This window comes from Chaetodon auriga, chromosome 14, assembly GCF_051107435.1.
Source record: "Chaetodon auriga isolate fChaAug3 chromosome 14, fChaAug3.hap1, whole genome shotgun sequence".
Lineage (NCBI taxonomy): Eukaryota > Metazoa > Chordata > Actinopteri > Chaetodontiformes > Chaetodontidae > Chaetodon > Chaetodon auriga.
This window is the reverse complement of record NC_135087.1, coordinates 17,641,407-17,712,872: the sequence shown is the minus strand read 5'-3', so window position 1 is coordinate 17,712,872 and position 71,466 is coordinate 17,641,407. Positions and strand designations below refer to the sequence as shown.

The following is a 71,466-nucleotide window of genomic DNA, read 5'->3' as shown; positions in this document are numbered from 1 at the left end:
GATATTTGCAGCGTGAGCGGGATGGCCAAAGCATTCCCTGCAATCACGTTGCAAAGACGACAAGAAATCACAGATGTCCTGCTGGACTTCCTGACAAGCTTGAGCGGTGCCGTCAATGAGGAGAGAGGTAAGGTTGGTGCAGTGAACTGCACCATGCGGCTGATTGTGTGAGCTTGTCCATGGACTTGAAATTGAGAAAGAAATTGAGAAAGAATAAGCTGAATTGGCATCGAAAAGGCAAATGGCACTTGATTCGTTCCGTGTGTATCAGTGAAAGCTAATGCTTGCTACATGGTACGTGTGCTAACATCCATCTTGGTGGCTCAGCTTGCAGGCAGGCAAGTCAGAGTGATGTGGAGTGGCTTGAAGCAAACTTGGGTCCATTTTCCCAATACGCTTCATACTCTGAGCTCAAAGCCTTCAACCTCTCCGGGGTAAGTCATGCATTTTACTGCCAGTCTTCCTGAAAACCGCAGCACAATATTAAGAACTTGAGAAGTCTGCACGCAGGGCTGTTTGGCCATGTCAAAGAGAAAGGCAGTTCTTTCACCTTCGTTTTCCTTGTCATCAGGTGGCAATTGTGGACTCCCTCTCACCAGTCCAGAAGGCTGAGTTGATCCTTGATCCAAACAGCCGCGCTTCTGAGGACGAGGCCATCGTGAGGGAGGTGTTTGCAGGCTTGACAGAGTCCCCTGAGGATGGACAGCTCGATCAGTTTTTCCAGACTTTTGCAAACATCTGCAAGCAGGTGACTGCTTAACTCCATGCAAAAATAAACAGTATATTCACGCAAAGACGGCTGACAACAGGCCAGGCGAAACCGTGCCGGATTCCATGGATTTTTGTAAACACTAATAAGGGGCCACAATTGAACTCAGAATGATACATTTCTGATATTCTTCCTGAGTGACATGCCACCGATGATACCTTGACTCATGCCCCTGATGCGCTCAAGCACAAATGACATGTCACCAAGCTTGCTTTCATTCCTAAATCGATTTGAGGAAGGTAAAACGTCCCTCTGAACTGAAAGATGAATCTTTTTCATTTCCAGAGAAACATCACCGTCATCAGCAATCCAGATGTACGAGACACCATCTTGAACCTGACCTTGACAGCCCTTGCTCCTCAACTTGTAGACTTTGAGCCTGAAGACTTTCAGCTGTGGTTCCAGGGCAATTTGGCTCCTGTGATGGCAAGCCTCCATCCTGACAGCTTGGCGGTGATTCCCAGTGACATCAGCTGTCTATCCTACGCAGCTATGTAAGAGATGAGATTAGACATTTTTTGGTTTGCACAATGTCAAAGTGTGGCTCCAGACAAGTCACAGCCATTTTGGTTTTCTTCCGTCAGAATCACTGGTCTTCGGCAAAGTTTGACATCCCTGCCACTGCACCTTTCACACAGCCTGAGGTCGAGTATAGAGTCTTTCGAGGAGACATTCGCACGTAAGTGGCAAACCGTTCTGCTGACAAACTTTTTCAGAAAAGCCAACTGCCGCTACTGTGAAGAAAGCTGTATTGATGCCATGCATTCATTTCCATTTTTTCTCTCATACAGGTTGCTCAATTCCAGATTCCTTCAAGGTAAGTACATCTCTATTGCCGTATGACATGGGCTACACCATACTTGATCAAACTTTACATGACAATGGTCTGGGACATGAACTTCCTTAAGGAGGCCACGTTGAGCTATTTTAACTTCAAGTAGCTTGTGCCAGTACTCTAACAATCATGCTTTGCTCGTCTCCAGTGCAAGCAGACCCCGGTTGATGGTAAGTCTGTAAAATGCCAGACGTTTCAACATTGATGACAAAATCGCATTCTGAAGATACGAAACCTGATACACCAATGTTGTCTCTCCACAGAGGACCTCATCTGCGCTGCCAGCAATAGGTAGGTGAATTACTGTTATGTTCAGTGCTGAATTTGCCTAGGTAAAGTTCTTTTACACAATCCAACTAAGGTGACAATGATTTTCTCCCTGACGTTGTGCTCAGATCACAGCTCGAAGAAACCCTGCAAGTTGACAGTCCTCCTGAAGCCCTGTGCAGTTTTACCATCACTGACCACGCCTGTTCCTCGGTAAGATTGGTTTATGTCAGCTGTGAATCGCAGAGAAAGATTTGCCTTTTGCTTCATTAGCATGCTGAGACAAATCTCCACATGCTCTGAGTCTTTGCGTTATTTCTTGTCTAATTTTACGCAAGGTGAGACACCTCACACCTAGCAACTTGGCCACATTGCTGACATGCTCCGCGGAAAGCCAAGGGGCGACTCCAGTCGAGGTCTGGAAGCTTCTCTTCCAAAAAACTGCTGCTGCACTAGACCAGGCTCTCGTGACATTCGCCAACATGGTAAATCCAAGCCCACAGCTTCATGAACTTGGTGTTTCCTTGCGTGAACTCCATACCAAACCAAATTGCTTTTTCCAATTCTAGACCCCCGACAACAGCAACCCATCCTTGCCGCATGCTCTTGAGGCTCTCGGAGAGGTGGTTTTTGCCAAATTCAGCCAGGCACAGCTGCAGAGTGATGACTTTGTCAGCAGCTGGTTCCAGAAGAGGATTCGTCCGTTTTTGGCCTCTTCATCAACCAACTTCCTCTTCTGCCTTAGCACCAAGGACTTCAGCTGCCAGACGTACCAGATTGTGTAAGTAAATATGTGATATATTGCTCCACTCTGATAAAGATTCTAGAGCAACCCGCAGTTTTCTCGCCGTTTGGATTTTGAAAGCCTTTTCTCCATTTTTAGCATCCAGGCATTCAGCAGTCAAAGGCCTTCCATGAGCACAGAAAGTCAGCAATCAGTCTTCACTCATTTCATCAAACCATTCCTTTCAAAAAATGACTCATCAGGTAAAGGCAGGCACTCTGGCTCAATTTGGTAAAGGCTTGACAGACTATGGTGCTCATAGCCTGCCAATGTCTTTCTTTCTGTCTTCTTTGCAGATCCTGGCTGTGTCTCATCTAGCACAGGTAGTGAAGAGTGGCTACAGGCAAACCTTGCCAGCTTCTCTGGTTTCGCCACCCTGCAGGACTTGCAAGCGCTCAATCCCGGCTTCTCTGCTGTAAGTGGCAGCTGCAGTTGTAGTATTCTTCTCCCAAAGTGAAACGTCTTGCCTTTGGGGGTTACAATCACTGCTGTTTGACTTCATATTGATTCCCTCTCATAGGACGAATCGCTGTCAGTGCTCACTCCTACTCAGATGGCACAGCTCACACTGAGCTCAGAGGCCTCGAATGACACGGACCAAATCGACCGTGTGTTTGAGCAACTTGAGAAGGGCAATGCTCTGGAAAATGTGAATGAATTCCTGACAGGGCTGACAGCAAACGAACAGGTAGGCTACTCTTTTACACCGGGGGAAGGATGGACAATCTTGGTCCTTTAAACTAGCATGCTCAGTGCTTATGCATGTATCTAAACCTCTTTGTTGTAGGGAACTCATTCATTATCTATTATTTCATCACATCCTTCCCAGCCTCCTGTACGGTACACTTACAACACGTAACCTGTGCGGTCTTTCAATCTTCTCCCGTCATAATTTGACAGGTCCCCGATTTAGATCCTGTTGTGAGAGACCGTGTAATGAACAGGACCTTCACCATCATCGCGCCCCAATTCCCGCGCTTCACGCCAGACGACTGGTCTCTTTGGTTCCATCTGATACTGGTTCCTGTCCTCCCAAGTTTCAATGCAATGATGCTCCAGAATGCAACCTCAAACACAAACTGCGCAAACTACCATGTCATGTGAGTAGCATTTCGTTGAACAAGCAAGACTGGACTGCACTGGACTGGACCAAAGTACAAAATGGTAATGAGGGACTGTGTAACAATGTTTCTTTTGGATATTTGCAGCGTGAGCGGGATGGCCAAAGCATTCCCTGCAATCAAGTTGCAAAGACGACAAGAAATCACAGATGTCCTGCTGGACTTCCTGACAAGCTTGAGCAGTGCCGTCAATGAGGAGAGAGGTAAGGCTGGTGCAGTGAACTGCACCATGCGGTTGATTGTGTGAGCTTGCCCATGGACTTGAAATTGAGAAAGAATATGCTGAATTGGCAACGAAAAGGCAAATGGCACTTGATTTGTTCCGTGTGTATCAATGAAAGCTAATGCTTCCTACGTGGTGCGTGTGCTAACATCCATCTTGGTGGCTCAGCTTGCAGGCAGGCAAGTCAGAGTGATGTGGAGTGGCTTGAAGCAAACTTGGGTCCATTTTCCCAATACGCTTCATACTCTGAGCTCAAAGCCTTCAACCTCTCCGGGGTAAGTCATGCATATTACTGCCAGTCTTCCTTGGCAAATACATGTATACAACATAAATAAAATGTATGAATACTGAACTTTGATTTTGTTCAACACAAGAACACAGGTATTTAAATTTTTGTATTGTTTCTTTCATCAAACTTTTTTCGTTCAAGTAGTATTATTATTTTCATACAAGATCAAAATGTGTATATTGCTGCTTCAAAACTCCTTAAAGATTGAGATTATGAAAGAGAGTGTGTGCAGACAAGCTGAAAGCACTGGTATGCTAGAGATCTAAGATTGAGCAAGCTTGTGAATGAAAAAGAGAGAGGGGGCTGTGAGAGAACTAAGTGAGTGAATGAGAAACACAGCCTGTTTCATGTTGGTAACACAGTCAATCAGAATTAAATAACTGTCAAAAACTCATCAGATTGTCAACAGTGGAGGCAGGAGTTTTGGAAGTTTTAATCCCCTTTTAATCCAACACAAACATCAGAGTCACAAAACAGTGAATACAAGAAATGAGAGAATACCTGTTTGTTTGCTTGTTTGTTTTTTCCTGTTTGTGAGAATTTCACTGCTAGCTACTAATTAATTTTGGGTCTAATTAGCCTGATCCTCACAGTACTTCAAATGTGCTGGAACTGCAAACTGCACTGCTTTTAGGCCCTAGTAGGTCTTCACTATAGTTCTCCTCGCTCTTTTGTTTCTGGAACATTTTGGCTGAAAACAGCTCCCAGAATGTGGTTATCCAGGGTCTGTTCTATGCACATGGTGTGACCCACATGTGGACTACTCACCAACTTCTTTCCAATGTTTTGGTAGGCCAATTCTTGAGTGGTATTCACCAGCAAATGTCTGTGGATCTGTGAGGATATATTATTGAGAGTATACAGCCCTAACAGAGGCCTCTGCTTGGATTCACAGGGTTACAAAGAGCAATGACAGATTTTTTTAAACTGAATATTTTATAAATGTGTTTCTTGTCTTATTTCCCTCTCCTAGGTGACAGTCCTAGGCTCTCTTTCTTCAAGACAAAAAGCTGAATTGCTTCTTGAACCAAACAACCTGTCAAATGAAACCCTTGTGAGACTTGTGTTCACAGAACTTAATGCATCATCCCATATGGAAGACTTTGTCTCTTTCTTTGATGAATTTGTTCGTGGTGCTGCAGAGGTGAGTATCTTCATCCCATGTAGCTTATTAATTTTTGTTCACTAAAATCCAAATCCAAATTGACAAATTCCATTTTTTTCTAGCAAAACCTGACAACCATCAATCCAAGAGTGCGCGACACGATCCTAAATCTGACACTTATGGCACTTGGACCAAAACTGTCCACGCTGAATGCTGAGGGTTTCAAGTTATGGTTCCAGGTCTACCTCCCTCTGTTCCTCCCAAGCATGGAGTCAAGCACATTTGAAATTATTCCAGGAAATATCAGCTGTGACTCCTATCAAGAGATGTGAGGAACAACTCTGTTTCACCTTCTCATATTGACCAGAATTGTTAAAAGGCAATGTAAATAGAGAATAGGAACATTCTTTTAGACATTTTGGTGAACAGACTTTGTTATTGTCTTCACAGTGTCAAGGCGTGCGACAGTGTTTTCACTCAACTCTCCATGACGCAGACCCAACAGGTCTTCACCTTCACAATGGACTATTTAAGCTCAAATTCCTCCTCAGGTAGCTTGAACAGCATCATAGTATGACATTATATTTGACAGTAATTCTGTGCTGTGAGTGTGTATAAATCCACATTGCTATTTTTTGGTATGGAATGTGCAACTTAAAAATTCAACATTTTGATTCCTAGGTCTCTCCTGCATTGAATCTGTAAATGATGACAGACATTGGCTGGAAGAAAACTTTGGTCGGTTCCGTGTGCATGCCTCCTACAAAGATTTTGTGACCTTGAAGAGCAATTTCAATGGAGTAAGTGTTGCCTTTCAGTTCTTTTCAGATTCATATGGTAATGACCATATATGTTACCATTGTGACCACACATATGCTGTACAGATAAAACACATTTCACCCCAGCCTAGAAAATCTGAATCTAACATGCAAACAAGCAAAGGTGCCAGAGTGGGTTAAAATCTATTAAATCTGTCCATTTTATCAAGTTAAAAGCTTACAACATTTTCTGGTGTACTTTGTATTTCTATATGTATGTTCATTCTCACAAGAATAGCTGATAATGCATGTTCCTCTTAGTTCTGCAATATAAATATATCCAGCAGGGGGCACTACTTTAATTATATATGCCTTTAGGTGGCACGGTGGAACAGTGGTAACACTGTCACCTCACAGCTAGAAGGTCCCAGCGCTGTGGGCGCTTGGGGCGTGTCTTCCACCATGCCTTCAGTGCCTGCTGCCCTTTAAGGGGGGGGGGGGCTTTCTGTGTGGAGTTTGCATGTTCTCCCTGTGTTCACCTGGGGTATCCTCCATAAAAGAAAAAAAAAAAATTAAAAACATGCAAGAAGATCACCACCTGACCGAATGGTGACAAAAAGAAACTGGGTCCCCGGGTGCCGCTGTCGGCTGGCAGCCCACCACTCCTGGTCTGCCGCGGAGGAAGAACTTACCAGGATGGGTCAAATGTGGAGAAAATAATTTCACTAAGCATGCCGTGTGTGCAGTCTCCCCCGTTAGCATGTGTGTGTTGTGATTAATAAAAGTATGTCTTCTTCTTCTTATTTTACGATGATGAAAAGCTCAAAAAGTTCAAAACTCTCTTCATCTCACCATTTGTCCTTCTCTTAATCTCTCTCCTACTTCTCCTCACCAAGGTGCAATAAACACATGTACATACTGTTGCCATATCACACCCTATACATCGTGATTAATTAAAGTGAGAGCAGATGTTAAGACAGTCATAATGTTACACTTGCTAAGGATTAGCCTCGTTAGCCAACCAAAAAAAATCACCCCCCCCTCCAAACTCATTTCCAAGAATAACCGAAACACACAGCCAAAATGGCTATCTTGTTGGTAAGTTGCAGCCTGTAATGTATGTGAGTGTGTGTAGATCAGGAGGATGGAAATATATAGCACAACACAAAGCTTCCGTTAGAAAGATTTTAATGCTGTTGATGTTTCAAGAGATTATAGTTCCTGATCTCAGGCAGAAATTCTGCTGCAGTCAGAGTGGTGCATGTGAGTAAGAGGAGACAGGGTGAAAATAAGGATAAAATACATACTTTTTCAGGTGAACAACAATTAACTAAATCAGGTCTGCATAGTAACCTTTGGATTGAAGGGTGAAACTGACAGGTAAAAAGGACATCACTTGCCTTTGTTCCTACAAGGCAAATAAATATTTTATGCAATGAGTAAAAATACTAATTGGCTGACTGTGTAACATGGCAAGGCCTCCTAAGTATTCAACTGCATGAAATGGCAGATTTCGCTGGTGGTGTTCACTTACTGAAATGCTGTTTTTCACTTAAAGGTGGAGGTTGCAGATCTTCTCACTGTCAGTCAGCTGGCCCAGCTAGCAGCAACTCCCTCACAGCTTACAAGGATGGAAGACGTGAGAAAAATAATGACAGTCATCAACCCTGCTGACTTTGGTTCCTTCTTTGACATAGTCTCACCAGCCATTGAGGTAAACATCTATGTAGATTACACTTTCTTTTTTTGCACAGTAATACTCAAGAAGTTGTTGCACTCATACCTCATTTGACACTATCAATAGGATTTTTTTTTTTTTTTTTTTTTTCAAATCCTTGCTTTACTGCCACAGAGTGGTTGTATCAAGAATGACACTTTGGAACTTTCCACCATCACTGTTTCATAAAAAATATTATGCCATTAGAATAATTTAATTATGCTATAATATAGCTGGACAGTGACTTTAAAATGCACACTTTTAGCAACATCATACACACTGATATGCCAAATGTTTTTTCAGTGCACCTAGCTAAACCCAATGCAGTCTTAGCAGCTCTACAATGAGCCCTACTTTCCCTAAGGTTATGATAAGTGATTTTACGGAGTAGTTAATTCAACCTAATGGTCAAGTTTTTGGTGCTTTTAAATTCTATTGCATTACCCTGTGAGGTGCTAGCATGTTGATTAGTCAGCTGCTGTAGCAATTTAAAGGTTTCAACTTACCTGAGAAGTATAAGGTTGGTCATTTTACATACATAACATTAAAGTCCAACTGAAAGTGAAACGCCTAGTTAAAACTAATGCATTCTAATACAGTGCTCAACAATAATCCCACCTTCGTGAAGATAAACTGTTATAGAGAAGTGCTGAATTAACTTAATGGTCATTTAGGGGGCTGAAGTTTGTGGTACTGTAATATTGTAATGTTATTACATTATACTGACGTGTTAATATTTTGTCCACCTCAATATGCTGTGTCACATTTTACGTGGGAGCAGCAAATATTGTCTTTCTAGATGGACACATATCTTGTACCTTGGGTACGACAGGAAAACAGGAACAAATGCATTCGCTAACATCCCTTTTCAGGCTAATTTAAGTTAGCAAGTTGACAAACCAGCTGCTGTAGCAATTTAAACAGCTTTATACTTACCCTATTTTAGGTGCAGAATTGGGTTGTCTTTCTTCAGTCCACAGCTAATATTACACTTCACTGTACAGATTTGGCCAGTTTCAACGTGTAATAGAACCACCAATCCACTAGAGCAGTGGTTCTAAACCGGTCTGGCTTTGGGAGCCACCATCACCCCTTAATACGAAGCCGCGACCCAAGCCACGACACGAATAGACGGCACACCGCTGCATAAAAAAATCCCCTTCAAAATAAAAGCACAGGATTTTTTTTTTCTTAGCTTTTTTGTTTTTTGAAGTAATTGTTTAAGCCCAAAAATGATAATTTCCGAAATAAACGAAGTAGTTATTGTGCCTAAACCTAACCAAAACCGTGACTGTCACCTGAACTGCTTCTCAGTGGGAATATTTTGAAAGTGTAACCAAACATAGCATATTTTATTACTGCTACCTTGACCATCAATGAGAAGTTGACAGACATGGTAGACCAGTGCAGACCGGTGGGTATAATAATAATAATAATAATAATATTAGAAACTACTTACCAAATGCTTACCAAAAAATATCGGTAAAATAGAGAACAATGAGGATGAATTTTAATAATAATAATGATAAGGATAAAGCATCAAATCATAGCATAAAATGATAAAATATAGGTTAAAATAGATTACACAGAATGCTTAAAATCAAGTAAAAGTAACCTCCAGTTGATCAGTATGGAAACATACATCATGCTCTCCAATAATATTACCAAGTGGCAGCGCGTACAGGGTGTATTGTAAACGCTTTGGTGTGATACTGAGTTGATAAATGGTAACATGATTAATAACAACATTTTTTACTTTCATGTAAACCAGTGTTTTCACAGATCAAACTCTAATACTATGTCAAATTCCCCTAGATCCACCCAGCCAACTACACAGAGGAGGTGAAATCTGCTCTCCTCCAGGAAGTCTTTGACAGAGGGAATCTGTCCTCTCTAGCTATCAAAGACACAGAGTTCCTGCTGTGGCTCAGGCAGCGACTGAGCCCTCTCCTAGTTAACCTGTCTCCCAGCCTGGTGACTCCTTTGTTTGACATCGGGAGGAACAGGAGTTGTAACAGCAGCCAAGAGATGTAAGAATTTCTATAGTGATGCTCATGATCATTGTGATGATATATATTTTTGAATTGGGTCAGACTAATATTTATCTGAATTTAGAATTACATTGCTGGACACACTACGCTTGACACTCAGCAACAACACCCAAAGGGAGATCTACCAAAGTACCCTCCTCTCCCTTCAAGGTATGTGTGAGAGAGATCTATGACTGGATAGAACTTGTTGTGAAGTGATGCATTTATATTTTTTTTCTCTGAAAATATGAGCACTATAATAATAGATGTTGTTCTGTATTAGGACACACAGTGATTTCATTTGTGTTCAAAACAGGCCCACCGCCCCTCAAGTGTTACCGTGGTGAAAGCTTCTACAGCTATCTGAGAAACACTTTCCTCAGCTTTGGCTTTCCAGATTTGTCCACACTCACATCTCTTCTGCCACAGGCACGTGAGGCAGAGGTAACATATAACAGAACTTACTTAAAGCCTTTAAATATTCCCAAACAGTTGCAGAGGGTGAAATGCAGACATACAACACAGTATCCACTAGTGAGAGTTACCACCTGGTGACAGCTGTAATACACATGCTGATGGATGTTGTGCTGTTCCAGCAGTGATGCTAATATATTATTCTATATACTGTAACTTTTCCAAGTATCAAAACTATTTCTTTCTTTCAGCTCTTAAGTACCATCAGCACCTCAGAGCTGCGTCAGTTTCTCAGTCAGCCCAATGTGATTGGTAACAACTCAAACATCTGTTTCATCTTCAACAACTACAACCGGACTCCTGCCTTCCTGGAAACGGTATATACTTCTTCTGAATGGTACTGCACCACATACCAATCACAGATTTTACACCAGTCTCACATTAAACATGTTAATCCACGTGTGCCAATAGGAGGATATTCCAGATGAGGTGAAGATGGTGACCCTCCCCTGTGTTTGGCCTTTGGCCCTGAGCAGTAACAACAGATCTGAGGTTGATGCCTGGTTCGACATACGTTTGAGAAACTATCTTAAATTCCTCAGCAAGAGCCTCATCAGCTCCGTCAAACAGAATGCTTCATGTCTGGCCTTCCAGAAGCTGTAAGTCTCTTTTTCACAGTGTCAGAAAATGCAGTGACAACAGGAATATCACTGATGAATTACATGATGCACAATTTTACACTATTTTTTTCTCTCAATAGGGTCTCTTTCATGGGAAATAACTTCACATACAACAGCTCTGAGTTTGGACGGGCCGATGTGTACACCACCATCAGGACCTACTTGAGAAGTGGTAAGATGCAATCCTGAGCAACTGTATAATGTGCGATGAATGTGCTTGTTAAAATTCAAGGAAATACATTTTTACCATCCCAGTCCTGGTGTCTTATAACAAAGGATCTAATACTGACTCATAAGACAAGGGGATTTTTATACAAAATTTTTCCAAGTGCAACTTCACATTTTCTACGACAAACTTTCCATCACAAATGACCTTGTCGCTTTTTCCAGCCAGACTAGCAGTGTGAATCTGGAGATGGCAGTGACCTCACTGATCAAACATTCATAGTCTCCACAGGATGATTCTTAAGCAATCCCCTGACTTTTGTAGATTTGACTGAAATATCCTAACAAGTATAAAATGGATTGCCATGGAATATTGTAAAGACATTCATGTTCTCCTCAGGATGAACAATGAGAACATCTGGTGATCCTGTTACTTTTCATCATCTGGTTAAAAATACAATTTGTCACTTTGGTTGACAATCACATTCCTCCAAAACTGATGACGTTCCCATCAGCCTCAGCAGTACTTGGTGTTTGGTGCTAATTAGAAAATGCATGCTAAAATGCTTAACTAAGATGATTAACATTACACATGCTACACATCGGCATGTCAGTATTGTGATTGTGAGCCTGTTAGCATGCTGACATTAGCATTTAGCTGGAAGCACCACTGTGCAGAGCTGCTGGAATGGTTGTGGACTCTTACTATTCAGTGTCAGCTCCAACGGTCTTTCAATATTTGAGTCATCATACATATATAAAGAGATTGAATGATTGGTATTACATTAGGTTATTTGACGACAAGGTTCTGGTTTTTCCCTGTGTTCATAGGCTCTGGAGCCAGATGCTACAGTGCCAGTGATGCAGAACTCAATTCTACCGCCTGGTTTGTCAATTACATCGGCAACTTTGTGACGTTTGTCACTCTAGATGATCTCACCTCCTTCGTCTCCCCCTATCAAGTATGTTGTGATATCAGTTCTACGTATGTTAATGTTTATGCTGAAACTGGAATAAAATATAGAAATTGTTAATTGTTGTTAACATAGCTTTCGCAATTGGAATCTGTTTTTTTTTATCATTTTCATTTTATTATTCATTTATTCTGCCGAAGATTGAGAAAATCAAAGGCATTCTTTAGAGCATTTCTTCTTATTTGTTTTTTATTATTGAAGATTCAAGTCTTCTCAGTGGACCAAGCCAACCTGGAGCTCTTTAACAACACAGCAATCTCAGAAAATGTGACCAACTACTACATTTCACAACTTTTTGAATTCAACCCAAACTTCAACCCTCTGAAGTGAGTAAACTTCAAACTTCATTATATCATACATATAATTTGTGGGTGAATTTTTGTGATTCTGAACATTAAAATGGTCTATACTGATTTTTACATGGGGCTGAGAAATATGTCACTTTTCTAGGCTTCCAGGCTTTTTCCTGTGCTCACCTGAGGTCCCAAGTTCGGCATATTCTTCTCTGAAGGAAGAAGATGTCATCCTCATTTTGAATACGCTGAATACAGTCTGCAATGGAGCAGTGGATGCTGAGGTACCATTTCCAGCTCTTTCAGAGTGAAACTGTTTTTAATGTCTTTTTATGGATAAAACACACACACACACACACACACACACACACACACACACACACACACACACACCAATGCACTTATCACTGAGTTTGACATCTTAACCTTTGGTTTTTAAATATTGTTGAAATGTATGTTTTTATTGTATATCCTTTGTCCTTTTTAGCCAGTGCACTGTAGACAATTTCAGTGTATTTCATGACAGGCTGGGTTGAAGATTTTAAACTCTACGAAGTGTTCAGCTTTGAATTTCATGGTCCTCTCACCAGCTTTACAGTGTCTGAGTGGTTAGTTAGGAAACTATAATGAGTCCTCAGGTAGAGATGTGTGTGTCAGCATTATGTATAGGTGAGAGGAGGAATGTGTCTAAGATTTGCAACTTCCAAAAGGCATCTAGTTTATGTAACCCAGGAAGTGATTCCACTCATTTTCATTAACCTTTGAATGTGCCAGCCACCAGATGTTCCTCACTTAAATGCTGATTTGAGGATCTGTGAATATGAACATCTGCTCAACTCTGCAGCTAGTGGAGCATATCTGTCTTCATATCTCTGAGCTCCTTCTCCTGAGGTGCTGTGTAGGTGCAAGTTAGCAGTGTATATGGGTCCATCAGTAAGGTTTTGTGGTTGTACACATACAGCAGGAATAGCTGTATTGAGACTCTAGATGGAATTGGAAAAAAAATATAATAACAAAAATATTCTGGATGATTGTTCTCACATTTTTGTCTGCTGTACCATTAAAACTATACAACAGTAAAAGTTGATTTTGTCACTGGGTGTATTTTATTCTATAGGTGCATGCTGCTCTGGCATCCAACATTCAGACAGTCACAGCAGAGATGCTCACCTCTCTGGGCAATGCCAGTGCAGGACTGACCAGCCGCCAAATCACTTCGGTTGACCCGTCAGTGCTGATTTCTTCTATGTCCACTCTGGGCTCTGTCAACACCTGGAACCCGGAGCAGGCCTCCACAATCATCCAAACCATTACTGACTCAGGCTTCAAGGTAAAAGCCTCACCATCCACTTAACATGGCTGGTAGTCATGTGATTTGATACTTCACCTAACAGTGTTCTGTATTTAGTTGAGTATGATTTTGTTAAAATGCTATTTTTCATTGTCTCTCTTATTAATGCAAATGTATTGAACAGATCAACGGTGAATCCCTCGAGTCCCTCGGCACACTTGTTGCTGGAGTTCCTTCAGACTCAATAGAAAACATCCCAGCTTCTGAGCTAGTCACCCTCGCCAAGAGCAGCAGCTTTGTTTCCAACATGGTGGCAGCCCCTGCAGTTGTCCAACAGACCTTTGTCAAAATGGTATTAATATATTTTATTAATTTCTGATCCTACCACAACGTTACAGCCATGATTCTCCATTGGCCATTCGTTGGTTATTATTTACAAACTTCTGTCTTCAGGAATTAGGAAAAATATAATATTTGAGTATTTGAACATGTCATCAGAGGACATTGCTGACCTAAGATTAGGATAAAAACATACAATTACAACAGTAAAACATCAGTCAAAGCTAATGCAACAAAGGATGGTATATTTGTGACTAAAACTACATTTCAGTTGAGAAAATTTTGTAGGCATTACTTTGTTTTTTGTAGTTAAAGATTAATATAGTCTCCATTCACTTTCAAAAGACTTTCAAAAGGCACAATGATCAGTTTTATTATAATGTGCTATATGCCAGTAAATACAAAAAATAGGATCCAAGAACTCCACAACTGAATAGCTGTTTTGTATATATTCATTTACAGGACTTTTGACATGATTTCTCATCTTTTTCTCTCTATTTTATTCCCTGCTAGATCATTACTTCGGACTCAAGTCCAGCCAAAGTGGTCATGAATGTCCCTGATGCTATGGCAACTGAGATCCCACCATCCCTGCTGGTATTCTCTGAGGACACCGTGGACATCAGTGCGATTAATAAAAAGCAATGGACAAGTGACCAGGTCAGTATGTGGCCAAACACACAGAACAGAGACACGTTTTTAAGTGATGATGATGCCAATGTATTCAAAGTGATGTCACAGATGTTCCATAATCACACTTATTCAGTGTTTTCCCCAGATGTTAGTTAGTTAGTTCTTTCTTCACATAGCGTGACTCCTCATTGAAACCAAGACAAGTTAAATTGTTATCATTAAAATCATACTTATTGCATCCTTTACCTCAAAGTCTTATTTAGATCTTCATGAGGTAATTTTTAACAGTAGAAAAACACACAGTGAAAGCCCACAGGAACTGTTCTCAAGGCCATTTGTTTGTATTTCACTTTCTGTGTTAAGCTAATTCACAACATCAGATGAAAGTCATTCACACTGATGTAGAGTGTTGCTGTAAAGTGATAAATACATGAAGTTTTAGCTGACATTGGTATGTCTGTTCTTGTAGGCCGCCATGTTTTTTGGGGTGCTGGGTAAAGCAGACCTTGACGTCGAGCAGTAAGTGAACAAGACCCATAACTGTATTATTTTCCCCAAAGAAGATTTAGCACAGTCTAATCATTTTCTTTGTGGTTTATTCATTATCCCCCACAGGCTTTCTCCTTCTGTGCTGCAAGGCTTCACATGCACGTCAGTCCAGAAAATGACAACAACCAGGATCCAGGACCTGATTCGTGCCAGTAGGCCAAGGAGAGGGAGAGCCAAGGTGGAGCTGACAGAACCACAGGTAATCTCAAATGAAATCTACCTGCAACTAAGCTCAATTCATGCTCTATCCATTATCTGAAGTTGGTAATCAAGATAAGTTGGGTGTATAGTGCCAGAGTTATAATTTCAAAAGTTGTATGATGTGTTATGGACTCTTAACAATTAGTGTTACTTTGTGGCTTTGCATATGTTCTACAGCTGACTTGCATGTACAACCTGCTCTATGGAAACCTCTCCCAGAACTTCAAAGATTATCCCTCAGATATGCTTCTCTACTTCAAGTGAGTCTCTGAGCAATTTATTGCACTGACCTTACAATGTGGCTCTGACTTACAGAAGTATGTATTTACTTACTGATTTTCCCTCCATTATGTCTCTTCATTACAGCAACAAAGATGTCGAGACAGCCAACTGCAGGTCTTACTTTACTGCAGTGGGTGCAGCAGACTTCTCCGTGGCCTCTGGAGCTTTGAATAAGGACTCACTGCTACTCAATGAAGCCAGAACCTGCTTGGTGAGTGCTATTAAAATGAGGGTTTACTGCAAAAACAGGCAATAACATAAGGAAGGGTTAATCAAACATAAAAGCTTTCATGCAAACAGTGTTAAAACATGAGTGACAAGGCTATGAGTTGGCATCAGCATATTGATAACATATACCAAGAATTATGCAGATGCACATATAACCCTTCATATGGAAGCATCTATAAACAAACAAAACTGAATTTTACATGTGTCTAATTGGTACCAATGTGTATCATTTGTCTACCTGTCAAAGTACTGTGGCACAATTTTGAATAAAATGCTGTGATTTGATTGTCTAGGGTATAGATAGTGCGAGTCTGAGCAGAGACAATGTGGAAGTGCTGGGGCACATGGCCTGCACTCTGGACAGCTCTTACATCAAGAATGCTGATCCTCTCATTCTGGAAAACCTCAAAGCCTGCAAGGACTTGTCTGACAGCCAGGTGGCTGCTGTGGAGTCGATGCTGCTATCTGGGAAAACACAATATGGGTACGATAATTATATCAAATATATATGTATATATTCTTCTTACTGTGAACAAATCCCCATGATGAAACCAAAACCAGCAATGGACTGATACGAACTGACTAATCAACCAACCCGACATAGTTTTGTTGACATTATATACAAGATCTCTGATGCCCTTGCCCTTTATTTTGCATGGTGTGCCACCAAGATTATATGAACATATTATCTTCTGTTTTCAGGAATCACACCTCCTGGACCATTCAAACACTAGAAAACCTTGGGGTCCTACCCCTATATTTCACAAGAAACATCTGGAGCCAGTTCCAAACTGTATGTGTTTGTTGATACTAATGCCTCCAATAATATTCATTTGGTATCATGATTTTAAAGTACCTTGTAAGAGATGCCTGATATCCATTTCCCACTTCGTGTTAACAAGTCACTTCTGGAATGTTTTTTGTAGACAACAAAGAGAAGGTTCCTCAAGACCTTTATGCCCCAACTGAGGAAATCAAAGACAGAGAAGAAAAAGCTCAAGGCGCTGTTTACACAGATCAGTGCTTTGAAGGAAAAGCGAGCAGCAGGTAAAGATAAATGCCGCAGAGAGGCATGGTGTGCTTTTTCCATAGCAGCTGCTGATACTGTATGATATTGTACAAAACTGTGTGTGTTTGATAGAATGAAAGTGAGACACTTTTTTTCTCTCATCGGTCCTTTATTCTCAAGGCTGCACTGTGGGCAACATCACTCAGGTGACAGTTAGCGATGGTTCTTTCCCCTTCGGCTACGACCAGACACAGTTTGACCTCTGCCTGGACGTCCCTGTCCTGAAGGACAACCTCTACTCTGTCTGTGAGAAAGTGGTTGACGAGGACTTCCAAAAAATCATTCTGAAGAAACTCAACCAGGTAATTTTAACATTGATAAAGAAATAAGGTGGAATAATTAATTTACTATTCAACACACTGAGCATGTGTTGCTCCACTTTCTTTTTTCTTCTAGGCATTCCCATCGGGTATTTCCGATGAGAAAGTTCAGTTGCTTGGTTCAGTGTCTCGTGTGGCCTCACTTGATGACATCTCCAAGTGGAACATCACTAAAATTGACACCCTGGCAGCGCTCATGAAAGCTGATGATGGAACATGGGAGGCAGCAAAGGTATAATGTAGAGATATTCTCAGAACAAACTGTCAGAAGTTTGAGCCTTAAAACAAATACCCATACCTGTATAGATCTGCTCACTTACGTGTTTTCTTTAATGTTGTTTAGAGCAAAGCAATAATCACCAAGTATCTGGATACCTCTGGAAACTCCCTGGGCAGCACTGAGCTGAACACTATAGACTCAAACCTATGCTCATTAGACGCCAGTACACTGAAGACCATCACTGCAGACACTATCAGGTGGGTGTTAGCATGTGGCCCAAAGATGCCTAAAAATGACCATGATGAGTGGTGAGACAGACGTAACACTCTATTTTACTTTCTTCTTCTATCTTACCAGAAATGTCAAGCCTCTGAATGTGGCGTCATGCTCCTCAGAGCAGAAGAGAGTCCTGTATGAGATCAGTAACACTTCCTTCAGCTCACTAAGCACCAGTGCCTACTACAACTTAATGAAGTCCTATCTAGGTAAGACTACTCCAGCTGTTTTTCTGTTTTTCTCTCATAAAACTTTTCTCTGACTTCCTGTTTTCCTTTCTGCTCTAATAGGTGGGGCACCTCTGTCAGATGTAGTGGCACTGTCAACCAAGACTGTCAACATGGACATAAACACTTTACGGAGTCTGGATTCCAACGTGATCGCGGTGAGGATGCTTGTTGTTTTGGATGCGTGCATAGTTGTTAGATGTATGTGGTCGTTTCATCGTGAATACTACAACTGAGCTGAGGTGATGCTTTAGCACACTTTGTGCAGAGATTTCTAGGAATAGTTTGACGTGGTTAAGGAAATACACACAGCTGCTTTCTTTCCAAAAGTAAGATGAAGAGGATGATTCTATTTATTTCTTAGAGGGAAAAGTGACTGAATTTAACCATTTACGCTGCACCTGCTCCTACCGCTGTCTCATAATATCAATGATATGTTGATTTTTGTTTCAGTTATTGTTCTATTTTTATTTCCTTTTCTCTTTAGTTTGACAATATGCTTTTAGTTTCAGTGCTTGACCTTTAGAGGAGAAAGGTTATTTCATTTAAGCTAACCACCTCTTCAGCTGACTAATTGGCACGTTTTATATCTTTTGTTTAAGCCGAACAAAAATGAACGTGTAGAAACAACAATTTGCCAGTTGTTTCTCCCCATTTCCACTCTTGTTGTTAACTGGCTGCTAGCTGTAGCCTTATATTGAACAGATATAAAAAACAGACTAGTTGTTAAATTGATGGTCAGTGACTTCTCTTGTTCAGAGACATTTGCAAGAACATCAGGTTTACTTTTGTCACAAACCTTAGCTTCTGTAATTAGGTCTTTGAAATGACCACAGGCTGAAGAAGATGGCTTATTTTAGTATCTCAAAGTACAGTATGTGATCTTCTGTAATTTGTCTTTTCTTGTTAAAATAACATACTGTATGTACTGTGCAAATAGAAGGTGTGAATGGTATGATGTCCTTTATTGGTGAGTATTGGACCAAGCATGCCAACGTTGAGAGAAGACAAACCACCTGTCAGTTGCAGACGTTCAATAATGATTAACCAGTTTCTATGTCCATAGTGGATTTTGAAAACTCTGAAAACACCAGAAGTGAGGAAAAGAAATGAAGCAGCTTTTTTCAGATCTATGATATTTTCATTGTTGCTCGTTGTCCAGTGTGTTGAAGAAAAAAAACCAAAAAACTTCAGACCAATAACTGTTTCATTTGAAATGCACAGGATTTGACTGTCATCAATGTGCAAAGCCTCATGGGTGACCAGATACGAGATCTGAAGTTGTTTGAGAACGACACTGTGATTCGGGACTGGACCAACAGGCAGTTTCAGTCAGATCTGGACATCCTTGGTCTGGACTTAACCACCAATAGAACCAACCCCACCTCTCCACCATCCAGCTTGATCAGCAGCACAAATATTGTTACTTCAGGTACAAACAGCACTGTGACACCAACATGGGGTGAAACACATACATTTTGTGTGTTTAGTGACAACTAGCTATAAGCCCACACAGTATTTTTAATGATTGTGATTATCTGCAATCAGAAAATTAGAGATTGTAGCAGCAGTACTGCTAGCTGATTAGAAATCATTGCAAACTGTTAAGAGAAGGAAAAAGCAAGACAGCTGTCTGCCTTACATCAAATGTTGTGCTATGTATGAGTTACAGAACAGGTAAGTATTTCTTTTATGTTCTCTAAATTTAGGCCAAAATAATTGCCATAATTGTATATCATATCAGTGGCTCATGGAAAGTAAACAATGAGAATACATGTATAAACTCTTTTACCAGGCCAGTAGGACTAAACAAACAGCGTAATGAACTGTAGCTCACAAGGTGCCACTAACTTCCACTCTAAACAGAAAGTATCTCGATTGTGCAGCGGTGTCATTGCTTGTGCACTGTAAGTTGCACCCTGTACTATCTTGAGCCACAAGAGGTCGCAGGTGCACCACATTCTGTGTTTCTGCACATTTCAGGGACAATGAGAATCATGGCAGTGCTGTGATTGTACATCTTGTATTTATTTAGCATGGCTACCATCACGGGCCAAATCCCCGAAAGATTTGCCGTTTATTGTTAATGCACCAACTTGAATTTGCAAAAAAGGGGTTTTACACCAGATGCAGTAACACTGCTTGGTGTTGACTAATTTTACAATGCACCATCTAGCGAGACTGAATCTCATTCACAGAAACCGTAAGCAAGAAAACACAAAGTAAGCAACTACAAATACTTTACAGTACGAGTTTGCCCACTGGCAGGGTGCAAAATGTAATATGTAGTTTTTTGTTTTTTTGTTCAACCACATGAATAATGACTGAACTGTTCAGGAAATGATATAATTGTGCTACTCTCTGTGTGTCTGGCTTTGATTTCTAGCTACTACTGCAAATGGGGGAGCAGAGCTTGCAAAACAACCTACATCCATATTCCTGGCTGCTCTGCTGACAACTGTGCTGCAAATGCTACAACAGCTAGCCTAAATAAAATACATGTCTGTCTTTTTTGACCGCTAAGAAATACTCAATTTAACTGTTTAATTTCTGCTTTGCTCTTGTCTCTTCTAAAACTATGTTACTGAACAATCACAGGAATCAAAATAATATTTTTTGGGTTAAAGTTAGGTGGTGATTGGGAAATTTCCTCCACATACTGGGATTTGAAATTAAGGACTGTTAACATTTATGCTGAATCATTATTAAAAACACACTGTATTGGGGTATTCTTTACTTTAATAAACGCATAGCAGTAAATATCTGATGCTTGTTTCTGTCTCTTGGATCGGATTATAAGGTCGTTCAAAATATGATAGGCCAATGTTCTGAATTTTACAGATTTTGCTCTTTCTCTCTCTCTGAAGTAGCAGAGTGTGCATTGACAAAGCAGACACATTGTCTCACTTGTTCAGCTCAGACTCAAATGACATATAAGATTGAGGGTCTGGATAATTTGAAGTCTGTGTATGTTGGAGCACACAGAGCTGATCCAAAGGCAACAAACTGAAGTTTGTTTCTTAATCCTAACTTCTATGTAGAAAATGGACAACGCAATTCCAAAGCCATGATTTGTGTGCATTTCACGTTCCCAATTACACAATTTCAGGCAACATTTCAAGATATCTGCCGGCATTTCTAAGAAATAATTATTCAAATACACTAAAACTGTTTGGATAATGTCTTTATTTTGTTAAGTACAAAGTGTTTTAAAAAACAAACTCTCACTAAAAATATATGGCAGCGTGCTAACATGCTCACAATGCAAAGTGCCAACATGCTGATATTTAGCTAGTATAACGTCAGCATGAAAACATGTTGGCACTAAACACAAAACCAAGCCGTGGAAATACTTGACATAGCATTTTGATCTGGCGATGGCACCACATGAAAAGTTAAGGGATCATGAAAGGTGATTATATTCCATCTTCAAAGGGACACAAATGATCAATATCTATTCAATAGTTGTTGAGATATTTCAGTTTGGATGAAAGCGGTGTACTGGCCAATGCTAGCATGGCTAAAAGCCTTTTCCCACAGCATGTTAACCCCAACAGTTAAACAGAAGATGCAGTATCCCACATAAAATGAATAGAGTACATCAGAGTAACATGTAGACTTAAAAAGGGTATAGTATTTTAGCTGTGTATCATAGGGTAGTTTGTACTGTCATATGAAAAAATCAGTAATTAATGATACGAAGTATGTGTTCATTATTCAGTTCAGTTTTCCATAACATGCTTGAAATCTAGATTCAGGTTGAACTAAAAAAATACTGCGACAAGCATATCATTTGTACCAAACGTAACATTTTTCACCTGACCTTGTTATTTCATACTGTGTCATAACTCATCTGCAGGAGAGCACATTTTGTATCCATTTTCTTTCAGCTGTTGCTGTAATTCCAAATGCATTCTGCAGTTCATCTTCTCTGTCAGGTTAAGTGTACATCGAAACGTACAGCCACTGCAAATTAGATGGAAAGATTATTAACACATTTCAATGTATCTGTAGCACTGGTTAAAATCGTGATAATTTCATAACGCAAATGTAAAAATGTAGATCAAGCATGCCATATTTTCAAGAACAGCACACCTTACACACTGAGGCGATGTATTTAAAAGAAGTCAAGTGTTTGCAGTAAAGCACAATTGCCAATGAGATGCACCTGCACATGTCAAGAAATTTATAAGACCTCTGATCAGGCTTTGGTTACCTCTGATTCGTTGAGAGTCAAGGCCGGTCCACCACCGGTTAACTGTTTGAAGATTTCTAAGGAAAAGACACAAATTAATTTTACTCCAGAACCTGAAGGCAGGGGGTGGGGCTCATATATGTCTACCACATGATGAAAGTTCAAAATGTAACTCTCATTCACGTCAGCACATCTTTGGCATTTGATGCACTCCTGTGCTGCCCTAGATGTGAAACAATGGTGTGCCACCAGCGAAGCGCAATAATGTTTGAAATGTGTGTTGCACTCCAAGGAGGGGGCAAAAACGGTTTGCTGACCACACAGAAAAGATGCACAAACTCAAAGCCAAAAATTTATATATGAGTCTTCAGTGCCGTCTACTGTCACCAGCTGTCCAAATTTACTTACGGCTCATGCACTCGAAGCGAAGGATGAGAGAGATGAAGTTCTCCAACGTTATCACTCCAGAGGAAGTGCCGTAACGCAGAGCCATCAGATTCAGCATATCATCGCTGATCCTCAGTCCTGGCCCAACAATGCATAGGTCAAAGGTTAGGTGTGATTCATTTTAGGACTAAAGCTAACTACTGGTTACACTATTAATTAATCTGCAGACTAATTTTGTTTTATTAAGCATTGCTATGGTTTACTAGGACATGAGAATAGAACAGACGCATGGTTAATGTCGTTAGTAAGACCTGCTGACAAAAAGGGGTATTGTGCTTGAACTCCATAATCTCTTAAAATCCCCAAAATATCTGCCATTTCACAGTCGAGCTGAGGAGTATTTACTGTAGGTCTATACACTTGACAGACAAGCATGCTGCACTATAATCACTCCTCAGGAATGAAAGATTTGGACTATGGCCAATACACTCTTGCCAAACTGTGTTAACATTTCCTGGTACATGCTTCAGTTTACTTCAGCCAGAGAGTTGAGAAAGGTCCAAAATATGAATAGAGATTTCTGTTCTTCTTTCCTGCATTAATAATCTTACATGCCCCAGATTTATCTTGTGACCCTTCACTTATGTCAGAGTTTGAATTCACAACCTTTACTTGGTGCTTTTAGAGGATCCGAGTGCTTCTTCCACAGATGATGTGCACATTATATATCTGGCACCTTGTTTCATAGCATTCTTTTGCATCAACAACAGTCTTGAAAGCAAACAATGACAAACAATTGGCAAGAGTTTGTATTTTCTGTGCACTCATTAGATCTAAAATAAGGGGAGTAAATCCTAGGATGATTCAGTACACAAAAAGAAGTGGTTGATCGTTTACCTGAAGCCATGACTGCATTCCTGAGCTCAATTAGTGACAGTGTTCCAGTTTGCGACACATCGGTGCGGAAGAAAATGTCCTGGTTTAAGAAAAGACAGTTTGTGTGAAACTCTGAACTCAGCACAGCAAGAACACAAAAACTCCGATCAGGAGAAGATGTTTGATCTAAATCAGGACATTCTGCAACTCCACATTAAAGTTTGTGAGTATTAAGAATCCATCGGTCATTGTTTAATTGTCAAATGTTTAACCTTCCCTTGGTTCCTTACCTTGTATGTGTCGATCCTCTGACACAGGCGAACAAATTCCTCACCATTCAGTTTGCCAGTGATTGATGTCTAACACAACATTAAGGTATTACAGCAGTACATGCCCTAGCCTACCTATCTTGTTTGGTTCATGCGCGTGATAACATCAAAAGGTCAGGCAGGTTTCGGCTTGTTTGTTGTTTTTTGTGTTTTATGTAACTGCATTCAACGTGGGAGATTCCTCCAGATGCAATTTAGCAGATGAGGTGGATCAAAAAGAAATTTTTCTGGCATATCGCTTTCCATAACAGGATACGTCCATCAGAGCAACCATGCTGCGACAGGCATCGATGCTGAAGCCTCCAGATTTCAAGTCTCCTAAATAAAAACAGAAAAAAATATCAGGACAGGATCTGAATATTTTTTTTAGCTCATATGTTGTGAACCCTGTTGTGGTTTTACTGTCCAAACCTTGCAGAACTCTCTCATTCAGAAGCTTCTGGAGCTGCTCACTATCCACTTCTTCGTACTGGAAGTGAAATAAAAACAATTAAAGACTTATATTTGGCTCACACGGTGGTTGTCCTAATCACAGTTACTTTTATATTGAGGGGAAATAAGTAATAATAATAGCCTGGTAGGCTTGATTGAAATGCCATAGGTATAGATAAGGGACTATAACACACGTTTCTATGCCAATATTTAAAATTCCTGATCCAACGAAGCAGTTACACCATGAAAAGCAGCAGCAGCAAAATAATGATGACATGACTCAAATAGAGAAAAAAGCACAGATATGAATGTTTCAATATTAAAAAGACATTCAAAGTAGAGTTTAATTAAAGGAAGAGTTCAAGTACGCTCATTCGTGTTCTTGCCGAGAGTTAGATGAGTGTATCAACACCCCTCTCAAGTCTGTATGCCAAATATAAAGCGCTGGAAACAGCAAGCCTGACTCTGCCAAAAGGGGCGTGCCTGCACCTTTAAAGCTCACTAACATGTTATGTCTTGTTTGTATAATCTGTGCAAAACCCAAGTGTGAAGACAACAATTCCCAGCTTTGCTGAGGATTGCGTGCCTGACTATTTCTTGGCTGAGACCAGAATCTTCGTGCAGTCTAATGCTGGTGGAGTCGGCAGCAGAGCATGTCGGCATATTTCCAAAATGTTGAGGTATTGATGAGTTCAGACTATACGATATTTTTGTCTGTTAGAGGATCACTGTGTCAGATTAGGCGCTTACAGAGTCATTCACTCTTGCTTGATGAAGAAACTGTCTAGTGACAGTTCTAATGACATTCATTTTTGTTCCGAACACCCTACATTTGTCAGATTGTGCTATTACCAGGCTGATATTGTGTAGTCTGAACCTAGAATAAGACATACAAATCACCTTGTCGGAGTATTGACGGAAGAAGTTTCTCTTATTTTCATCATCCACTTCATTTCCAACTGGTTTGCACTGCAAAAGATTGAAGGCTTTCATGAAATAATTCACTGCACAATTTGTATATGTCATATGCTATCAATGTCATCAGCAATGCAAACAATATAACACATTGTGACACAATAGCAATACCAACATTTATAATATATTTAAAAAATCTTGCTCACCGGTTCCGTCTCCATACGTTCATGATTATGGCCACGAGAATTCTCACTGAGGGGAGAGACAGCAGACATTACTTGGCCAGTAACTTAGTAATGTTTTTCTTTTTCACAGCATGTGCAGAGGACACACTGGTCCACGACATGTTGGCTGGTAGATTAATTGTACAGCTACGCCTATAAAGACTAATTAGTGAGCTGTGAGTGGACGTACTGGATGTGGGTCTCAGCCTTGGACAGGATGGTGAGGATGAACGTGGCTGTCTCATTGCGGTTGAAGGTGGACGGCACAATCAGGTAATCACCAGGCTTCAGCATTAAGAACACCATCACCTCTCGTGAGTTCATGTAGGTTTTCGTTTGGGCGACAGGTCCGTGGCTGCTGAAGAAAGAGGCTGGGAACTTCCCCTTCAGCCCCTTGTACTGTACAAATACCGATGAAAAATCAATACTTCATTTATAAGTAGTTCGTATCACTCTCCATAGCAGCACATACTGTGTTTGAGGATTAGGCTAAAACTGTTACTTACGTCTTGGGTCACCTTGGATGATTTCAGAGGAAAATGAGTTCATGTTCGGGACAAAACAAAATTAGTTAGTGAAGTCAAATCAATGACAATATGAAAACATGTAAATAATGCAAATAAAATAATGGAATTTATTGATCACTTAAAGGCTCAGAGAGGGTTACTAAATTTCTTTTAAAAACACACACGTTCAGGTCCTCATGACAAAAGTGAATACTTGAGACTTGGAATATACTGCACTCAGAGTTACTTTAAGGCTGCACTAACAGAATGGTTTCATTTTTATTTTCATGTCATCTGACTATTTTCTACAGCTCATTCCCCGTATCTTTGCACAGCATATCCATAATATTCCTCACACTGTGACAGAAACAATAAAGGGCATTATTTACCTCAAACACAGATAATCCAATGTGCAGATTTTTGACCAAGCGTCTGTTCCTCTTGTCAGGCTTTTGCATGAGAGACACCATCATGTTTTTTCCTCCCTGCTCCGTAGAACAGTCGCTGAGTAATTTCTCAATCGTGACCCGATACTGTGGATTAGTCCAGAAGCTCTCTGGAAGTCAAAGAGGGAAACAATTTTGCATTTTACCATTTTACCAAGAGGAAAGGGAATCCAAAGACTGGGAAAAATAATTCTGCAGCTCCAGTTCATCCATTCTGGCCAAACAGTGCTTTCTTTGTTATAGAGCTGGGTGTGTCAGCAGGAATAATTATAGTCATAAGGAGATGTCATCAATTGACAGATTGATTAAAAAGCAAATTGATTCATTGAATTACAATCTCATAAAACATATTATGTAATTCACAGATTAATAGTCCCATTCCAAATTGTAAATTAATAATTAATCTTAAATTAATCCTTAAAGGGCTTTTAAATTGAAAGTGTCAGACTTTGAAAACCCATGGTGTGTTTTTAAAGGGAGGGCTATTTAACAGAAAGCTTGTTGGGGGCATTTTTAAATTGATTCATGCATAAAGCTATTATAGGTTACATTTGCATTTAAATTCTACATTAATTAATAAAAAAATCTGATTCATTTTCAAATTGCCACCCTCCAGTCTCAATGTTCTGCTCTTGAGGGGACAGTTTTTGTATGAGGCCAGATGTCCTGGAAGTACCGCTGTTATTCATGCATCCTCCAGCAGTGGTTCCTGCAACCCATCTGCCCTCATAGAAAGAGGTCTTCCAATGGCAAGAGGAGTTTCCATCAAGGAAGTCGGGACACAGGCAGCAGATGTCGAGATCTGAGTAGAACTTACAGAAGTCTTGCAGGGTCATCCTGTTGACATCAGAGATACATTTAGGTAACACACCGCTGTTTTAGAGATGCAGTCCACAAAGAAAAAACAGTAACTCTGTATTGATCAGTTGATGTAAGACATGCAAATGCAATCTGCATAAATGCATAATTGTTTTATAGGTGTTTCTGAAATTGTGATTAAATTATAATTTAAAATTAGACTTAATTAGTAGTTTAACAGTGAAAAATTGTGGTTATGGTGCACTCAGCCACAGGAATGTATTATGAATGAAAAAATATGTATAGAAACTGTTAAGCGAGTATTTGTATGTGCCTGATACGCTGATACTGTTGTTTATGAATACTAGTTTTTCAATCCCTTTAAGTGTAAATATAGTGTAATCAGTTTTGAGTTCAATATGCATTTTTATACAAAAGTTGTTTCTAAAACAAATAAAAATGTAAATACTGACTGATGTTTTGTAGTTGTTATTTGCATTAGTTTGCCAAAACATTTGACATTCAGCATTTTTAGGAATGACATATGATTTCTCAGATTTTGATATGGACACGCTCACCAGAACTCCCCATCGTCACACACGGAAAGGCACATCTCACGATCTTGAGGATTTATGGTTTGCCACAATGGTGACCTTTAAACAGAATCAGTGAAGGAAGAGGTGTGGCAAAATTGTTGTGATTGCATTTGTTATTCACATAAAGAAGCATGTTACAACACCTTTCCTTACATAAATTGAGTCAATGAAAAATGATCTGTGTGCTTTTTGAAATATAATCTCAGTTATATAAGGTTTCATTTTTGCATAACGGCGCTAAACACACTAAGGGCGTTTGGAACCAAATGCTCTTTTGTGCGTGTTTATTTTTCCTACAAACCTACCACACTGTACCAACATTTGCATTTGTTCATCCAGTCAAAAGCAACCTGCCACACCTATGCGCTCCTGTCTAAATAGCCAAGAGGTCACAGATAAAGCTTTGGCAATGCAGCACACTTCCAAGCCACATGCCATCTCTACCCTCTGTTAAATAAGTGGACGAGAAAAGTCTTTGTTGATTGATCTTTAACTTACCACAACTGACGCCAACTTTCACAGAAGTAAAAGAAAACAAAAAACCCGCCAAAAAAACTCAGGGACAAGAGCACGCAGGTGTGATACACTGTTTGCACAGTTGCAAATCCTGGCATTGCATTGTGTCTTTATAGGCAAAGGTCAACAGATATTCTGTTGATGAAATGTCAACGTGCTGCATTTGCTCTTCAGCAAAACTTTACTCGGCTGCCAAAAAAATGCCAAAACCAGTCTGGGAAAAGGGTCAAGATGATAAGATAGCTTGAGCGATCGCAGGGCTCTGTTCAAAACAGCCAAGTCTGCTCAGCACTGTCATTCAAACAACAACAACAACAACAAAACACATTATACAACTGAGGAGATCATACTTTAAAAAGCACAAAGATAATTTTTCATATGCACAACTTATATGAAGAGCCAACTATCTCAGTTTAGACAAGTAATCAGTTGGTTAGGAGACTTTGGGTATTGTTCATTTAGCTAAAGTGAAAAGCAATGCTACTGTGCCAGCATAGATTGACATCAACAAAAAGCCACAATTTGTTGACAAAGCAGTCTTAACAAATTTGCTTGTGTGACAGTCAATGCAACTGCAATATTATCATATCACTGGAAAAATATCTCACTGATCACTCCAGTCTCCCTCCCACTCTCCTGTGCCCCATGGGTTCCACAAACGCACCAGGTTTATTGGCTGCCCTCGGCTCACCACCTAACAAACAAGTACAAAACAGTTGCCATGAAAATAACTACACTTTAAAACAGGCTTACTTTAATGTGTACTACAATACAGGAGAGGCCAATTTAAGGCATCTATTAGACTACAACTCTACAAATAAACCTCATTTGCCTTTAAAACACATGCAATCCTTCACCTGTTTCACGCCTGTGACAGAGTAGGCATGGCCTTGGACCAGTCCATTTTGTAGTACAGTGTTTTCCGCTGTCTCCTATAAGACATAGATATGGTGTATGTTATCATTGCAGCTAGTCTTGTGCAGCAGACTCATCAACGTGTGTGAAAGAAAAACTTCCTCTTGTCAAGTGATATTAGACTGAAGCTCAATATAAAAGGCAAAAGGGGATGTTATGATTAGTAATCAATATCATTTTTAGTGGGATCCAAGGGGCAGACACAACTAACAAAAGCACAAACGCAAACCAACAAAAACACAATCTCCAAAACACAAAAACAGCCCTTAAACAAAAACATCAACTACAGCGTGGCAAGCGGGTAGTAACAAACACACATGTATGGCAGGAAAAAAAAATGAAGAAAACACACTATGGAATAAACAAGCCAAACAGAAACGAGATGCACGCACAGGCGACAAGGAACAAGACAAGATTACTATGACAGAGAGACAAGTAAATGGCTGGAATGTCTAGCATGAAGCTCGAACAATCTGGCAGCGAGACATTTCCGCCGCGCTGCTTAAATAGGAAGAGGAATCAGTGGATAAGCATCAGGTGCGCTGTCTGCCCTCTGAACAGCCAGGCCACACCTCCACTGCAGAACTGGAAGGCAACTCACACCCAAACATTCCCAGAAAAACATAACAAAACTAATAACACGCACAGTATAACAGGAGTCAGGTAGAGGCTCATCAATGTGACAAAAGCATTGAGGCTACTGATAAAGCACATCGATACATTTGTATTTTGTAAAATGCTAAGTAGCCCCATTTAAGGATCCACATGAGATGTTTGGTCAAACAAAATTAGGGAATTACGAGGCAGGGTGTATCTGGACTACGTGTGCTACTCAGTAAGAGAGAGCTCCTCTCAGTTTCTGCTGTCAGAAATATGGGCATGTCGCAGCTGTGTGGAGAGGAGTGAGAAGATGTGGGAGTTGTGGGAAGGGCAGTTGCTACGGGGAGTGTGAAGAAGATGAAGAGCGACCAAAGTGCTGGCAGTGTGAGGGAAGAAGAAATAAGGAAATAAAAGTGAATAGGACTTTTGGCATTTATTGTCATGGTTCTTATTATGCTAATGAAATACAGGGAAAATCAGAAAGGATTAAGATGGGGTTGGGTGATGCCAGAAGATTCTTGAACATTGTGGACATATCTGGAGAAGATCTAGATGCTACACTGAGGGAAGGATTTGTACCAATGTCATCAGTGGGGTCACCATTGGAGGACACTGCAGTAGTTCTTACTGTGAAGCAGTTACAAACCAGTAGGTGGTGGTAATGTAGCTTATATGGATGGCAACCATCATGAAACTCCATAATATAAGAAGAAGAAGAAGAAGAAGAAGAAGAAGAAGAAGAAGAAGAAGAAGAAGAAGAAGAGGAGGAAGTCAACTCTGTATACTTTTCTGGAAGTTGTAAGGTGGAAAACACAGAAGATGAAAACATCGCCTGCTAATTTGAGAGGAGAAAAAAAACATCTTTCTGTGGATTATTACTCTGTGGATTATTATCAAGTTTTGGACTAAATATGTTTACTGCAGCTGGATGATCATTTTTGTCGGAGAGTTATCTAGATTATCTGGATCACAGAGGGAATAAATTGGTGAGTTGCCTCAGTGTTTCAATTTTTAAAGCTTGTTTTTGCCTGATTTTGGCGTCTATTCTGCCTCCTGTTGTGATTGTGTGCTGAAATTGTTTGCATCAATCCATTCAAGTGAGTGTTAGCTTTCTATCCGTGTATGAGTAGAAGTGTGAACATAGCATTTATGTCAATGGACGGGAAAAATAATAAACAATAAATTCTCCTACCACCTGTGGCCAGGCTATACTGATGCACAATAAAGTAGTTCATTTCCTGAATGATGAATGTGTGTTTCCACACATAATAATCCTCTTTTAATACCCCATATCGCTAAAGTTGTATCATAGAATATGGATGGATGTCATGATCACTTGGATCAAGTAGATTACAAAATGTCTTTGCTGCTGCACAGTCCCGGTCAGAAACAGCCCCAGTCAGATTTATCAGACTCAACCCAAGGCATCATGGGATTGGCAGTGGATGGCTAACAGTCGTCCTTACAACAACAGGAATGGCTTTCAACCTGGCTTTCAAATGGATAAATAATCACAAAAAACTTTCAATATTGGATTTATCATTATTGATTTCACAAAGTCTTTTAATCCAGCCTTGAAAGGCTGGATTAAAAAGCTTCTGAGAAAGACGTGATCACATGAGAGGCCTCCTTTGAACCACAACAGTATCCTTCAGGGCAGAAACGTAAGTCTCTGACACGCAGCCATCCACAGATATTCACTATGTCGCAGGTGACATGTCATCGATGACAGTGTCCACCCGGAGGTTAATGATATTGTCATAATACTAATTATTAATGCAAAGCTTCACATAAAATCAGACCAGTTTAAGCATGTATACCAGACCGGATCAGCAAAACATGAAAACAGCCCAACCCTAATTGACACACCTAATATAAACACAGCTAGAAAGGTCTGTTATCATGTCTAACAAGCATATATCAAATACCAGACAACCTCTATTGGAACATATCCAAAGCATGTTTTAAGTTTTTTTTTTTTTTAATATTGCACTACAATGATTTTTGTAACTGTGCTGAGATCATCTCAGACTTAAGGTGGTTTTATGGAACACGCATCTGGTCTTCTGAACAGGCAGACACCCTGAAGAGTTTCAGTACACTTAATAAAGGCAGAAAAACAGTGAGTGTGTGTGTGGTTTTGTGTGGCCTGTTAAATGTACCCCCTGTGGTGTACCGCAACCCATCAGTGACGTGGACTGGCCAGCTCGGCACATCAGCTCCCACAGCTCTGCAGGAGGGTTAGTCAGCTGGATACATATGTGAACACCACCAGTGAAGTCCACCAAAGCCTCGGCAGGAGTTCCAGCGTTCATGTCCAGGTAAGAACCACACACTCTGACACAAAAGGGTGTGAAATGACTTACACATACACTCCAAAAATCAGACAAATCTCATTGAGAAAAGCCATTTTATGACTAAGAAACAATACACTGTTTTTCCATACTTGGCATAGGCTTTCTCCAGCAGAGCAGGCCAGAACTCAGCTGGGTCTTTCGAGTGAACGAAGATTAGTCTGCCATCAATTGTTGGTAGCTTGTCATCAATGACGACATCCACCCATCTTCCAAATCTCCAGAACTGAGTTGTTTAGAAATGGGAGAATAGGAAGAGTTTTACCATTTAGCAGAGCTGACTTTTAAACAAATAGTACTCACAGTGATTTTCAGTGTACCCTGAAGTGGAACAGCCCGCAGTAGTTCTCATCAAATGTTTGTTCAAGAGGGACAACTTGATCAAAGATATGAGACTGGAAGGTCAGAGCTCCGATGGATGCAAGAAACCAGCAGTTTCCTGAGTAAAAAATAGTCCAAATTACAAACTATCAAGAATACTAACACAGACTGCTGTCTGCACACAGACAGCTCACAGCTCACAACGGCATAGCTGAAAAACCAATTTATGGATTATTATGATAAAAGAAGTTTTCGTACCAACCCTGCCTTGTCCAAAGTCAAACCTGGATACTCCATCAACTTGAAAACATGGTGTTGGAACTATTTTCTGAAATGGACGAATTGTTGACAACACAAAACTTGTTATAGGTTTAATATTGGCGTAAGGGTTAGATGACAATACAGTAATACATTATGTGGCCCACTTAGCTTTGGCAGGTTTGTCTTTGACCTTTGATGTTTAGCCTTAAAAGTGTATACAAAACTCTTTTTTTTTTTTTTTTTCAATTGTTCAAAGATGGTTATATGAAAGGGTTGCACATAGTTTCCTGTAGCTGTGATTCCAGGTTCGAAAGACACTCAGATTAACATTTCAAAATCCTTCAAAAACCCAGAACGTGTGTGTTTACCACCCATGCTAGATTCTAATAACAACTCATCAGTTTAGCTGCAGCATTTAGCGTGATATGGGATCATGCAGTTTTTAGTCACAAAAACACTCACATATGGTCTCAGCCACTGCACTGCCTTCATTTCAGAAGGGCTCATCATCCCATCGCCGATGGATCTCCTGTCTGGGGGGAACATGTCATCTATGTACCTTACCCGTTTGACCAGACAGTACTGTTTCAGCTGCTGGTAGTCTTGGTTGAGGAACTTCTCAGGATTGGCAATGGTCCCAACACCATTTTTCTTCTGACGTTCATTCACGATGTTCAAACAGACGCCTGGTGGAGGCATTTTCAGTCCTTTCCTGAAAAATGAAATCAAAAATAATCTTGAATTTATCAACTTATCAGTATCCAGCTGATGGTTCATGGCTGCATGGACTACACACTGAAAATAATGAAATTAATGTTTCCATTTCCTAATGACTGTGACTGACATTAGTGCAGTGACCTTTACATATATATATATATATATCCCAGTCAGTATGCCTACATGTCCCCCCACGCACATAAATTAAGCAAAGGTCACATAGATTTGATCATATATAACACATCAAACTGAATGGACAAACCTACACACACACACACACATATATGTATGTATGTATATATTTCAATGATAATCCAATGTAGATCAAAAATATGTCGGATGCTCTTGGAAAACAGGAAAAAAAAAAACCCAGACTACTTGAAACAAGAAGGAAATCCAGACACTTAAAATGTGAAGAAATGTAACAGACAAGGAAGGGAATATTAAAAATCCTTTATTGTAGTGGTTAAATGATTAAAACAACAAGCATGTTTTGACCACTGTAGGTCTTCATCAGGGCTTTAAAAACAAACAACTTGGCTATGACTGCGCCTATATATTAGCAACAGCCAGTTTAGCCAATATTTAAAAGCTTTTACATAGTAAATTAATTTGTCACTTGTCAGTGTCCCTATTGCCAACACTTTGTGTTCACAGTATGTCCGGCGTATATTTAGAAATATTCATGCTATGAAATTTTACACTGCAACATAAATTGTGTAGCAAATAGAGTAACTATGGTATAATTTTGTTGCTTTTGCCCTCATTAAATATGGTGACAGTACACCAGTGTGTTGTTTTTCGTGATAATGGCACAATGCCAGACAGTCTAACTATCACAGAGATGTTAACATGATAGACTGCATTTCATAGTTGCGGCGTGTAACCGAGTTCAACTGAGGTGAGCTCTATCCACTGAGTGTTTATTCTGACTCTGCAGGTATGGTAAAATACATACTGCACAACTCTGAGGTTTCTGTATTTCCAAATTTAGCACAAACTTTCATTTTCTATTAGATGTTTTTCTGGACGACTCATAACAAAATAACCCATTGCAGTAAGAAGCAAAAGACTACAGTCCCTCCACATCTCTTATCATCCCACTGTGTAGACAATCACAGCTGTTTTTATGATTTCACTTGGATAACAAGTGAAATCATGAAATGTAATTTTGATTTAATTTTCAATGTCTCAGATGTAATAACATGGATTACACAAAATCAAAGCTATGACAATATCTGCAAGTTGCTAACTGTGAGTGAAAGTGTGAATCGACCTGTTAAAAATGACCTACCTTACCAAACCGCCACGGATTAATGATGTTGAGTCTGGGTTGATCAGCAAGTATGAAAGAAAATGCTCCAGCTCTTTTATATATACCTGCAAATGCCCGCGCCTACTGCTGTGAGAATGGGATGTTCCTGCCTGTATGAAACACCTCAGGTAACCTGATATTTTACCAGGCAGGACTGCACAGAATAGCCAGCAGGTGTAGGTTAGACCAGTATAGACAGGCAGATAGAGAGAGAGAGAGGTTATATATCAATGTGTCTCCATAAACTGAACACTCCAATTAGTTTTTACTGGGAAACATATGCATGCGCACGTGCTTATCCTGGCTTGTTCAGATGTTCAGGATGTTTATCTTCACAGCTGTTAGTTAAGACATAAGTGTCACATAAACAACACAGACTGTTTACAATACATATCGGCCACTGTTGTCTGTGCATGTAATGACAGCAGCTCGTCTCTCAGTCATGTCTTTTTCACTCAATCAAATTTCAAAATCTCGCAGTTACATAATGAAACTGACAGGCAGGGTACACCCATTTGTGTTGATCCTGAATAAGCTGCATGTTGTCACAGGATTATCATGTGCTGAAAAACAAACATACAGATTCAGATCAATCATCAATGCACAGGTTCCAGCGCACCTAACCTGTATGTCTCTTTAGGATGAAACCCTTGGTAGCACAGGGAGAACATGCAAACTCTCCCACACCGATATACTGGACAGTACAAACCAGTGCGATATAACGTTCATAGTAGTTCGAGAAAAAGCAGAGTTTCATTAATTTTCTGTCTCGTTCTTCATTTTCCATTCCGTTTCCACTCAGTGATACGGCCTAAACAAGATACTGGGGCTTGATTTTTGTGAATTAAGATACAGAGAGCAAACAGTGGAGGCCTGTCGTATTTGTAATGTTAGGTGACGCTTGCAGGAGCTCAGCGTACATAATAGATTGGGACTTTGTAGGATCAGTTATCAGACAAAAGAGATTATTACTGAAGTTGGCTGCTGGCAGTTTTTCATCAAGAATCACTGTTCGTTGCCAGCTTTGCTCAAGTTTCCACTTGACATTTATAATTGCAGTTTTTTTTCTTACACTTTCTCTCTCTGATCGTGTTCTCAAATTTTACAGAAATACCATTATCATGCAATTTAAACACAGCAATTTTCAAGGCTGCATTTGTTGCATGTTCTATTTTTTTTCAGTTTTTCTCTCATGAACAGGTGAAAAGGGCTTAATGAAGTCAGCCAATCAAATCCTGCTTAACAACCTCTACAACAGTATCTTGTTGCTGTCTGAGTCTATAGACTTGGAGAACATGTCAGCAACCCAAAACAATCAGCATATGCTAACAATCTGTATCCTGTTAGGACCTACTAACTGCTGCTCTAAACAGTATATATTGTCGGGTGTCCGGCTGTGAGAATGAGTGATGTGACAGTAAGATCCTGAAGTTGTTCTTTGTACAACCACCAGAGGGCAGAAGAGCAAGACTAATCTTATCAGCTGCTTGGCGAAAGTGATAAATATATTATTAAAGGTTGGAATGTTGGCCTGTGACAAAATCACTTTTTGATAATTGACTATTAGTAATAATAATAATTAATGAATTAATAAGTGCAATTTGTGGAAAAGAGGAAGATGACATAAAATAAAGCTGCCCAGCCCAAATCAAAGTATAACCCTTTACAGATACACACACTATGACAGAAGTTTTTTACTTATTATTCATTTATTTTTGAAAAAGTGCAGAAAATCGTCCACATGGTTTTTGTGGCTAAACTGAAATCTGAAATGTGTTTGAATAATTTTTCGTCATTTTGTAAAGCACAGAGTGAAATGATAAGCCTATAGTATTACAAAGTATTACAAAACTCAGTTGATCATCCTGATAAGATTACACCTTCAGTCTAACATAAAGTCTACAAAGAGGTTTTGGCTTCATGTTTAAGGACATGTTATCTGTTCACATTAATCTGTACTGCATTAACAAAGTTCTAAAAAGAAAATACTCTTCAGTTACACTTCATACTGTGTCATGGCTCAATTTCATGAATGACAAGAAAACATTCTCTTGAGATATCTACTGGTGCATTTCCAGATGAATTGTGCAGTCCATCTTCAAGTGTACATTGAAAGGTAAATCCACTGAAAATAAAGAGGGAGACATGTTATTAATGCAACATATACACAACTGAACAGAAAACATAAAGTCAACAGTGTCATTGTATATAAGAGTTTTTCTTTCCTCTGTCTTCTAATTAGGGGACATGGGGGGGAGACACTGACCACCGCTCAGCATAGCACTGAAAGCATTGCAGAACTGGTGGTCAGGAGTCTGGTGGAGCTTTGACAATCACTAGAAGCACATTTGTGTCGCCTTGAGAGTCACTGTGTGGGTCCCTGTGTTGTAGCTGAGCCAAGAGGCTCTCCTGGTGTGTTTGTCTGTGACGTAGTGTGGACCTGCTGTTCTGGTTGTGTGTGAAAAGAAGAATGCGTTTTATTACCTCTGACTCATGGAGAGTCATGACTCCTCCATCAGACAGTTGTTTGAATATTTCTGTTGAGCAACACATAAATTGTAAATAAATCACCTTAAGCCAGAAGCATTATCCATTGTCACTGCTTGCCTTCTAACTGGAGACTTTAAATCCTTCCTGGATGAGGATATGCATTTTAACTTATTACAACAAGAGCGGTAGACAGTTACGCCTTATGGAGTGTTATTGTCGTTGTTTGTCATCATTTCACTTCACTTACTGTCCATGCAGTCCAGGCGAAGCATGAGACTGATGAAGTTCTCCAACGTCATGTGTCTGGAGGCGGAACTGTAGCGTAGAGCCATCAAATTGAGCAAGTCGTCGCTGACCCTCATTCCTGTTCAACACACAGAGCGCTGAATTGAGTTTATTCTTTTAACATCTTGGTGTGGTATCTTTGTGTAAGCCCAATTTCCAGCATCAGCCTGCGATCACTCAGGGTTGACATACTCGTTCTGGCTTTAGTTCATAGCAGTAATAAGGTCTTGCAATGCCTTTTTAAACAAATGTCCAAAAATGGTCACACTGAAACTAAACTTTTGCTCATTGTTTATTTTAGGTAAAGTGCTGCAAATTGAATAAATTGGGGATGAGGTAATTAGAGTAATAATGATGACACTAATAATACCATTTCATGTAATCTTTCCTTTTCTCAGCAAAACTGGCTATTTTTTTATTTTTTGTTTATTTTTTTTTTAATTTCCAATGTTGTTTGGGACTGACTTGTATGTGGCATGCAGATTTTTGTTTTCTGTTGTATACCGTACAGTTGATTTATCATCAAGCATAGCACCTGAAGCTACGAATGCATTCCTCAGCTCACTCAGAGACAGCGTTCCTGTTCGTGAAACATCAGTGTAGAAGAAAATGTCCTTGAAAAACAAGAAAACACCAACAATAATCAGAACAATTTCCATATCTATATCCAGATGCATACTGTTAATGTTGATCGCATAACAAAGAGGCCGATATACAGTAATGCAGGTGAAAATTGCAAAAAAACCCAAAAAACTAAAGCTCTTTTGTTCAGAATGAAATATTTAAGCTGGATTTGATTCCTCTTACCTTGTATTTGACGACCTTCTTCCACAAACGAACAGCTTCCTCGCCATTCAGTTTGCCAGTGATTGATGTCTTTTTAACCCAACATTAAGGTAATAAAGCCACACATGTAGGCTGACCTTCAAATCGATTCTGTCTATGATTTACAGCATGTAAGTTACAACACATCATAATGACTATCACACATATCATAACAGGATACATCCATCAGAGCGACCATGCTGCGGCAGGCATCAATGCTGAAGCCTCCAGATTTCAAGTCTCCTAAAAACCAGAAAAGATAAAAGAAAGAAAAATCAGCCAGCACGAGACATGAGACAAAGTACTTCGACGTAAGCCCTGCAATATTGCAGTGTTCATACATTTCAGGTTTTTACTATGTATTCTAATGATCATTGAGTTTTTGCTGTTTGTCAAGCCTGTTAATGTTTCTTATGAACCAAACCTTTCAGGATATTGTCATTTAGAAGCTTCTGGAGCTGCTCAGCATCCACTTCGTCATACTGGAAATGAAAAGAAAGATGGACTGTGGTAAACTTCCTCTTAAACTTCTACTTCTGTCAGCTACATGTTAAGACAACATCAACACAAAAAACCTGTCCATGCACACAGCTAGCAAAGGCCTGTGGGTTACTATGATTGCAAATTATACCTTTTTTATGCAAAAAGACAAAATGATTGCAGGCTACATCAGTAGAATGAGCTGAACATCACACACGTGGGACATAATATAGCCTTTTAACGGATAACACATTAGCAAACAGTTACCTGTTTACACATCCAGGAGTTACAGGGCAACATTAGCATTCATTTGAGTCGTGTTTCTGCCCACTTGCTGAATGAAGATTCTTTGTCTTTTAGTCCAATTTTGGTCTTCACCAGCTTCTAGGTTTACAATTAGTGTGTTCAGCTGCTAAATGCTCCGCTATGTTCACCAGCTAGCTGCTAACTTACAGCAACCAGATGTCCCAGTTTGTCTGGGATTCTCCCGGTTTCAAGCTGGTTATCCCGAGTGCCAACAAAACACTAAAATGTCGCAGTTTTCAACATTCACTACCAAATTGTCCTGGTTTTCACTACAACTAAAATAATAATGATGACACCACACTTGCTTTCAGTGCTAAAGTAGATGTTAATCATGTTCTCTCCCACTCAGTATTACCTAAACCAATATAAAAACAAACAATGTAGGGCTGAATTAAGACAGATTTGTCTGTATGTGTGTCAATCAGTTGGTCGGTGTCAAGATTGCTGCTAGCCTGTACGTAGGCAGGTGTCACAGGCTATGATGCTTTCAGCTCTTTCTTGCAGATCCTAATGCTGTCATGCTTCTTTTCTGAAGAGCTCCAGGTGGCTTACTCCTTTCTACATAAAGTATCTGCCAGCTTTGCTAACTTTACTGTTTGGTGTGGAGCAGGTAGTGTGCAGTGGGTCTAACCAAATTTCTTTTCTCTTTCACTGCGGCTGGAAATGAGGTTGATGAGTAGATTAAACACAAACCAAATAAGTTGCTGGTTGATAACCCGAAACAATGGCTGAAAGATGCTAAAATACTCTATAAAGACGAAGGAAACAGCAGAATCAGGCGATAATTATCTTTGGGTTTGTCACTTTGTATTTCTCCATTCACATTACACATAGTTATTTGGCCCATTATTGATGTACAAATATCGATTACTGCAGCTTTAAACTATGCAAAAATTGGTGGATTTGTAAATACATTTTGAATAAAAGGTCCCACAATTAAGACTGATAACCATAAATTATGCTAATGAGTGAGACAAGCTCATGAGACAGATGTTACCTTGTCGGAGTGTTGACTGAAGAATTGTTTCTTATTTTCATCATCCTGTTCATTTGTGTCCTCTCTGGGCTGTGAGAAAGTATAAGAGGAATTTTACTCCAAATAAAATGCAATTGTCAAAACATATGTCACACACACTTATAAAATCTAGATGTTACACAAAATCAGAATAATATGAGCAATACTGAGCACAAAATGAGTAATATTATAATATGATTAAATCTTGCACACCTTTTCCACTTGCTCATGTTTATGCTCACCAGAGTTGTCACTGTGGGGAAAGACCGAAGACATTCCACATCCGATTAACATGTTTTCCTTTTTCTTAATATGAAACACCAGTAATGTGTGACATATGCCATGCAGATTATTTTTGGATGATTTTGCATATTGATGTCTGTTATATTTGCGACTTCTTGATGTATAAAAACAGTGAAACGTGCAGTGGATTGAGAGAGTGAGCATACAAGCCGTGGGTCTCTGCCTTGGAGAGGATGGTCAAGAGGAAACTGGCCGTCTCATTGGGATTGAAAGTGGACGGCACAACTAGGTATTCACCAGGCTTTAGCGTGAAGAACTCCATCACCTCTCGTGCGTTCAAGTGTTCTTTAGTTTGGGCGACAGGTGTGTGGCTCTTGAAGAAAGAGGCTGGGAACTTCCCCATCTGCCCCTTGTACTGTAACAACGAATAGATATTTAAGATCTCTGTAGTTTACATTTTTTTTACCAGAGCTGCACAATGGGTGGAGAAAGTTTACTGTAAATAAGGAATAGGATAAAATTCTCTTACTTGTTCAGTCACCTTGAGAGAAATCAGTGGAAGATGAGTTCATGTTGGGGACAAAAAGCAATCAATTTAGTGAATGACAATTTTCATTTCATTTTCATTTTCATTTTCATTTTCATTTCACAATATCTTATCATCACATGTGTATTGTTACTTTAAATGAAAAACAGACTCTGATCAGGACTTAAACCTTCCTTGCCAGCCAAGTGTTGTCCCACCTACAAACAGGCCACATGGGCATCTCCTATGATCGCCTGTTTGCTGTGTTTACTTTAGATTTACTGCAACCCTCCTTTGACCCCTTAAGATGGTCCCTTGAAAAACCTGAGATGTTTGTGGATCTGTCAAAGGCTGACTGTTGAAACCCTCCTTCACTTGATTAATTCACTTATTCAGTCACTTATTATTTTTAATCTTCTATAATTCACACAACCCACAATGGTTATTATTGATATAGCCACTCGTGTGAAATCATGCCAGGGAAACTGCCACTTTGTGCCAAGCACAAAAGTGTCGTCAGTCCCTCATTGGACCTGGCTTCGCATGCTCATTAATTACTTTTGAATGTGCAACGACGTAGGAAGTCGGATACACCAATGTTACAGTGAAAATGTGTAAGAGGCAACCTGGATACCTGAGAATACTTGGAATAGAAAGACTTGGAATATGCTGCATGATTACTTACAGAAGTTTAATTAATATTTGAATATTGTTTTGTTGTTGATAAAGATTTTCATGGAATCAAACCTTGTATATACTTTTGATATACATGGAGGATTGAATCTGGGCGTAAGTGGACTTGGTTGTAGAAAGTTGAAAACATTTTTCCTCTCATCCAAGCGGCTTCTTGAGTTCTAACTGACTGGACCATGACCTGGATCACTGAGTTAGGGGTTAGTGTTCGGGCTAGGGGCCAGGATCAGGGTTGGGCTTATGGTGTCCAATTTTTCAGCAATATTTTTTTTTTTTTTTTATCATTAGTGACAAAGTCCACCATACCTGAACCGCATTTAAACCACCTTTGCAAGCAAGAGCGATTCACAGAAAATGACGCATGTACAGTATGTTATCGGTTTTACTGTTTGAGCTTTCATCTCATTGATATCAGCTTCATTGTTTACTGTGCACTCCTCTACAGCTGCCGTATCAGAGCAGTATTCATTTACAGCAAAGTGCTGCTTCACATTAAAAGTATTCCACTGGGAAATCATATGATCTATTTAGAATGAAACAGGAGAAGCAATTTATTTGTTACTGCAGACTGCAAAACAAGAAATAGTTATTTTTGGAGTGAAACACAGAGTGGTAAATTTTATTTTACCCTTTTAAATACTCTCTAATCTCAGTTTCTGTTGAAGTGCTTGAGGATACACTATTGCTGTGGTTTGAGCATGAAAAATATGTTATATTTCAAGGATAGAGATATAGGCCTGTGTGGTTTTCTGCAGGATCCTGACATGACTACTTGCCTTCACATCAGCTAAAAGTTCAAGTGAGCTCCTAAAAGTGGCCACAGCAAATGAATGGCACCAAAATGGCATATTCCTTCACTTTAAATAGTCCAAAGCCAACTAGCCAATAGGCTTTTATATATATTTTTGTTTGTTTGCTGCAGCAGTAGTATTCCAGTACATTCAACACAAAATGCGTAAAGCTATGCTCTACAGTAAGATTGTTGTTTTCATTTAATCTGACCACTTCAGCGACCTTGTACGTCTAATGTGCGCATGACACATCTATAACTGTCCAAACACTGTGACAGAAACAATAAAGGTTAACATTTACCTCAAACACAGCGAATCCAATGTGGTGATTTTGGACAAGGCTTCTTTTCCTTTTGTCGGGCTTTTGCATGAGAGACACCAGCATATTTTTTTCACCCTGTGCTCGTGAATAGTCACCATCAACCTTGACCTGATACTGCGGATTAATCCAGAAACTGTCTAGAGGACAGAGAAACAAGATTTATTTGCTTTGTATCATTTTGCAAAGAGTCGGGTGAATGATTTTGATTGATTTATTGAAATTAGAGCGACATGTTGTTGTGGATTACTGATGAACAAAAACATGATGTAGAAAGCAAGGCTTGTTGAGCACTTTCAGTTGTTGGAACTGTTCTCAAAATGCCAATTTATCTATTACTGAATCTTTACTATTGTATCTTATAACAGTAGAGCATATTGTGAATTGTCCACTTGATTATATAACTTGCAAAGTCAAGTAGTTGCATAATATGGAGCTGTCTATTTAAGTTACACCAGCATTGGGACAGAAATCTTTTTACTGCAACTTTTCACTTTTACTACATTTTACTACATGTTAATTGCTGGCTTGAACACTCAATGCAAGATAAGGTACTGTGGAAGTCCTGTCTTATCTCCTCTTACTCACTCTTTTTTCCATGATTTAATTTCTGTTTCTGTATTGTGCATTTTGGCAAATATATGACCAAGAGACTTCCTTCCAATGACACCATGTTGTTTGGTAACTTCCAGAACTACATAGCAAAAATTATTTAGTTCAGTGACTGTGAGGATGACTGATATATAAATGAATAATACCCTGACTGTAGAGCTGACTAATTTTAATGCACGCTATCAGTAAATATAAAGATTGCATACAGTAGCCACCTCTAAACAGCCGGGTCAACCACACTGTAAATGCAGCACACATTCACAAAAGATCATTTTGGGTTTCTTTCCGAAAAGTTGAACACACATTTGATGTATTTCAGAAGGAGTATTAAGTATTAAGTATTGTATCTGTCTGTTTGTGACTGTATGCTCAAGGTCCTATTTTATTGACTGCTCTGTTTTACTTTGTGTCACCATTGACTTCTGACTCCTCACTGCTCTTAACTGGCCTCTAGGGGCCGCAAGTGATCAAAAGCTGTTTCAGTTTGCCCCCATCACTGCCCGGTACAGTAAGCTGTTTTTGTGGCTCATAGGGAGTTGAGAATTTGTGGAAGTCTCCCCTGCAGCTTTTGAAGAAATAGTTTGCATTTTGCTCGGACATTCTGATTTGTCATTTCCCAGACAAAAGGGAAATAAGAAGACTGAATAAAATGGATATTGATTTATGTTGCAGTACCAAAATTGCCAAAATTGTGGTCTATGCTGATATAACCACTTGCTTCTATGGTGTGATGAATAATATCAACTCTTATTATATTTAAGTCCATGTACACTTGAAGTACCTCTGTTATTCATGCATTCTCCAGCAGCAGTTCCTGCAACCCACCTCCCCGATAGGAGGAAGTCCTCCAGTGACCCATGGTGTGTTTTTAAAGTTTGCGTGTGGAGAAGGCTATTTAACAGAAAGCTTGTTGGGGGGCATCAAAAATGACTAATTTTCAATTGCCACCCTCCAGTCTCCATGTTCTGCTTTTGAGTTTTGTATGAGCCCAGATGTCCTGGAAGTACCTCTGTTGTTTATGCATCCTCCAGCAGTGGTTCCTGCAACCCATCTGCCCTCATGGGAAGAGGTGTTCCAATGGCAAGAGGAGTTTCCATCAAGGAAGTTGGGAGACAGACAGCAGATATCTAGATCTGTGTAGAACTGACAGAAGTCTTGCAGGGTCATCCTGTTGACATCAGAGATGAATTTTGATTATGTAGAATTTGTCTTATGGCTTCTGAAAACTAAACTTGATACAGTGCAAGATTCATACAGAAAGATATATTGTGCAATAGGCACAAATCAAACCTTTCATGTTCACAAACCCTTTAAATGCATATGTACTTGTATTCATAAATGCAAAGGAAAGCTTTTTGCCAATTTATAGCTCTCTCTGTGCAATTAGGGACTTAGCGAGGGAGTGACAAGTAAGCCAGTTCCACAAGGTGCTTTGCGTCTGAAAATATGCTAACCACCCTATGTTTAAAAAGACTGTCACTCTCTCAGGCACAGTGTGCCCATTGTGTTTCACCTTGCATCATTCTAAGCACAGGAGTGATTTTGTTTAAAATACAACCTGTGTGTTCATTCATTGACTATATAAATATGCAGGATATTTTATATTGTAATGCGCAGAAATTTTCTTTCTTTCTTGCCATCTTACATTTTAAATATATCACACTTGAAGTTTTCACTTTTTTGTAGCTACTACTGTGTAGGCATGAGTGGGAAGACACTGACAAGTTCTTTACGTCTGATGACATTTGCTTACCAAAACTCTCCATCATCAGCCACTGAAAGGCACAGTTCTCGATCTTGAGCACTCACTGTGTTCCACAGAGGCGATCTTCAAGACAGTGAGAGAGGAGAGGAAGCAGATTATGTGATTGTTAGTGCTGTCAGCATTTTGAAGCAGGTTACGACACATCTTGTGGTTTATGCAAGCACATTTTCTTTCTTTAAGGTAAGACATGACAGTGTTTCACTGGCAAAGCCGGTTTAGAATCCCCCACAGGAGGATTTTAAGAAGACAGGCCTCCATTTCCCCTTCTCCAAATGACCTTAGACTTCAGATTATACTTCAGAAAAGCAAGAGACACCTGGTTGTTAGCAACCTACTGGCTTTCACTAAAAGTAGATATGAAAAGTGGTGAAATACATCCTTAAGAAATGTATGCTTCATCTGTGAAAATAAACACATCTTCACTTATTTTGTCATCCAAAATAAATAAATAAATAAATAAAAATCTGAGTATTTCTGCAACAGAAAACAGCTGTGAAACAGTGGGACTGGTTCTCACCGATCACTCCAGTCTTCCTGCCACTCTCCTCTTCCCCAGGGGTTCCACAAACGCACCAGGTTTATTGGTTTTCCGTGGCTCATCACCTGACCAGCAATCATCATCATCATGGGAGACAACACCATTTTTATGCACCATATATGTAAATAAGCAATACATCATTCAATCAATCATTTGCAAAGTTAAGCACCAAGTTTAAAAGCCTGGTTGGTAGTCGTTGGCAACAGCTTTAATATTCCTGATCACAATCGCACAAGTGTTTTAACAACTATTTCCAATTCCTAATGCAGTGTTTATTCCAAGTGTAATTCTTCACCTGTTTCACACCCGTGATAGTGTAGGCATGGCCTTGGACCAATCCATTCGGCAATACAGTGTTGGCAGATGTCTCCTACAAGCCAAAGACATTCACCATTGCTAAAAGTTGACTCATCTGCGATTTACAATTTACAGTTACAACATCAATTGAAACTATGCAGTTCGTGAGTTGTACAAATAATGTGAAGACGCGTCCAAAGGGAACTCTGTCTGTAACAATGAATAGCTTAACTGAAGGCTAAATTCCGAACAAAAGGTTTGAGTTAGCTTTAAGTAATGTTCCGTCGTTTTGGGAAATACCGTTTGTTGCCAAGAGTTGGATGAGAAGATCTATACCACTCGTATGTCTGTGCAGTAAATGTGAAGCTTCAACCAACAGTTGATGCTCGTTTAGCTTAGGACAGGGACTGGAAACGGGAGGCTCTCCATAGATATATTAGAAAAAGTGGATATCGACTATAAGATGCTTCTGTGCTGTGTGTGCAGCGGTGTTTGTCCTGCTGGCCAGTCCTACTCGTTCAGTCATAGATTTTACATTGGATTGGAGGTTATGTGCTTCACTGATCATCTTCCTCCGTTGTGAATTAACAAGTCAGCAAGCCTACAAAAAAATAACTCTTTCGGTCATGAGTAGCTGTGGCTTCATTACAGTGGAGACATGTCACAGTGGTAATTAGCTTTTCATCTAATTCTCAGCAACAAAGCAAATAATAACTTTCCAAAATGTCAAACTATTCCATTAATCAAAACAAATCCTGAAGAAGGTCAGTCAAATAAAGAGTTGGTATGGTAGGGGTAAGGTAAGCACATCATCCATTAGTGGAAGCAAGAAACAATTCTGAGAAAACTTTGGATGCATCCATGCATCTACCACTCTCACGGTCTATGTGCCGTTTCTTCACACCATAAGATTTTAATTAGATTAGATTAGACCACTTAGTCACATTTATAATCCATCCATGTTATTCAATTTTCCATTCAGTTTGTCTCCGCTGGAGCTCTTTGCTGGAGAAATATGACTTACACTGTGTGACCTATGTGTGTTTTACAAAAAGCATGAAAAAACATTGATTACATTTATTGTTTTGTGTACTTACCCCTTGCTTTGTGCCACAGCCCATCAGCGACTTGAATTGGCCAGCTCTGCACATCAGCTCCCACAGGTCTGGAGGAGGGTCTGACAGCTGGATACTTACGTGGACACCACCAGTGAAGTCCATCATGGCCTCCGAAGGAATTCCAGCATTCATGTCAGTATAGGATCCACACACCCTGGCATGAGTAGATAGTGATATGATTTTTACAGATACTCCCGAAATAAGACTAAAACCTTTGCTCAGAAAACACATTTATGTCTGAGAAACAATGCACTTTGCTTTCCATACTTGGCGTAGGCTTTCTCCAGCAACGCAGGCCAGAACTCATTTCTGTCTTTGGAGTGAACGAAGATTAGTCTCCCATTGATCGTCGGTAGCTTGTCATCAATGATGACATCCACCCACTTTCCAAATCTCCAGAACTGAATGGTTAAAGAAGGAAATGTAAAAGTTTTCATTTAAATTAAGATCAATTTATGACCAAATGGCTTGACATGAAATTCGTGGCTTAAGTTCTGTGTCGATATGTTATCAGTAAATATTTTAAATTGGCAAAAAAAAAAAGAATTTCGGCGAATAATCTCCCCCCGAAATGTAAAGAGCAGTCCGCCAGAAATTATTTATGGAGCGCACTGTGCATGTGTCATGAAATGAAGGCCAAATTCTTTCATTAATGATAATGATGGTGTCTAATTGTATCCCATACTCTCCACAGTACCTTACAGAAGCCGACTTCAATCAGTGGTCAACTACTGAAGTAGAAGAGTGCCGTTTATAGTATTTACCCTGAAGTGGAACAGCCCACAGTAGTTCTCATCAAATGTTTGCTCAAGAGGGACAACTTGCCCAAAGACATGAGACTGGAAGGTCAGAGCTCCGATAGATGCAAGAAACCAGCAGTTTCCTGAGTAAAGGACGGTCATTGAGTTATCAGAAAGACAAGAAGGCACAAGAGTAAAATGGGAGAAGGATAAAAAATTTCCTTACCAAGTATCCCTTGACCAAAGTCAAACCTGGAGATCCCGTCGCATACGAAGGATGGATTAGGAGCAATTTTCTGAAACAGGGAGGGTTACTGAGTGAGGCGTTTAATAAGATACTTGCTTGCCCACATGTACAGTACATTGAAATGTATATTGGTTGCTGTAATCATTAAGATTCCTTCCTGTCATAACTCCAGTGTCAGAGATTGGGGACAAAACCCTCCGCCTCCATTCCACATAAAAAATAACAATCCTAAATTCAGCTGAAGTCTGAGGGAGACGAATCTAGTGGACATCCTCCAGTGTCTTTTTAGTGTGAAACTTACTCTGTGTGTTGCATCACAGCAAGCAACTGAGCAAACCAAACTGTGAACAATACTGGCCATAAAGGGCTTACTTCAAGGCCATTATGGAGAGCATATACCATACAAATTCAAGTACATGTGAGTATTGCCTTTGCTGAAGTCAGCCTTCCCTTCTGACATTTATTGTGTAATAAAAATTGAATCCATACATTGAAATAGAACAGGCACTTATGCAGAGCTACAGTGAGGTTAAATGTGTCCATTAAAATCATGATATCCAGTTCTCTTATTAAAGTGTATAGGAACAACGGGCTCTATCACCAGAAATGTGATGTAATATTCATAAGTATGTTGTCATATCTACAGAGGGAGCAGGCCCTCTTGCATTGAGTACATGTCTCTACGGTAGCCCAGAACGGACAAACCAAAGCTGAATCTACAGAGCACTTTTCAGCACTTGTTTTGTGGTCACCGTAGGTTCTTCTATACATGCTTGGAAAGGGAGGATGAGGCAAGGGGTGTTCGGTTGCTTGCAGTCTGCAACCTCACTGCGAGTACTGAATCCTACAAACTGGTCCTTCAATGGTGAAACATTATTATTGTTATACTTTTATAGTTGGATTGTTGTGGGGAGGGTGTTTCAGGTTTTTCTCAGGGGTAGGTTCAAGGAACTTCAATAATGGTGGGGAAGGCCATAATTTTTTTTTAAAAATTAACATTACAAACATGTAGCCCTGCTCATCCCAGTATTTTTTTTTTTTTTTTTTAACAATCCCTCACAATTAAAGTTGCATGTTTAGAATTATCAGGTTTGTTTTTCACGACAGATTTTAACTCCAAAATTAGAAACTAGTGTTTTGGATTACTTTATTCAGGAAACATTAATCATTGCCTCATTAAAAAAACATTAAAAAATAAACAAACAAAAAACTGCACAGGTTGGACCGTGGGAGGCAGGTTACTCAAACATGTACATTTCACTCTGTCACTCAGGGTGAGTGTGAACACAGAGCCTCATTGTGAGCTGAAAGTGCAAAACACTGAAAGAGGCCAGGTTTTAATCTCAGCTGAAACAGTTTATACACTTGATTAAATATTAACATTCAGTTTGATACAGGCGTAACCCTTCCAAAACACTCACCGCTGGTCTCAGCCACACCACAGATTCCAGGTCAGAAGGCTTCAGTATCCCTGAGCCGATGGAGCTCCTGTGAGGGGGGAACATCTCGTCTATGTACCTCACTCCTTGGGTGATGCAGTACTGCTTCAGCTGCTGGTAGTCTTGGTCGAAGAACTTTGCAGGGTTGGTGACGGTCCCATAACCATCTTGCTTGTGACGAGCTTCCACGATGTTCAGACACGCACCGGGAGGAGGCATTGTTGCAGTGCGAAGAGGCTCTGTCGAGAAAAATGAGATCAAGAACCATTTTGACATATACAATAATCTTGCACGCAAAGTAGAGATGCAAATGGACGGTAAATCAAAGGAAATACCAGCCCACATTAAAAGTAAGATTCTGATCTGGTCCTCTATAAGCTGCTACAACAGCTTGTAGAGGACCTGCAGCTTGGTATAGATTATGATGTTCTTCGAAAAGATGTTGAAATGATCACATGGCTAATTGCACATGTGCTCGGAGCAGGAATAACCTGTTACACGGTGTTGCAAAAACTCATAGAAATTTCTAAAAAGCTTGTCTTATTTGTGCTAAATCTTCAACATCTATAGTAGCAATGAACGTGAAATTGCACGGGCGGTCAAGACGATATATGCACCTCAGAAGGTATAGGCTCAACATAGATCTTTTCATGTATCGATAGCAGAAATTACTAAGTCAGGCTGTATGCCAATATGCAGCAACCCACTAAGTTGTGAAATCAATTGGTTTAAAATGTTATTGGCTTTTGAAGGCTTTACCTTAACAGCTTGAGAGAGAGAGGGAGAGAGCAGGATCTGAGGATCTGTCTTTCTGCAGGTAAGAGCGAGGAGTCCCTGTCTCTTAAATTATGCCTGTGAACGCCTCAGGCTATCAAAGGTTGTTACGTTGTTTCTGAACAAGATATGTAATTTATCTTTGAACAAACCCCGCCTGTGGTCACCTGGAGCATAATCTTATACTGCCTTAGGCTCCTGTGTGACACAAATAGAAAGAGAGCGAAGAGTTTCACTTTCAATGGAAAGACCGTGTAACCTGTAGAGGGTTCATATTTATGGCCTGAGACTAGCTTGACCTGGTTTGTTTATATGTTTATTATATGCACATTTATCTTCAGAGCACCGGGTGCTTGTCAATGATTAGTCAACACATAAAGCTGTCACATTAACAACACTAACCGCTTGTCAATACACTGCCATCTGGCTGTGCATCCTTTTCAACCTTAGCTGCCGGTGTTTACAAAAGGTTGGATACTGTGATTAAAGTCAGGTCTGTTTACTTTTACACAAATCTTTCATACCCTGTGGCTCAATATCTGTGTTGCCAGGAATAAACCAAAATTAACAGCCAGTCAGTTCAGATGTGGCAGGCAGCTGTCCTCTTTGACTCAGAAGAGATGGACTTGACTGATAGTAAATAATCTTGTCTGGATTACAGCCATATTCATGTGTGCCAGACATCATAAAGCATAACTTTATTTTGTGTGCCGAAAAAAGACTCTCCATTTAGGAGATGCCATTCCCAGATAATATGAATATTTAAATGAATGAATGAATTTATATTTATATTATAAATATAAATATAAATGCGAATGACCTGTACAATGTTTTGAATCGTGAAGATGAAATTAAGATCATTGATTGATGCTTGTGGGAAAAATAGGTCACTGTAGCAGTCTGTGATTACGTCTCATTCACTCCCTACTGCATGAACAAATGCTGCACATTATTTTGCATCTTGTCTTGCTGTTATATAGCTTGATGTTTGTTTTCATTTTTCTGCTCAGCATTTCAAAATTTATCAAACCATTTTGTTCTACTATTTATTTCAGCATTCTCCTCTTCTCCTAAATGTTGTGTCTCCTTAACTTCACTCTTGCTTCATATAATATCCCCTTGTCTGTCCCTCCATCACCGAAGTCTTCCTACTTAATGCGCTTTCATTGTACAAATACTTCGACAGGAGACATACAAAGCTCCCAGAGTAGTTTAAGCAAATAATAGGCAACAATAGAATTTATTGGTGTGGTCAGTGTTGTGCAACTTGGTCAACTGCTGCATATCAATGCCAGGAGACATACACTCCTTTGATAAATGAGAGAAAGAGAACAGAGGTTAAGAGATGCAGCTCACAGATAAGCATATCTTTTTGGAGTCAGATCAGTCTCAGTATTAATGAACACAAGCAGGAGAATTCACAAACGAGTGACAGGATTTTATATATAAATGACTCTGTCCACATGAATATTTTTTCAGTGCACGCAAAATTGGTTCGTTGTGCATAAATGTAAAACAAATCCCCATGAAATGAAAAAGAAGACTCATACCTTCAAATCTATGTTTATCTGATTGGCTGAAACTAAAGGAGGAAACAGTCCGCCTGGTTCTTTCAATAGGGAACAATATCTGCCTGCAGTACCTGCACTTTTAAGTCTCGCTTGTTAAGTTCAGCTGTCTTGCTGCAACTTGAAGCAGCCAGTTGTGCAACTTAAATCATATATTTGCTAATTATCCTAAGATCCTCGCGTATAAATTGCCACAGAAAATGAATCCTAACATGCTGTAACATGTCTGAATTCTACTCTGTACAATCAGGCATGTCACATCATATTCTCATGAAACTCGTGTAATTAACTGATCCAGCCCTGCAAGCTGATTCGTGTGTGGAAGTCCTTTCCCATGTTCAAGGCACACATGGTAAACTGTTGGACTGCAATCTCCTATGAAGGACAGGAGTAATCCACTAATTTCAAGGGTCAGATCACTTTATTGCATTATTATTCCAGCTACTTTCTGTGGAAGCATATCATCCTTCTGAATGTCATCATATTTCTGTAAAAAAAAAACTACCACTTGGCTGACCTCACCATGCACCAATCACAGCTTGGCATGCCTCCACCCTTTGAGAGGTATGTCCAGTGGTTGTTGTTGGATAGGATCAGTGCGTGTTTTCATGCAGACTGACAGACTTCACTTACACACTTGGGAATATAAAGGCACTGTTGGGGCATCATTATGAGAAAGCAAACGAAAAATCTTACTGTGCTGATATCCTGATCCATGTTTTTGTTTTATTAGTGATTTACAGATTTACAAACCTGAATCTTTGCTATGCTTACATATTTATTTACAGGTGTACTCTCATATGGCTGTTTTCCTACTGTTGTGTTATTTGTTTTGTTATATTTCTAAACAATTGCTATTATTCTATGACTGTTACTTTATTGATCCCAATTTGGGAAATTATCCTGTTGCAGTAGCAGTACTGTCTCTGCTTTTTGTAACCTGCTGGCTGTAACGACTAAATTTCCCCGGTGTGGGATCAATAAAGTCCTATCTATTTTACCTTATTAAAGTGGATGTGGGGCTGCTGATGACCTAACACAACTAAGATTTTATTGCATTATTATGGCAGCCACTTTCTGGTGAAGCATATCATCCTTCTAAATGTCATCATGTCTCTGTGATAACTACCACCTGGCTGGTTAGTAGGCCACACACACTTTCTCTGCCATTCTTTTGCAACTTGCTATAGCTTTAGCAATATATCTGCCAAGCCTTGTGGACAACTCCTGCAATAAATGCACAGGCATAGTGTGCATGGACATGCAACAGATCAGATATGCAACATCCACAGACACCCAATTCTTTTCTTTTATTAGTCAGCTCGTTTGATTTATTGATCGCTATCAGGGTTTATAGAGAATTTCAACAGATATAACGAAGATGCTTCTACTCTAGCTTTACATAAAATACGCAATACAACCATGTAAAAATACCCCATTACAAATAACAAAAAGTACATAAGTACTATCAGCAAATGTGGGGAAAGCATCAAAAGTAAAAGGAGCTATTTAATCTGCCTGTCACTGTCATACTGCCAAGTGTAAACAAAGCTCGAGTCATTATGTGAGCCAGTTAAACCATGGTTGTGTTTGAATGATTTGACTTTGTCAGGGAAGTCCTAATAAACTGATACCTGTTTGACAGGAATGGAACGATCCGTCCATCGGGATTTCTTTGAAGTGGCCTGTATTTAATTGCCTGCGTGAGCTCAGTGGGTGGAGGGGTGTCTCACTCTATAGTATTTCCTGTGATTGTGGTTGGGGCACTTCCTGTGTTTAAACAAATACAGGAAATGTTGTCCGGATTCACATGAATGTCCTTGGAACTTGCCATCCAAAACAGTACAGCCAGGCTCATTAAACATACACAAGGTGATACACAAGTGTGCCAAAATCTACTTCTCAACAGTCTGTGATAATCAGCTCATTCTACCCCAATGCATTCTTCTTTTTTATGTACATAAACCATTTCCCATGATTCCCACCAGACAGGTCCTGTATCACTCTTTCTAAAGTAGATTCATATCTTATCTTCTGTGAGAGTCTGAATTTAGGCACTGATTCCACAGAAGCAAATCATTAAAGGTTTTATCTCGACTGACGAACATTACTTAGAAACACAATAAAAAAGATTAAAACTTTTTTTTTTTTTTATCACGTAAGCATGCAGATAGTGTATCAAATACTGTAATCAACAGGGTTAGGGTTAGAGAGAAAGTATCTACATCTATTATAGCTCTAAATAATAACATTTGGTTGACTGTGGGAGCAGGATGGCAAAGGGCACAGGTTCATTCCCTGCAGCAGCTATTGTGTGTCCATCCACAGCGTCCATTTGTAATGTCAAAGTGCCTCTGAGACTCTGACCCCTGCATGTTCGTGTATTGTACTGCACCACAATTAAGGGAGTCAGCTTAAATGCCTAAAACCTACTGTGGCCGGAGACATCTGGAGAAGCAGTCAAAACATTGCATAGCCTGCCATTGTTTTGTATTTCAAAACGGAACAGGTCACCGGGGAGGAGAAAGAAGGAACCCATAACTGCTGCTAAACATGGTTTCCGTCTTTAGTTTGTGTCCCAAACAGGATACCGGAGCATGAATGTTCGTTTGAGACCCGCACCACTTGTTTTTGGCTACGCATGGACAATCACATATTGGTCACATTTTACCCCAAACCTCCTAGGGACCTTCTGGATATGCGCTTATTTTGTTGATCTCTATGGCAATTATGTTTTTGATTTTCCTACTGCCGCTCATCAACAGCTTTGAGGGTGTCGCTGGAGCTGAACATGAGACACTGTGCACCTCTAACGCCTGCTTCACCCTGCATATGGACACGGGGAGCTTTGAAAAGGCCCATCAGAGCTGTGTCCACAACGGAGGTTATCTGATGACAGTCAGAGACAGAGAAGAAGAGCATGTGCTGCACTCTCTTCTCTCACAAATCCAAAGGCAACGTCAGGACAGGGCACTTGACTTTTGGATTGGATTAAAACTGCACAGAGGGGACTGTGTGTTAGCTGGCAAGACTCTTAGGGGTTTTAAGTGGGTATCTGGGAAGAAAGATTCCCATTACTCCAACTGGGAAAAAGAACCTGTGGCCACATGCACAGAGGAGAGATGTGTGATGGTTCATTACTCTTTCTCAGGAGAGAACCAACTCAAATGGACTGCTAGACCTTGCAAAAGCCCTGCGTTTTATGCATGTAAGTTTTACTTTAAGGGAATGTGCAAACCTTTGGTTCTGTTGGGACCTGGACAAATAACCTACACAGCACCCTTCTCAGAAGAGCCACAGAGAACTGAAATGCAATCATTTCCACTTGGAACTTATGCTGACATTTTATGTAGCGACCAGAAGCCTCACTACTCCGTCTGCGCGGGGACGGACGGTATCTATCGCTGGAACGTCCCCGGTCCATTCTGCAAAACAGGAAAGCAAAACTGCACGATCAACAACGGCGGATGTGAACATTTGTGCCATCAGGATGCAGATGGGGTTCGATGCTTTTGTAAAGAAGGTTACAGCTTGGATGAGGATGGATTCACTTGCGGGATAAAAGACTTGTGTGCTGTTGACACCTGTGAGCATCAGTGCGTGATGGGAGAGTCTGGACATTCCTGCAAATGTCGAGAAGGCTTCAAACTGGATGCAAACCAGCGCAACTGCTCTGACATTGATGAGTGCCAGTCACAAGCCTGCGAGCATCATTTGTGCGTAAATACTCAAGGCAGTTACACATGTGCATGTAAAAATGGCTACAAAATGGTAGACGGTAAGTGCACGGATAGAGATGAGTGCGCCGAACAGACATGTGACCACGGCTGCTCAAACAGTATTGGGTCGTTCTCCTGTCACTGCAATCAAGGCTTCACTTTATCCGAGGATGGCCGCTCATGTGTGGACATTGATGAATGCGTCAGTAATCGCTGTCGGTTCAAATGTGTCAATACTGTAGGTAGCTTCTTGTGCACCTGCCCGCAAGGCCTGATGACTGATGGATTGACTTGTGCTCCAGATGTGACAGAAAAATCAGCTGAATCATCAGATGACACAGCTGAAAAGGAAACGCAAGAAAACTTCACTGAGTCTTTAACCAGAACCACAGTGGAGCTGCAGCACCAGTCCCCTCACACTGATGCTCCGCTTCCTGACCTGGTGAACGTGACGCAGAGCAACACGTCCTCAGTGACAAGCTTTGCCAATACAATAAATGCCAGGGTGATAATCTGCGTCCTTGGTTCAGTCATTCCTCTGCTGCTTTTGGTCGCAGTGACTCTGGCTATTGCAATTTTTCGATGCAGCCGCTCCAAAAAAGAAGCCAAGAAGAATACCACTACAGATGGCTACTGCTGGGTTTCCTCTGGTTTGGATCCACGTTTAGAGAAACTATATGAGTCCATCTTGACTGATGACCTATGACATGACAGTGGTGACGAAGACTAGCTTCATGGATTGTTATGTTTATTTATGTAATTTATGTTCTTTCAGCCTCTCTAGGTCAGGCTTTGTGTTGTGTAAAATTATAGCATATCAAATCACAAATAAGAAAAAACGTATGTACATACAGTATGTACAGCAGGAACATGGTTGATAAAAATAGTAAATAGCAAATATGAGTATGTGTTTGTTGGTCAGTTATGAGGAGGCTGTGAGGGGTCTGTGGAGTAAGTGGGTGTAAAGAACTTTAGACTGGGTCCCAGAGGATTCCAGAGAGTTTTGATTTGGGTTTAACAGTGAGAAAGTTGTACTAGAGTGTACTGTTGAAATTGAGCATTTTAAGGTTAATATCAACTAATTTTGTGAATAGTTTTTTCTTAACTGGTCACATTTTCTGCTATTCTAGCAATAGACTGTGGTGATGTTGTAATGTACCATTGCCTGTTCACTAAGCCCGTGATCAAGAGCATGTTGTCTGTGGTGCCTCATTCAGATGACATCAAAAGTATATACATTATGTTCATCTGTCCATACCACATGGCAGAGGTGGAAGAATTCAAGTTGTTTACTTAAAAGACTGGTGTGTTAGATTTAGGGGATCTATTGGCATAACATAGTAGACATGGGTTATAATATTCATAGCTGTTTTCATCAGTGTACAATCACCTGAAAACAAGAATCTTTGTGTTTTTGATATCTTAGAAAGAGCTCTTTATATCTACAGAGGGAGTGGGTCCTCTTCCACTGCCATGGTTCTACTACAGCCCAGGACAGATGAACCAAACAGTGGAGGGAGGGACAAGGAGTATTCAGTTGGTTGCTTTGCACGACCTCACCACTAGATGTCACCAAATCCTGCACACTGGACCTTTTGAACCTGCAAAACAGATTTTTTTTTTTTTTTTTTTTTTTATGGCCACTGCAGAAAGTTTTCGAACACTGTTCACATATCATCTCCTTTAACGCTGATAGGGCAAACCTGTTGCTTATTTACACACAGCAGTTATGAAGTAACAATATCATTCATTTGGAGTCTCGTTTATGGCATCAGGTGTACATAAATTCATAACACAGACACTCTTTAAGCTCTTATTGCAGTCTCTCCCAACCCTTGGGGCAAATATTTGTCTGCTGTTTGACGTTAGGCGGTGCGGTGGCACAGCAGGTAGTGCGCGTGCCTCACGGCAAGAAGGTTGCCTGTTCGATCCCTGGGTGAAGTTGTATGCATGTTGCATGTTCCTCCCGTGCATGCGTGGGTTGTCCGGCTTCCTCCCACAGACCAAAAACATGCTCATTAGGTTAATTGGTGACTCTAAATTGCCCTTAGGTGTGAGTGTGAATGGTTGTCTGTCTCTATATGTGGCCCTGCTATCAGCTGGGATAGGCTCCAACCCCCTCTGCAACCCCGAAAGGGATAGTCGGGTATAGAAGATGAATGAATGTTTGATGCTAATTGGGTAGAGTTGTTTTTTTTTTGTTTTTTTTTTGTTTTTTCCAGAAAACAGCTTCTTACAGTGGCAGAAAATGAAACTTTTGTGAACTATAGCAGGAAATTTGAAGCTAAACTTTGAGGCGAAACTCAGACAGATTCAGGTGATAATTCTCTGAGGGTTCATCATTATGAGCACACCCTTTCACACTGTCACATTGTTTTCACATCGTCATCAGATACACTGTTATCATAAAAATATTGATTATAGCTGCATTAAGCACATATAGTGGATTAAAATGCACAGTATTTGCATCTGAAATGTAGTGGAAAAATGCAACACTTGAGCACATCCTTGTCACATCCTTACTTCCCACCACTATCACAAGATCCATTTGTGCTCAAACCAACTAAATACATTTAACTTGCTGAATGTTGATGTTGTGATGTAATAAAAACACATGCACCCCAGAGTGTCAAATAAATATATGTGAAGTGATGATAAATTCAAAACAGAAATAAATTGTTCTGAAATCTCAATAGGTTTTTTTTTTTTCCTGTATTCATCATGATCGTTGCCTTCACCAACCTTGGAAAAGAACAGCAGTCCAACCTAATCTCTCTTCCTTCCTGTCTTTAACTTTGTCATTGTCCTGAGGGGTGTTGCTTCCTGAGTAGGTAGCCACAAGCTCTAAATTCTCCTCAACTTTAGCCAGCCATCATTATGAGAAGATATACTGCACAACATCATGACTGTGTTTGAGCCAGTGCGGGTAATAAGAATGACTGTCTTGATTTCAGTTATTTTTTTATTGTCTATTAAGACAGGATTATGCATGAAGCAGACTGGCAACTGCAGGCCTTTTTGTACTGGGAGTGACTGCATAACTTTACATCAAGACAGAGTGGATTTTCAAACAGCTGAAGAAGCATGCCGTGTCGGGCGTGGAGAACTGGTGACATTTCAGCTTGATGCAGATCGCAGCATCCTTGACATTTTGAGTCAAGAATTGCATGGAAACTTCTGGATTGGACTGCGTTTACCGGCTGGCGCCTGCAGCAACCTTTCGACTCCACTGAGAGGCTACGAGTCGGCCTCTGGTCCTATTCACAGGAGCTTTAGTCCATCCTTCAGCAACTGGAAAGACAATTTTAAAGTCTGCTCTCCACGCTGTGTGTCACTTTCAAACGATCAAAAGTGGACAGAGAGGCTCTGCTCGGACAAAACTGACGGGTTTCTGTGCAGAACAAAGCTCAAAGATGCATGCCGGGAACAAGAATTATCAGATGCAATTGTTTTCCAAAGTTCCGAAGGCTGTTCAAGTGGCCCTTGTGAGCATACATGCACAGATGTAAAAGGAGGATATAAATGCTCTTGTTTCAAAGGATATATCCCAGACAGCAAGAATCCCAGGCAGTGCAAAATCCACTGTGCACAACAGAAATGCCCCGCGCTATGTGACAGATACGGTGATTGCTACTGCCCTGATGGCTTCCTAAAAAGTGACAAATTTTGTGCGGACATTGATGAATGTTTGATGGATGGATGTGATCAGGAGTGTAAAAACACATTTGGAAGTTTTGTGTGCTCCTGCAGAGAAGGATTTGAGCTTAAAGATCAAGTCAAATGCATCAAGGCGACTCCTGTTGTCGTAGGTTTAGTTAAACCAGCCGCCACTAACGACACGCTGAAGGGTTCTTCTGCTCCTGCCGGTGGTTTTGTCTGGATATGGATTTTTGTTGCCCTTGCTGTGATAGTTTTTATAATTGCAATGCGGTTTTATGTTGTTAAGCGTCAGAAGCGCAGAGAACAAAACTCCAATCAACACTCTTCTGCTCCCGTGGACAACATTGAGTGTCAAGTTCAGTCCAAGACATGATGCACGTTGACTTTGCTGGTCCCTGAAGCATTTACAGTTTGAGAGACTTTTGTACTCACTCATCACATTTATCAGATGGCTGCAGTAGTTTTTGAGTCTCTGATTCTCGAGTTTAGGTAATGCATCATGAATTCTTAAAATAAGCACTAATATACAATTCCAGTGCTAATATACAGTGATAGTTGAAAAGTCTTAACCGTTCTCATTTTCTGAGCTTATCATGAATTTCATATGTAAAGTGTTAATCTGCAAAGCAATTATTCAGTAAAACTGTCAGACAGAGAGCCAGCAGCAGTTTACACAAGTAAAGTAAAAAGTGAGATGAGGTTTATTAGAGGAAATCTCTCAAAATGGAAATTCTCAAGGGAAATGTCAACTCCTTAAAATTATACTTCCATACATTACTGTGTTCTTTTCAGGGCTGACTTTTTCTTTATAAGGTCAAGATTAATGTTGGCACCTTTGCATGTAACTGTTTGTAAAATAAGGCTTTTGAAGTACGTAACTCCAGTGGTCTTTACTGTGAGACAATAGAGGGTGGTTTCATTTTGTGGTCATTTATGTAACTTGGCCTTAAATTAAAATTTGAATTCATTCACTCACAACAACAATTCATTGTTGGCATCATTCTTGTCCTTAGAGCGCCATCTACTGTTCTTTTGAGCACACTGCTGAAAAGGTGAGAAAACCTGTTACACAACAGGGACACAGGTGGCTTCCTGATTTCCTGACAAAACCTTTTATTTTGAAATCAGCCACTGCGTTAAAGCGCATATAAACTGTTAGCGTGCTTCTTTTCTAGTAAATCCTTATAAGTCACAGAAGGAAAAGCACAAAAAATAAATGATACAGCCATTCACAACTGTATTATTTTATTTCAATTAAAATTAAGTTTTAAAATGAAGAAATAGTTTCAGTTCACATGCAGTCATGGCTAACTGGGATACTTCACCAGAGCCTTTGTTAATGTTATCAATAACTCTTTTCCTACTATGACGAGTCACATTGTCTTCTGCATCATTTCCATTATTGTTAAGTGTTGTCATCAGCCTTATTTCCACAACTATTATTAAACACTGGTCAGTCACTCAGTGGTTTTCTGTACAAATTTCACAATAAAATCAGATGACCATTGAAACTGCACTGTAAGATGCAAAAGAAAAAATGTTGGAGCCTCTAACAGTGGTATCAGTTCAAAAGTCATGGTCATTCAGCCTTTTATTGGTATTTTATTGGTATTGGTCAATTAATAATCCAACAGAATAAAGGGAGTCTATTATACTCATGCTCCTTTTACTGGGCCTTAAAATCAAATAACGACCTCTCCTCACTGATTATAAGGAAACATCAGAACACAGATAGACCTGAACGAGTCCCCACAAGTCTTTGTACAGCTTCCACGAGATATTACCACTGAAACATTTTTTTGTGGCAGCACCTAACCAACTACCAATAATCAATTACCCCCTATTCACATTGTCCTATAGCAGAGTTCCCTATTGTTCCAGGTCTGAGTCCCAAACAGATTCCAAGCAGGAGGGAAAACCTTGACCATCATAGAGCACAGGCCTTATCTCTGTCAGTCCCTTTAGGTCTGTAAAAGTGTTTCCTCTTTTCTCTGAGAAAAGAAGCACACCAGATAAGACTGCTGTTAAACAAGAACTACAGTATGGAATTAGTGAGGAAAACATGCTTGTGAAGACCAGCGGCGACACAAACATTATCATGTGCTTGAGAAAGTGGGAAAAAAAGAACAGACAAATACCTATAACCCTATAACTACTGAAAACAGTGAAGGGCGTGGTCCAAATCATTCTGAATAAGGTCCCGCTGCAGTCAGGATTAGCACAGTGGTACATTTTTAATGCGTTGGCTCCGTACACCAGCACAGTGACGTTGCAGTTTAACAGTGACTATGAGCACCGACTCAGCTTTGACATGAGGGCTTGTGAATTTAATGTAAATAAAGTGATCATATCATGATATGTTCCTTGATATTAAGACTGTACATTGCTGTCATTACTTTCTGCCTGTTTTGAGCCTTTTTACCTTTAGTCTAGTCTTCAGCAAGTAAAATGCATGCTCAGTTGAATTCAGGGCAGGTGATCAAGTTGGCTAATTTCATGTACAAGCAGAAAACTTTCTACAAAACTTTCACAGTGCCGACTGCCCTGCAATATGACATTTACTGTTCATTTAGGATTTCTAAATGGTCGTATGCAATGCAACATTGTTTGTCCACCCAGCCCTGAAAAGACATAAAGTTTGATTGGCAAATTATGTCTTTTATTAGTCTATATATCTTCGTGTGCACACATAATGACACATTAATAAGCCTGTGTTCCCAGATAGACAAGTTCTAATAATAAAAACAAAACAAAAGAGGGAGGCTGGACATGGAAAATTACAGTGCATCAGCTCTGAGTCGATTAGTTATTGTCTACACTACTGGTTTTGGTGAAACTGAAAGTGTATTTCATCTTATTTTGCCTTTTTTGTTGAAAGTTTGCCTGAGAGACTACAGCCTGGATTGTAAAGAAGGAGTGTCAACTGGTGTTGATAAGACTGGGTGGTACAAACCCAACCTGGATTCCACCGGCTGTGGTAGACGGAATCTCACCTTTGCCAGTAAATATATGTTCTTTTGTGAACTTAATCAGCCAATCACAACAGGAGGAGTTCACATTTTGGGAGGGAACCAAAAACGTTTGGTTGCCTTGCATATGGGCCTGACAGCCTCTGAGAGTTTTAATTTGCCTTCTTTAATGTGGCTTAGTTCTTGCTCTTAATTGTATTGTGTATAATATTGCTTTATTTCAGATATGTTATTGATTTTGGGGATCATAATATAGGCACTCTGTACTTATATAAGTTCTATATAATAAAATTACTAATCATTAGTGTTGCATAAAATTGCAAATAAACCCAACATCTGCTAACTTTATTGCAATTATTTTGTTAAACTTTTACATTATGTTCCCTTAGCAATGTGTCCAAACCGAATGATGAAACGGTAAATGATGAAATGTTTGTGGGTAGAGGCCTCAGGTGATTGGTTCAAGTAGACCCTGAGTTTAGCCTGACAGGCAACACCTTCGTCAGATTTACGTTCAAATTCTTCCTTGTTCGGCACTCTAGCGGACCTTTAACCCCTAACAGGTCGTTGACCCTGATTTGAAGATCTATTACGTAAACTACGTTACTAACGGAACTTGCTGTAGGTTCCCTCATAATGAAATATAGTGTGAAATTTATCCTAGAAGTCTAATTTAGGGGAAAAAAATCGAGTAATCGTAATCTTTAATAGCGTCACGGACGTTTGCTAACGTAAACACGGAAGTGGGAGCAGTCTGCCATTTCCTCAGCCTATCAGAAAGTAGGCGTCAGAGCACGGTAGAGTGTCATTGGGTTAAAGTTTGTGGCCCCAGCGTTACACATATAAATAACAACAGTGTGGGCTAGCATGTGGAGACAGAACCTGTTAGACAAGTAGTCATCTTAATAAACATTTGAAGCACTTAGTATCAAATTCGTTTGAAGTGTAAGCTAAGAGAAAACACTGGCAGGTACAAGCAGCAGCATGTCGGTCGACAGCGTGTTTCGGACCCGTTCTCTCGGTGTGGCCGCCGAGGGTCTTCCTGATCAGTATGCCGACGGCAAAGCAGCGAAAGTCTGGGAGCTGTACATCGGAGACACGCAGAGTAGGACGCAGGAATACAAAAGTTGGGTGGTGTCTTTGCTGAAAGAGCAAGGGGTGCGGAGAGTGCTGGATGTTGCCTGCGGAACAGGGTAATGTCAGGTTATCTGGCGTGGCAGTGAAGTCTCACCAAACTCCATTAAAGATTAGTCCAATTTAATGCATATCCTTGTGTGTAGCAAACGTAACACTCCTAGTCAAAACGTTCGTAGATTTTCTGTATTTGCAACCCACACTCTTTAATTCGGCATTATTTCTGTGCACATTTTTATATAGAATGTCAGTTCTGTTCATTTTCTCCAGCTGTAGCATATTTTGATTTGTAGCGTGTGTGGTAAAATAAGAGATCTGTTGAAAAGTTGCAGTGCCGAATTACGTGCATAGTTATCCGAATTGTATGGATTGACTGCACCTAGTGGTGCACTCGGCGTGCAGTCGCACTGAAGGAGATAATTATGGAACATGCTGATTAAAAGTTAAACAATTTCCCCTCTGGGATCAATAAAGGAATTCTGAAATGTAGGCTCCCATAATTAACCTTCCAGGTGTGTGAGTGGCTGTGGCCATTCTCAATTACAATTGCAATTTGTCATTTTGTCATTTTATCAATGACAAAACTATAAAATGAATATGCAGATCCATAGCAGGGCCTAATTTTGTTGTTGTTTGTTAATGTGAATCTCATATATCTCACGTATATAGATTTTGCAATTTCTGACAAATGTAAGAAGATTTAAAGCTGCATAAATGAATTCATTCTACTTTGTCATGCACAGGGTCAAAAAATTCCTTGTGTAAAAATATTACAATGCTGATTTTGTTCTGTAATGAATGAGTTAGATTATCTTTATAAATAATCAAGTTAGTTTTACTTTACTGGAATTTCAGCTGGCTGAACCTGTTAACTCCGGACAAAATCCGGATTAGGCCAGAGAGCGATGAATGAAAGTGCAGAGTTGCACCAGCCGCTGGGCCAGTTCCTGCCTCCAGCAGCAGCCTGTGATTGAGACATGTAGAGGAAAAGTGTTTTATGTCACAGCTAAGAAGGATTATGTGGCCTAATCAAGATGAACTGTATTAAAATTAGAAGTAAAACTAGAAGCTGGCTGTGGAATGTCATGTGTATGGCAGCAGATCTGTGCTGGTGCTTGATGAGCTGGTTCTGGGTTGCTGCTGGGGGTTTTGACTGGTTCCCTGCCATCTGTTTACCTCTGCTGATAGTCTATCTGTGCTCTGGGACAGCAGCAAGGCCATTGACTGATCTCAGACAGGAAGACAACATACTTTAACCTGTCAGCCTCACTTCTCAGTTAACCTCAATTGGTCTTTCTGCCTGTGAGAAATTGTGCTGGAGATGCAATATTAGCATTTATTTTTGTAATTTAATGACATGCACACCAGATTTTTAATTTTTATTACAGCCACATAGATATCATGGAGATAATCTTTTTTTTTTTTTATCATAAAACGCTCCATTCTTTTTCAACAGCACAATCGTTTGCATCTCAAAAGTAAACATTGTAAAGCTTCATATCTCACAGAGCACTGCATGCTGGGATGTGTTCATCCTGTATGGAGGGATTCAGCGCACAGACTCTGACCCCATTCCATAGTATGTCTCAGTCGCACGACCATCTGGGGCGATGTAAACACGCTCATAGTGGAATGAGGTTACAAATGGCCTCACTATTTTTGGCTGTCGAAATGTGCCCGCAAGGCCGGGATTTCCAGTTGTTCTGTCATCAGATTCAGAGGCAACTTATGCAAGAGCGGAGGAAGCTTAAAATCAGGCTTTCAGTGAAGGATATAATCATTGCCACTTTCATATGATTTGCCTTTGTCTGAACCAGATTCATTGCCTTCAGATTCATTGCAAGTTAATCAAAGCTTGTCAGGAAGTCACCTTAACCTCAAGCCGTAGTGGTTTGTTCAGTCTCAGCCTTCTGCGTGCAGACTGTTGCTGTCTGTATGTCTTATGCCTCCATAAATGCAATATGTCTGGAACGCCTGGAGGAAAATTTCATTACATCTGGCGAAAACGTCCATTTGGACTCAACGATGAGCTGATAAAAAGCTGGTGGTGAGAGGTCACTGCAACCATGTAAACACGTTTTTGAGCGTAATTCAAGAATTCATACAGCAGTTATGAAAAAAAAATTGTTGTTGACAATTTACACTCAGAAGGTCAAAGGTCAGCTTCACTGTGACACCAGAACTCAGGAACAGAAGGGCAGATTGTGGCCATAGTTCACATTTGGTCAGATACTGAATTGTAATCTTGGGTGTCCACCTTGAAACTGTGCTGATTGGTCCAATGGTCCATGTTTTCAGTTAGAAGCTTCTTTACAGCAGCATCCAGCACAAGCTGGTTCTGCTGATACTGAGCTTCAGGTGATTGTTGTTGCACCATGTGATGAAGCTCTCCATCAGTCCTCTGGAAAAAAAAAACAGTCTCTAAGTGAAGACAGCATGTTTCTCACTGGAAGTGATTCACTGGAATCATACATGTCAATATAATGAGAATTTCCATTCCACCAATAGACACTTTAATTAAAGCCCTTCAGAGTCTTCACTACATGTATTATATGAGTCTGGACCCACATGGATGTTCAGTGAACTGCAGCTTGACTGTTGAGCAGGCATACAAGCGTGAGGCGTTAAGTCTAGTTTATACATTTCTCTGTTGTTGTATATTGTCTTGCAGTCACTCAGTTGTTGTTAATGATTTCAGTGTGCTGCCTTTTTCAGGTCACTGTCCAGTGAATCTGGCTCCTCTCATTCATTCATTCATTTTATTAACGTGGTGTTTCAATTTGATTCTGTCCGTTGAATTTTTCCATAGCTCTTCCTCATTGTTTAACATTAACTCACAACTAGTTACAATTTTGGAAACTTTGGTCTAAGTTCATGTTGTTCTGGCTGTTATTTAAGCACCAGGAGTTACAGTGGCGGCGACAGAGATTCATTTCTTTCTTTTGGGCTAAACTAAGATATGGCTCTGATGAGATATGACTGCAGAAGACTGGAAATTGTCGTGCACAGAGCGTGCAGGATGAAGGCTGAACAATAACTGGTTAACAGACATAAAAAGTTGACCCGAGCTGCACTCTAATTTACGCGGCGTGTGTTTTTGTTTTTTGTTTTTTTTTAATTTGTAGAGTTGACTCCATTATGTTGGTGGAGGAGGGGTTTAATATGGTGAGCGTGGATGCCAGCGACAAAATGCTCAAGTATGCGCTGAAGTCAAGATGGGAGAGGAGAAAAGAACCAGCTTTTGACCAGTGGGGTACGCCGTCTTTTAATACGATTACATTTCTGAATGTTCAGAGCTGAGCACCATATTTTAAGTCTGAGTGCTCTCACATTTAATGTCAGACCGGCAACCTCACGTTTTCCTCCTGGTGTTTTACTCTTCAGCCGTTCTTTCCCCTCTTACCCTCAGTGATCGAAGAGGCCAACTGGTTGACGTTATCAGACGACATTCAGAAACCGGGGAATGGCTTTGATGCTGTTATCTGCCTGGGCAACTCATTCGCTCACCTACCAGACTTTAAAGGTACGTGAGAGATAAAGTCTGTGTCATAAATGCTTTTCCTGACGACCTTTTCAATATTGTTTCATATAAACAACAACGTCAAGCCACCAACACATCAAACATCGTGACTGAGTTGAAGATCGTTTTTGTTGATTGTGCATGATCGTGTTCGTGATGTTGTGTTGCTCTCAGGGGACCAGAGTGACCAAAAGTTGGCCCTTCAGAACATTGCCAGTATGGTCAGACCAGGTGGGATCCTCATCATTGACCACCGTAATTACGACTACATCCTGGAGACCGGCCGGGCACCACAAGGGAAAAATATCTACTATAAGGTACCAGACTTAAAGGAGTTTGTTCCAGACGTCATTCCCTGTGTCCAAAATACTGCTGCGATCTCTCTCATTCATCTTGTCCATAGTGTCGTGCCTGCAGACAGTATGGACAAGCAGAGCAGCAGCAACGCCATTGTGTGTGGTTTTAAAAAACAATGGCTGTCCTCAACAGTCTGGGGTAAAATGTCAGGAATCTAATGGTGCTTTTAAGTGTCTTTCTCAGTTGTTCATTTTGCCTGTTTAGCATGTCCAACAGGCTAAACAGGCAAAATATTGAATGATTCCCCAAGAAAGCTGACATGCAATACAAGTTTGTAAGAGACTACTTAAAGATGTCAAAAGAAGAAGAAAAGTTAAACGGTACATTAAAAGCCAGTTTTTTATCTTCATTTCTGCACTACTTGGCTCTTCACTGCCATGTGAGGAGGACTCGGACAGACAGTGTTGTTCATGAATGGTTTATTTACGCCATCCCTGGCAGCAGCTGAGTTTAAGACCTAAATCTCTATTCAGAACCTGCCGGATATTGTGAGATTTCCAATGAAATTGGCGCCAGAGAAAACAGGGAAATGTGCGTGAAATTGTCGGGTTTTTAGGACTGCTTTGGTAAATAGGGAGAAAACTGATGAGGTCAGGAGTACTGAGGAAGAAAGGCCGTTTGGGAAGGTGGAAAAATAAGAAAATGAGTTAAGTGTGTACATATGCAGTATATACATAGATACGTATATACTGTATTTAATGTGGTATAGTACCATGACAGCATGTGTTTGGGTTCAGACATCTAAATATGAATGAAACAACCAGTCTATTGACAACAGCTGAAAGATACGATAAATATAAAGACATAACAGCAGGCGCCAACAGGAATGAGCCATATTTGCTTTACTTCATTTTCCTCCAAGCAAGTTCTGTGTTCTTTAATCCAGCCGAAGTAGGAAGTATCCAGCTGGTGGGCCTAAATGTGAATACTAAATCAACAGTCACGTGCTACAGCAAAATCCACTGCTGATGCCCGTGAAGTCCCACAGTCTGCTCTCTGCTTCCTGGATTTTGTTCACTCACTTCTAATCAGGCTTCAGTTCTGCTCACTTTTGGCCATCAGTGCAGGAAAGAGTAAAAGGTCGCGAGAAGTGTTTAATGGCGTTTAATACTGTGTGTCTGTGTCGTGTTGCAGAGTGATCTACCTCAGGACATCTCCACCTCGGTGCTCTGGGTCAACAGTAAGCCCCATATGATCACTCTGGACTACACCATCCACGTGCCCCAGGCCGCCCTCCACCATCTTCCTGAAGTCAGGTAGGTCAGCGCTCAGACGCGTCAACAAAAACACTGAGGGCAGCATGACAGTGCGACAGCGACGCTCAAGGTGTCCTATCATGTCAGGAGACCCACCAGTGGGATGTTATTGTTGCATTTGATATCTGTCTCACAGTCTGGGCTCTTGTGAGGAGTCCTTCACAGTCAAGGTCGACGGACTGTCTCACCAGACATGTTAGACACAATAAAAAGTACCTTCATTGGGTGGTTGGAGGAGTCTTGATGTGTGCATGCTCTGTTGGTCCTCCCCAGTAAATTCCGTCTGTCCTACTACCCTCATCGTCTGGAGACCTTCAAAGCGTTGCTGAATGAGGCCTTCAATGGCAAAATGGAGCACAGCGTGTACGGGGATTTCCAAACCTACGTTCCTGGCCAGACCAAGGCCCCGTGCTACTTCATCCATGTCTGCAAGAAGACCGCCTAAGAGCCAGACCCACCAGCTTCCTACACACACACACACACACACACACACACACACACACTGCTGGGAAAACAATAGTTCTCTCTCTAAGTCCCAACATGTTCTTACGGTTCTCCAGATTTGGGCAAAATCATATTTGAATATGTTTTTTTAAATATTTAATCTTAGATTTCTTGTAAAAAAAAAAAAATTCTTTACTTTTTTTTTTTTTTTTAAAGAATACTGAAAAGTACATAAGATTTTGGTCGATTGACTCTTTGGTCACTTTACCAGGTGATGATCACATGGGCGCCAAAATCATCATGATGGTTTGTGACTGCAGTGTCCAGTCTTCATACATGAGGTGGCATTATCATCATCATCATCATACAAGAAAATGTGTTGTCAGCACTTTTTATGGATGGAAACAATTTCTCTGTTTTTAAAATTATGTATGCTAAAATATTTAAGGACCAGTGTCAGATTGAGGGGATTTGTTGCAGGTCCTGCCATGTTGCACCACCGTGGACAGGCCTTTAGCTTTTTTTTTTTTTTTTTTTTTTTTCCCTTTGGACGTAGGTTTTCCTATCCTACACACTGGTCCTGGTCAACATGCGGTTGATTCTGATCTCTCTTTTCACTTCAAACACAGTGTGTTCCTTAAACTCCCAAATAGTTAGAAAAATCTATTCCAAATTTGTCAGACCACTGTTTTTTTGCCCATATCTGGTATCTTGTGAATGTGCTGTGTGATGCTTTTGTGTTCTGCCCGTTTCTGTTTCCTCCCTGCTTCCCGCCTCTCTGAACATGGATATCCGCCGTGAACTCTTTTTGAAATGGTGCTGTATCAGTAGTGATATTCCTCATGATGGAATGCTTGGCATTAATCGCCAGTAATTGCTAAGATGTATTCTTAGACAGTTGCGCTTTATAAGTTTACCACAAGAGTCTTAAAAACATCTGTTGTTTTATTTGTATTTTTGAGCTGGAAAAGGAAAGAGAAGCTGATCTCATTCTGACTTGCTGCCTTTCTTTGAATTCAGATCTGTGACAGTCGCAGTACGATGGCAGTTTGAATGCGTCACTTCATTAGCCTTACTTCCATGACAGTCTCCCCACGTTCAGCTTCATTTTTCATTGGCGACACTTAAAGTTGGGGTGAGTCATTCCAGAGAAAGGGTGTTGATATTGCCATCTCTCCTGCTTCACAAGGTGATTACATGTTAGAGCACCTTGTCCCGTGCACAAGCACGAACACCACCCGTCGCTGATTGGCTGGGATACTGCTGTGCCCGAGCCGCTTTGTTTCTTTCCCATCTACAGAGCACACACAGAACAGACAGCTAGCAGGCCGTGAAATAATCTTTCTCCAGAGTGACTCAGCCCACCTTTAAGTGAGACCAGAGAACAGCCAGTGAAGATTGTGAATCACCCTGAAACCTTAAAAGTCCTGGTTAACCTGCTCAGAGTGTCACTGACGGTCAGTCCAGTCAAGGTTCCTCCACCCTGAAGTGCCCTTGACTACCTCACCAAATCCCTACTTGCACCAGTGCTAACTGACCTCTGACCTCTCTGAAGCAGGACAACAAATCAGGATATTTTCCACTGAAGCCTGCTCTTCAGAGACTGGCAGAAGGCTTCTCCTGTTTAATGGAATTTGCCTTTTTTGTGCAATTTAGGTTTTCTTTAACTAGTTTAGTTTACTAGTTTAACAATTCATCCAAAAGTCCCACCAGAATCACTTCAGGAATACCCAAAAAGCCAGTTACTCTAAGCTGAGTCTAACAAACTGGTTCAAAACAAACCAAAATGAAATTGCGTTTCAGTAGTAACTTGGAAAAAAACACTTAAATTGTGTCACCAACCAAAGATATTTGAAAAGTGTCAACCTTTGGCACAAAAGTAGGATAAACTTGAATGTTGTTCAATTGATCAATACAGTCCATGTGTCAGATAATTGAGTTTACCCAAATAATGCGAGGAACATGGTGGAAGAGTCATTTATTTTGCTGTATTGTCTAAGTTCAAATACGTTTTGCTTTGATACCAAATTAAAAATGTGTTTTTCCTTGGAATGAGACAGGAGCTCTACCAGAGAGAAATCAAATATTATCACTACCCCTGCTGTTTGCCGAAGCAAGGCCGCATGGTGCGTTCAAATGTTGTGCCAGTGCCTCGTGTAGAACAAAATGTGCAGTAAAACGCGGTACTTTGTGATTGAGATCAACAGTAGGTTCCAAATGTGCTCCGAATGGCTCGATGTTTGAGTGGCTTTGAACATTTCTGTGGAGGTGAAGCGATTTCAGAACAGTCTTATTGCCGGTTTAAAAAAAAAGAATGGAAGATTTTTCATAACTGACAGTGATTATTGAAATTCTTTTGCATGAAATAAAAAAAAAACAATTATATAAAAACACTTTTTTAGTGTTGTGTTTCTTCAACATGACTTGACCACCTTACCTCTACAGTAACCACGTCACAGTAAGAGTAAACATATTCAAAACTTGAAGCTCAAACTGAAAGCTGAAAAAGCCCAACAATGTACAATGAAGAAGGCATCAGCATCTTCAGTCTTTTGGCATGGTGCAGCCATATTT

The 71,466-nt window shown here is 40.2% G+C and overlaps 5 protein-coding genes across 5 annotated transcripts; 3 read left to right on the top strand and 2 right to left on the bottom strand.

Moving 5' to 3' along the window:
• Window positions 1–21,307: 21,307 nt before the first annotated feature.
• LOC143331698 (calpain-1 catalytic subunit-like) lies at window positions 21,308–34,774 on the bottom strand. The gene is made up of 22 exons (XM_076748820.1): window positions 34,742–34,774; window positions 33,193–33,442; window positions 32,728–32,797; window positions 32,469–32,587; window positions 32,241–32,374; window positions 31,957–32,131; window positions 29,137–29,211; window positions 28,888–28,973; window positions 27,746–27,820; window positions 27,046–27,206; window positions 26,313–26,479; window positions 25,924–25,935; window positions 25,608–25,816; window positions 25,400–25,445; window positions 25,179–25,247; window positions 24,258–24,315; window positions 24,103–24,164; window positions 23,808–23,876; window positions 23,539–23,617; window positions 22,663–22,779; window positions 22,276–22,331; window positions 21,308–22,025 (listed from the first exon to the last, which is right to left on the bottom strand). The coding sequence occupies exons 2-22, from the start codon at window positions 33,427–33,429 to the stop codon at window positions 21,999–22,001; spliced, it is 2,103 nt and encodes a 700-aa protein (XP_076604935.1). The 5' UTR covers window positions 33,430–33,442; window positions 34,742–34,774; the 3' UTR covers window positions 21,308–21,998.
• A 2,086-nt stretch (window positions 34,775–36,860) lies between these two features.
• On the bottom strand, window positions 36,861–49,710 carry LOC143331699 (calpain-1 catalytic subunit-like). The gene is made up of 21 exons (XM_076748821.1): window positions 49,474–49,710; window positions 48,032–48,101; window positions 47,830–47,948; window positions 47,333–47,466; window positions 47,045–47,219; window positions 45,946–46,020; window positions 45,630–45,715; window positions 45,101–45,175; window positions 44,355–44,515; window positions 42,718–42,875; window positions 40,936–40,947; window positions 40,613–40,821; window positions 40,377–40,416; window positions 40,146–40,214; window positions 38,787–38,844; window positions 38,544–38,605; window positions 38,345–38,413; window positions 38,073–38,151; window positions 37,500–37,616; window positions 37,247–37,299; window positions 36,861–36,887 (listed from the first exon to the last, which is right to left on the bottom strand). The coding sequence occupies exons 1-21, from the start codon at window positions 49,708–49,710 to the stop codon at window positions 36,861–36,863; spliced, it is 2,085 nt and encodes a 694-aa protein (XP_076604936.1).
• A 4,737-nt stretch (window positions 49,711–54,447) lies between these two features.
• On the top strand, window positions 54,448–60,192 carry cd93 (CD93 molecule). Its single transcript, XM_076749478.1, has one exon. The coding sequence runs from the start codon at window positions 54,555–54,557 to the stop codon at window positions 56,256–56,258; it is 1,704 nt and encodes a 567-aa protein (XP_076605593.1). The 5' UTR covers window positions 54,448–54,554; the 3' UTR covers window positions 56,259–60,192.
• On the top strand, window positions 58,324–60,192 carry LOC143332183 (thrombomodulin-like). The gene has a single exon (XM_076749479.1). The coding sequence runs from the start codon at window positions 58,455–58,457 to the stop codon at window positions 59,583–59,585; it is 1,131 nt and encodes a 376-aa protein (XP_076605594.1). The 5' UTR covers window positions 58,324–58,454; the 3' UTR covers window positions 59,586–60,192.
• Window positions 60,193–63,025: 2,833 nt separating this feature from the next.
• On the top strand, window positions 63,026–71,261 carry gnmt (glycine N-methyltransferase). The gene is made up of 6 exons (XM_076749605.1): window positions 63,026–63,374; window positions 66,441–66,568; window positions 66,725–66,838; window positions 67,010–67,152; window positions 68,327–68,448; window positions 68,722–71,261. Exons 1-6 carry the CDS (start codon window positions 63,166–63,168, stop codon window positions 68,891–68,893), a joined length of 888 nt encoding a protein of 295 aa, XP_076605720.1. The 5' UTR covers window positions 63,026–63,165; the 3' UTR covers window positions 68,894–71,261.
• The last annotated feature ends 205 nt before the right edge of the window (window positions 71,262–71,466 follow it).

What these genes read in the sequence shown, in the direction of transcription:
- LOC143331699 (XM_076748821.1), bottom strand. Translation starts at nt 49,710, where the DNA reads ATGCCTCCTCCCGGTGCGTGTCTGAACATCGTGGAAGCTCGTCACAAG. An exon ending in CTATCACGGGTGTGAAACAG is followed by an intron (nt 45,716 to 45,945) that starts GTGAAGAATTAC and finishes ATTGCTGGTCAG; the next exon opens with GTGATGAGCCACGGAAAACC. An exon ending in AAGGCAGAGACCCACGGCTT is followed by an intron (nt 40,417 to 40,612) that starts GTATGCTCACTC and finishes CTTTCCCCACAG; the next exon opens with TGACAACTCTGGTGAGCATA.
- cd93 (XM_076749478.1), top strand. Translation starts at nt 54,555, where the DNA reads ATGGCAATTATGTTTTTGATTTTCCTACTGCCGCTCATCAACAGCTTT.
- gnmt (XM_076749605.1), top strand. Translation starts at nt 63,166, where the DNA reads ATGTCGGTCGACAGCGTGTTTCGGACCCGTTCTCTCGGTGTGGCCGCC. An exon ending in ACCAGCTTTTGACCAGTGGG is followed by an intron (nt 66,569 to 66,724) that starts GTACGCCGTCTT and finishes TCTTACCCTCAG; the next exon opens with TGATCGAAGAGGCCAACTGG. An exon ending in CACCATCTTCCTGAAGTCAG is followed by an intron (nt 68,449 to 68,721) that starts GTAGGTCAGCGC and finishes GGTCCTCCCCAG; the next exon opens with TAAATTCCGTCTGTCCTACT.
- LOC143332183 (XM_076749479.1), top strand. Translation starts at nt 58,455, where the DNA reads ATGACTGTGTTTGAGCCAGTGCGGGTAATAAGAATGACTGTCTTGATT.
- LOC143331698 (XM_076748820.1), bottom strand. Translation starts at nt 33,429, where the DNA reads ATGCCTCCACCAGGCGTCTGTTTGAACATCGTGAATGAACGTCAGAAG. An exon ending in GTTGCGGTACACCACAGGGG is followed by an intron (nt 29,212 to 31,956) that starts GTACATTTAACA and finishes TATGTCTTATAG; the next exon opens with GAGACAGCGGAAAACACTGT. An exon ending in CTGTCACAGGCGTGAAACAG is followed by an intron (nt 28,974 to 29,136) that starts GTGAAGGATTGC and finishes CTTGTTTGTTAG; the next exon opens with GTGGTGAGCCGAGGGCAGCC.